This window comes from Lactuca saligna, chromosome 8 (genome assembly GCF_052625555.1).
Source record: "Lactuca saligna cultivar CGN05327 chromosome 8, ASM5262555v1, whole genome shotgun sequence".
In the NCBI taxonomy this organism is placed as follows: Eukaryota; Viridiplantae; Streptophyta; class Magnoliopsida; order Asterales; family Asteraceae; genus Lactuca; species Lactuca saligna.
The window spans coordinates 242,928,403-243,000,491 of record NC_136424.1 but is presented as its reverse complement, the minus strand read 5'-3'; positions in this window follow the sequence as shown (position 1 = coordinate 243,000,491).

Genomic DNA, 72,089 nt, shown 5'->3' with positions numbered 1-72,089 from the left:
TTTGCAAACCCTGTTAAGCCTCTTTATGATTATTATATGCCACCGAGGGGTATGGAATAATGTTTTATCGAATAGTGTCATCACTTAGCCTGATTAGGGTTTAGAATTTCTGAACATACTAACTTTCCAAGTGATAACTTCTTATTAACACAGCGAGTTGTACAATAGTAACATATTGTAAACCCTAATATGCAAGGGTTATATGAGTTGACCGGTTTGACCTGTTGACTTTATGTGACTTTAACTTGACCGAAAATTGGCGGTTATCACACCTCCAGCTCCCAGATCCACTCGGAGCCCTTCCGATGCTGCTATCGTACCTTTACCAATGGTACTTCCTTGCTACGTAAAACCTTTACCTTCTTCTCAAGAATAGATATTGGTCTCTCAACATAGTTCAGGTGCCCATCAACCTAAATGTCATTCAAGGACACTACTGCAACCTCATCCAATATGCACTTTCATAGCTACAAAACATGGAAAGTGTTGTGAATCTGACTAAGCTCCTCAGGAAAATAAAATTTGTAGGCAACCTTGCCAACCCTGGAAATAATCCGAAATGGCCCAATAAATCGGGCACCCAATTTCCCCCTCTTCCTGAAGTGAATCACACCTTTCCAAGGTGACACCTTCAGTAACACCATGTCACCGACCTGAAATTCCAACTCGGATTGGCGCCCGTTAGCCTAGCTCTTTTGTCGACTCTGAGCAGCCTGCAATCTACGCCTGATCTGCTGAATCATCTTTGTAGTTTGAAGGACCACCTCGGTCCACCCCTTAACTCTATGACCAACCTCGCCCCAGTTAACCGGGGTACGACATCTCCGCCCATACAAGAGCTCAAAAGGCGGAGCACCAATGCTGGATGATCAGTTGTGCTGAATTGCAACCTGGTACCCAGTTCCTCATGGAACATATACATGAAACAGGAGGTGAACCAAACATCATGGTCTGAAACAATGGAGACTAGAACTCTATGGTGGGCTACGATCTTGTGAATATACTCATCGGCCAGCTTCTTGGCCAAAGAACTCTCCCGAATCTCCAGGAAGTGGGCCCTCATGGTCAAATAGAAGGTGATGAAGTCCATTAAAATCTGCTTCTATTTCCACATGGGAACCTCCAGAGGCTTCAACTTTCCATGTGGCATCTGATGCTTGGGATTGACCATTCTGCAGGTCAAACACCTCTCTACATACCATGCGATCTCTCTCTCTCTCTCTCTCTCTCTCTCTCTCTCTCCCTCTCTCTTCATAAATGGCCACTAATAATTCAATCTCAGATCCTGATACATCTTGGTGGTCCTCAGATGGATAGAAAAATGAAACATATGAGACTCCTCCAACACAATCTATCCGACCCCTCGAGACATAGGAACCCATACATGACCACAATGGGCCAACAATCCTTGACTATCCGAAACAAATCTGGCGATCTCACCTCTAATCTTCTCAATCTTCCAGTTCTCTTCCCAAACACCCACGGTCTAAGCCTTCCTTATCAATCCCAAAGTGGGGAGTCCACTGATATCCTCATACATGATACCCCATTTGAAGACCGAACTGGCTTGTGGCTCAAAGCATCCGCCACCACATTCGCTTTACCTGGATGGTAAAGGATCTCGTAGTCATAATCCATGACTATGTACATCCACCTGTGTTGCCTCTGGTTCAGGATCGGCTTATCCATAATGTGCCTCAAAATTTTGTGATCCGTGTAGATAGTCCAACGGACCCCATAAATATAATGCCTCCAAATCTTGAGGGCAAAAACCACTGTCCCCAACTCCATATCATACGTGGGATACCTCGTATTGTGCGGCTTCAGCTGCTGCGAAGCATATGCTATCACCCGTCCTCTATGCATGAGGACCGCCCCCAAACTAGTGATGGAAGCATCACAAAATACTATGAAATCCTCAATTCCCTCTGGAAGGGTCAAAACCGGGGCCTCAAATAATCTCTGTCGAAGGGTCTCAAATGCTGAATGCTGCTCAAGGCCCCACCTAAAATCCACCCCCTTCCTCATCAGACGAGTGAAGGGTACTGTAATCTTGGAGAAATCTTGAATGGATCTTTGATAGTACCCTGCCAACCCTAAGAAAATCCTGATATTTGAGGGAGATTTTAGAACCTCCTATTGCATCACCGCCTCGATCTTGGCCGGATCGACTAATATCTTGTTTTGGTTAATGCACTGAACCTCTCATAACCAAAACTCGCGCTTCGACAACTTAGCATAAATATGTTCTCACCTCAAAACCCTCAAAAACTCACGAAGATTCTCCTCATTCTGCTCTTTGGTTTTGGAATATACCAAAATATCATCAATAAACACAATAACCGAACAATCAAGCATCAACCTGCATACCTGATTCATCAAATCCATAAATTCCACAGGAACATTGGTGAGCCTAAATGACATCACAATGAACTCGTAATGTCCATAATAAGTCTGGAATGTGGTATTCTCCATGTCCTCCTCTCTCACCCTAAGTTGATGGTACCCGGACCTTAGATCTATCTTGGAGAACTAAGATGCACCCTATAACTGAGCAAAGAAATCATAAATCTGCGGAAGGGGATAACGGTTTGTCACCGTTAACTTGTTCAACTCTCGGTAACAATACACAACCGGTGTGAACTATCCTTATTCTTGACGAATCGTCGCTCCCCATGGAGAACTACTCGGTCTGATAAATTACTTGCTTAGCAGTTGCTACAGTTGAGATGACAACTCTTGCATCTTAGGCAGTGCCAAGCGGTACGGTGCCTTGGCAATCAAGGCCACACCTGGCACAAGGTCAATCCTGAACTTGAACTACCTCTCAGGAGGCACACCGAGTAACTCCTCCGAAAATACATCAACAGACTCCCTGACCACCAGGACGTCTGAAACTGAAATTGGACTCGCAACATGCGTATCCACCACATAAGCCAAATAACCTGGACAACCGTTCTAAATATACTGTCGAGCCTTTGCTTTAGAAAAAACCCTGAATCCATCATGGTTCCCTCTCCGTAGATAACCAATTCTCCCCACTTAGGGTTCGAACTACTACGCATTGACCCTCACAATAAATTGTAGCACCGAAACAGCTCAGCCAATCCATGCCCACAATCATGCAGACATCCCCCATGTGGATAGGGATTAAATCTATCGAATCAGGCACCTAGAAGATCTCAAGAATAAAACCGTGATATACAGATGATGCTAAAACCTTGTGTTCGTTGGCGATATAGACTCACAACGAGCACTCTAACTCCCCAATTGGCATATTAAACTCTCTACTGAACGATCAAGACAAAAAAAACTGACTCACACCTGGGTCAACCAACACTAGAGCAAGCAAAGCGTTCACTAGGAACATACCAAATAGAGGTATAAAAATAAGCATAACACAAAACATATTCAACAGGATAATGGATAGAAACATACTAGTCAAAACATCTGGAGCTGCTATGGCCTCCTTGGCAGGAAGATGGAAAGTGTGACCACGAGCCCTTGGAGGCTCCACCCTGCCCTGACTCTCATTCATGAACCTCAAAGTAGTTGGCACTGGAACTTACGCCGGCCTAGAAACAAGCAATGGGCAGTTATTCTTTACATGGCCAACCTAGTTGCAGTCATAAGAAATCCTGGAACTGAGTGCTAGGGCATGTTAGTAACAATCCCTCGCCATATGGCCTTTCTGGCTACAATTGTGGCACCAAGAAGACGATCAATAAACACCCGCATGCACCTTGCCGCACTTCCCATAAGTGCGGCCCTTCCGACCCCTAGATATCATATCATCGATTTTAAACCGCTTTGGTGTAGACTGTGACTATGCCGGTGCCGACCTCTATTCCCTTATATGCAGATCAATCTCAATCTCACGCCGCCTGAGGCCTCCTGCATCTCCAACAATGTACCCTAGCGCTTTCTAATATCCATCTTAAGCATGATCAAGTAATGGGTCATCTGAGCCTGCTCATATGAAACACACTTAGGAAAGAACATAACTTTCTCCATGAAAATCGTAGTGATCTCTGTCACCGTCTCAGAACCCTGCGTCAAGTCCACGTACTCTTGGGCCAACCACTCTCACTCCACCAGCGGTACATAACGGGAGTGGAACATCTCAAAGAACTGCTCCAAAGACACAACAACTCTTTGCTCAGTAGAATACGAACTAGTAGCAAGCCTCCAGCAAACCTTTGCTTCAGTCCCGAGAAGGTTCAGAGTGCACCTGACCTTCTGGTCAGCTGGACATGAACAAGTGAAGAAACATCCCTCCACATCAGATAGCCACCTCATGAAAATGATTGGGTCCTGCAACCCATTGAAAGTTGGGGGCTTCATATTGTCGAAGTCTTGATACTGAAAAACCCGACCTGATCCAACCCCAGCAGCCGCAATGGCTGCAACAGTAGCAGCCTCAGACAAAGCAACATATCACTCATCAATGTACTCAATCATGGTGGTATTGATGGACCCAAACATCTTTGGTAAATGATCTCAGAAACAAGAAAAAACCTCATCCTGTAGGATCTCCCTAATCCTATCATCCAACATAGTTGACTCACTGTGACAACTAGCTCCTGATCCCGAACCAAATCCTACCTCAACTCGACGCATGGTCACCATACTGAAAATAAACTAGGAGGATATCAGATAAAACACATATCATGAAGGAGTACCAACTCCCAACATAGCCCTAGAGGTTGTGACTTCCTTGCTACGTGTACGAGTCCCGTGCTTTCAGTAGTACGAGCCCATACTACCTTCCACACATACCTATATTTGTCTCAGAGGATCATTGCAACACCCTAACAATACCCTCTAGCATAAACATACACTCAATCCTCACACCCTAGAGGAAGGTTATACATATCTCAAAACTGGGCGACTGACTAACACCACTCATCCATGAAACTTCCACCAACCCGCACCACTCGTGTATGCTAGCCATACATAACACTGGCCCTATACACAGTCGAATATCTGTGTAACACCCCGAATCCAGGAGATGAAACTTGAAGAGCTATAATTCACATTGTAGGACCTACTTAACGAGTTGGTTGGTCCCAACTCGTAGTGCCGAAGCTGAGTTTGCCGCGTTGAATATGAAGTCTACTCGTAGATTCGAAGGGTGGACTCAATGAGTTGAGTCTGTGTAGTGAAACCCTAATTTTATAGGGTTGTGTCATATTTAAAGGACCTTAAGCCCTCATTTCCGCCTCCCATGTCACCTTACTCCCCTATATGAAACCCTAATCATTTAGATTGATTTAAGAGAGAAAGAGGAGATAACTTTGGGCATTTTTGTGAACTTTTTGAAGATAAGACAAGAGTATCAAGGCTTGGAACAAGAAGGGAATATTGGAGTAAGTGTTTATCCATCCTTAGCTTCTGTTGGAAGGTAAAACTCACCACCTTGCTCATCATTTTGATTAAATCTTTTTTCTAGGAAGTTTTTAGGGCTTTTCCATCTTTCACTGGGACTTCGAGTATTCGAGCTTGCCAAACAGGTGAGACTTCAGAGCCGGACCTTGTGAGGTCCCTTAAGCCCAAAGGTCCAAGCTCTAAGCTTTATCAAACTAGAGGAGAGCTTTTATGCTTAGAACCCTACATGGAACTTGTTTTAGCACTTTGAGCCCTAGGTGCCACGCATGGACGTAAAGCTTGTAGCTTTACATGGTATTTTAGCCTTGAGAGGCTAGATCTAGAGTTTGGGGTTTCAACTCTACCTTAAAACGTCTAAATGAGAAAATAGAATGTAGGGACTCGACGAGTCAGTGAGCTGACTCGACGAGTCGGTTAGGGTTTACCTCAATAGGTTGGACGCATTACAGACTCGGTGAGTTGGTGAGACAACTCGACGAGTTGAGAGCGTTTTACCTTTCTTTGGATTCAGAGTGGACTCGACGAGTTGACGAGACAACTCGACGAGTAGGTGGGGTTCCCTGGTCTTCTGGACGCTGCATGGACTCGACAAGTTGGCTAGCAACTCGGTGAGTAGAACCGGGTTCCGTGATTTACTAAGTTCTGAGGGACTCAACGAATTCATGAGATGAACTCGGCGAGTTGAGTCAACATGAACTGTTGACTTCCGTTGACTTTTAGAGTTGGATCACTTTTGACTGTTGACTTCCATTGAATTTAGGGTTTTGGTAAAAAGTAAATTTTTTAGGCCATGGGGGGGGGGGACAAAGATTAGAATAGTAGCTCGAGTGTGGGATACATTGCTTTACTCTGCGAGGTGATTTTTCTCACTATACATACCTGAGTGGTAATACTGAGTGACTAGAGGGTTTTATTTGAGTTATATGATATTATGCATTTTGTATTTGTGATATATGCTATATTATTTTATGCTTTATTGAGTCGGACCGGAGGGTCCAAACCGAATTGTGAGACCGGAGGGTCATCATTGAGATGCATGACCGAAGGGTCCATACCGAGCCGTGTGACCGGAGGGTCCTCACTAAGATGCATGACCAGAGGGTCCATGCTGAGTTATATCAATGAGAGGCTTATTATTTTGTCTATGTGGTATATTGGGGGAACTCACTAAGCTTCGTGCTTACCGTGTCATGTGATATATGTTTCAGGTACTTCTTAGGATCGTGGGAAAGCGTCGGCTTGATTGCACACACGATACGAAGCTGTGTTTTGAGGATCCTGAATTTTTATTCAAAAAATTATGGAGATGTGTTTTGATATTTTTACACTATGGGGTTTTTAAATTGAAATTTTTTTTTGAAAATTTACGGTGTTACAAGTTTGTATAAGAGTCTTGGTTTGAGGGATTAATATGTACTCTCAAGTATTTTTGGAGTCAAACTGAGGAATTGAGAAAAAATTTCAAAAAGAAATGAATTTTCTAAAACGAGTAAGAGTTTAAAGAGAAAACGAGATGGAGCAGCGTGTACAATTAGCTAGAGCCCGAGCAGTGATTTCCCAAAATACCATTATTTGTTTACATTATGAGATATTAGAGTGGCATGCTAGAGGATAGGCTAGGTATTTCATAAACTAGGGCTAGAGTTGCCTAATTCATGATGCCTTAGCCTAGGGAATGCTATTGATTGATATTATCAACTACTTGCTCTATGTTTGTGCTGAGTAAGAGTACCTAGCAAGAATCTTTTAGAGAGAGATTTGAGTAAAGGAGTAATCTAGGAGAGATACCTAGATGTGCATTTGAGGAATCTACTGAGGGAGTAGTTAGATACCCACGGGAGGTAGGGTTTCTTGAGTTTGGTAATGTCCTTTTGAGTTGTGGATAGAGCGAGTGGAGTAGTATGCTAGAGTGGTTTATGTGTTGGTGGAGTTGATTCGATGCCCGAATGTTGCTTGTTTTATGCTTTGTGGAACTCTTGATGTTGGGAGACAACTACTAAGTGAATATGACGATACTCAGGAGGTAGATGGCTGGCATCATGAGGAGTTCTTCAGCAGCTGATGGCAGAGAACTATGAGAACCTAAGAAGAGCCTAGGGAGTGACCTTATTAAGATGAGTATGCTAATAAAGGAGAGTATTCACTGGAGAGCGAACATGTGTAACGGGATTGGTGATCAAGAAGGTTGTACAGCTACTTAGGAAATATGGGATGATCCGTGTGGAAAGTATGGGTATATGTGGTAGGTAGTATGGTCCCGTACTACTGAATGTAGAGGACCCATACTCAAAATACGGAGAATTCTAGTGGTTCTAAATAGCAGGTTGAGGGGAGATAACATGGTTCGGGTACCACGATTCATAGCAGAGTGTGTTTCCATCTTTACCAGTTATCCGACAATGTGTGTTTAGATTGAGAATGGATATGGTAAACTGTGGGGCTAGAGAACCATGTCGGTTGAGCTTCGATAGAGTGTACCTCCGTCTTGAAGAAGACATGGAACGGACCCGGAGAACCGATGAAACCCTACAGCAACGTCTGGTTGCCTCCCAAGCAGAAGTCATGGAACTTTGAGCTCGTCAAAGGGCTCATGAGTGACACCTTCAAGAGGTGGTCCGTCAAATGAGAGACATTAGGGTTCTCTCGAGGAATATTCATCGCTGTTAGATGATGTCTAGTACATCATCATATTTAGGGTTGAGGATTAGCCTTTAAAATCTATGCTCTAAGTGGCACTTGTCTGTAAAATATTCCTAACTTTCAGTACTCTAATTAGGAAACTAAGAACTGTCAAACTTTTCTATATGGTATGATGTAAGACCTACTGTTAGGTCGATTTTCCTTGAACTTATTACATCAATAATACCAGTATTATTAAAATCTATCTAAATTGTGGGAAAAATCTATACACTTGTGTTTTCCTACTAATATTTCTTGTTGTGATTTCAAACACTCATTCAACTGTTGGGCTATGGTTAGTTAGTCCATGTGTCACTCTCACGTTGCTTACAAATTGATTCTTACCATTTTTCTTACCTTTATAAACTTATAGCTGAAAGATGCCTCCTCGCAAATCTCCCAGGAATAATCCTGCACCACCACCTCCTCCATCTCCGGTCATCGATACTGTAGCACTGAATGCTGCCGTAGCTGCAGCAGTGGCAACTGCCATGGCACAGTATCACTCTTCTGATGCCAGCAGAGGTGTAACCCCTGTGGAATCAATCCTGGTTGAAACCCCTGTGCGCTCGAGAGAGTGCTCTTACAAGGATTTCACCAACTGCAAGCCGAAGTCCTTTCATGGGACCGGCGGAGTCATTGCTCTCTCGCAATGGTTCGAGAAGACCGAAGCGGTCTTTGAAATTTGTTCATGCCCTGCTGCGAGCAAAGTGAAATATGCCGCATGCACCTTTGAAGGAAAGGCCCTGACGTGGTGGAACGGCCACGTTAAATCTCTAACTCTCGTCGTAGTCAACGACATAGGCTGGGAAACGATGAAAGACCTCATGCTTGAGGAATACTGCCCGAGGGGCGAGATCCAGAAACTAGAGCAGGAGCTTTGGAGCCTGACCATGAAGGGCACCAACATTGTCGCTTACACCGCCAGATTCAGCGAACTGGTGGCCCTCTGCCCTAATATGGTTCCCACTGAAGGGAAAAAGATCGAAAGGTACATATGGGGGCTAGTGCCTCCATATCAGGGGAACGTCCTATCATCAAACCCCACTACCTTCGACAGTGCCAAACGACTGGCACAACGACTCATTGACCATGGGGACAAACCCCCCACAACAACAACAACGCTAGCCATCTCAGAACCCTCCAAACCCGCTGACACAAAGCGGAAACTTTGGGAGGAAAGGAAGAAGACGAATCGAGCTTCCAAAAAGCAGCAAATTGTGGCGGTACATGCTGCAATAACCCCTGTTGTTGCTGCTACTACTGCTCCGATAGGACAATATGCTGGAGGTTTGCCCAAGTGCAACAAATGCAACTACCACCACAATGGCCCCTGCCATGAAATGCAGTGCTCTAACTGCCACAGGAGAGGACACACAGTCCGTTTCTGTAAATCTCCAGCGAGACCGATCGCCCAAGTCCCTGGCTCTGGCGCGTGCCCGACCTGCTATGGATGTGGCGAAATAGGCCACTATAAGAGGGACTGCCCCAAGGCGAAAAATGCTGGCGGAGCAGGGAGGGTACTAGCGATAGGCCACGGGGAAGCAGTTGCTGACCCGACAGTGGTGATTGGTACGTTCCTCCTCGATAACTCCTATGCATGCATTCTATTCGATAGTGGAGCGGAGCGAAGCTTCGTAAACCATAAATTTACTCGCATGCTTAATCAACCACCGCACGCACTCAAAGAACTATTCACAGTAGAAATGGCTAATGGAAAAACTGAAAGTACGAGTAGCATATATTTAGGTTGTACAAGAAAGCATTCCGTCTAAACCTTCCGTATAATGAAACTCTTATAGTCTACGAAGACAAACCCGGTGCAAGTCTTCGCATCATATCAAGTATTCAAGCACAGAAGTATCTGTGTAAGGAATACCATGCATTCCTTGCTCACACGAGCCTCGAAACGAAAGAACTAAAGAACATCCCTGTAGAGAACGACTTCCCCGACATTTTCCCAGAAGAACTACCCGGGTTACCTCCGCAACGACAGGTCGAGTTTAGAATCGACTTAGTCCCAGGAGCTACCCCAGTAGCCAAGTCGCCCTACTGCTTAGCACCAGCTGAGATGCAGGAACTCTCTGGTCAACTTAACGAACTGCTCAGCAAGGGCTTTATAAGACCGAGTTTCTCACCTTAGGGAGCACCGGTCTTGTTCGTTAAGAAGAAAGACGGATCATTCCGTATGTGTATTGACTACAGAGAACTCAACAAACTGACGGTCAAGAATTGTTACCCTCTGCCTCGCATAGATGATCTATTCGACCAACTGCAAGGGGCGAACTATTTTTCTAAAATAGATATGAGATCCAGATATCACCAGTTACGAGTGCTAGAGGAGGATGTGCCGAAGACATCCCTTCAAACTCGTTACGGACATTACGAGTTCGTGGTGATGCCATTCGGATTGACGAATGCGCCCGCAGTCTTCATGGATCTGATGAATAGAGTATGCCGACCTTATTTGGATCAGTTCGTCATCGTTTTCATTGACGACATCCTGATCTACTCCCGAAGTAAGAAAGAGCATGGCGATCACCTGCGACAAGTTCTAGAGACATTACGAAAGGAGAAGCTTTATGCGAAGTTCTCGAAATGTGAATTTTGGATCCGGAGAGTCGAATTCTTAGGACACGTGGTAAGCGAAGAAGGAATCCACGTGGACCCAACCAAAATTAAAGCCATTGAGAACTGGTCAGCACCCAAGACGCCTACAGAAATTCGCCAATTTCTAGGTCTCGCTGGCTACTACCGCAGATTCATTCAGAACTTCTCTCGAATAGCGAAACCTCTTACAACCCTAACCCAGCAAGGCGTGGCCTTTGACTGGGAAGAGAAACAAGAAAGAACGTTCCAAACGCTCAAACGAGCCTTGTGCACCGCTCCAATACTATCCCTTCCCGAAGGAATAGAAGACTTCGTAGTCTATTGCGATGCATCGAATCAAGGGCTCGGATGTGTCCTAATGCAACGAGGTAAGGTCATCACCTACGCCTCGAGACAGTTGAAGACACACGAGGTTAACTACACGACCCACGATCTTGAACTAGGAGCAGTGGTGTTTGCTCTGAAGATCTGGAGACATTACTTGTATGGAACGAAGAGCACTATCTTTACCGACCACAAGAGTTTACAACACATACTCGATCAAAAGGAGCTCAACATGAGACAACGACGGTGGGTCGAGCTACTCAGTGATTACGAATGCGATATTCGTTATCATCCAGGTAAAGCCAACGTAGTAGCAGACGCCCTAAGTCGGAAGGAACATTCTGGTCGCAAAGTCAAGTCATTGTCAATAACCATCCATTCACACTTGTCTAATCAAATTCAGGCGGCCCAACTTAAAGCCATGAAACCTGAAAATGTGACGAGTGAATCCCTCAGAGGAATGGACAAGAATTTAGAAGCCAAGGGTGACGGGGCCTTATATTTCATGGACCGGATCTGGACACCAAAACACGGTGGTTTCCGAGACTTGGTCATGACCGAGGCGCACAACACTCGGTATTCCATCCACCCAGGTTCAGTTAAGATGTATCTGGATCTTAAAAAGCTATACTGGTGGCCTAATATGAAAGCAGAGATTGCTACCTTCGTGAGTAAATGCCTTACTTGCGCAAAGGTTAAGGTCGAGTACCAGAAGCCCTCTGGTTTATTGCAACAACCAGAGATCCCGGAATGGAAGTGGGAGCGGATCACTATGGATTTCATAACCAAGTTGCCCAAGACAGCGGGTGGACTTGATACCATATGGGTCATCGTTGATAGATTGACCAAGTCTGCACACTTCCTGGCTATCAAAGCAACTGACAAGATGGAGAAACTTACGAGAACATACATTAGGGAAATCGTACACCTACATGGTGTACCTATGTCCATTATCTCCGATCGAGATAGTAGGTTCACCTCAAGATTCTGGCAATCACTGCAACATTCCCTAGGAACAAGGCTGGACATGAGCACAACCTACCATCCGCAGATCGACGGACAGAGTGAGAGGACCATCCAAACTATGGAAGATATGTTGCGAGCCTGCGTGATTGACTTTGGGAAGGCATGGGAAACTCATTTACCCCTTGTCGAGTTTTCCTATAATAACAGTTATCACACGAGCATCAAGGCTGCTCCATTTGAAGCTCTCTACGGCCAAAGGTGCAGATCCCCTCTGTGCTGGGCTGAGGTGGGTGATACCCAATTAGCCAGGGGGCAAGCTTCCGACAGTACTCTCACCGGTCCAGAGATCATTCGGGAAACGACAGAGAAAATCGTTCAAATCCGTGAACGATTGAAAGCCTCTAGAGACCGACAGAAGAGCTACGCAGATAAACGTAGGAAACATTTGGAAATCCAGGTGGGAGACCGAGTACTTCTTAAAGTCTCACCCTGGAAGGGCTTGATGCGCTTCGGCAAGCGTGGGAAGCTTAATCCGAGGTACATAGGGCCTTTGGAGATTCTTGCAAGAGTCGGCCCTGTAGCTTACAAACTCGATCTACCAGGCGCACTTCGTAACATACATTCTACATTCCACGTATCTAACTTCAAAAAGTGTCTATCCGACGAGACTCTCGTAATCCCACTCGACAAGATCGAGATCAACGAGAGCCTCAATTTTTTGGACGAACCAGTAGAAATCATGGACCGAGAGGTCAAGCAAACAAAACAAAGTCGCATACCCATCGTGAAGGTTCGCTGGAACGCTAAGCGGGGACCTGAATTCACATGGGAACGCGAAGATCAGATGCAACGCAAGTACCCACATCTGTTTCCCTAATCCACGAGTGTTCTCTTAATTTGAATTTCGGGACGAAATTCCCTCTAACGGGGGGATGATGTGACAACCCGATATTTCAACTCTTTGTAATGGCCTAATAGGTCAAGTATTGTAAACATTTTTGAGTTAATAAAATTTACTTTGATAATAAAATGTCCAAAAAGATTCTATTTAAATTCTTCTATGTTTAAATATCATTAAACCATGATCGTACGTAAAAAGAACGCCCAAATCCGACTTCGTATATTGAAGTTATGATTTTTCCAAGTTCAGCTTAGCAACAGACAGCTAAAAACTCAAAACGGAGATCGAGCGACATTTGGCCGGAATGACCTAAACGAGAATCGAAGGTCTCGACAATGGTATTTCAACGGTAAAAAGTCTGGCAAAAACCGACGTCAAATAAAGAAGTTATGAATTTTTAAAGAAATTCCTTAATCACGTCATTTTAATAAATAAATAATAAATATAATTTCGGAATTTGCCAACGGAATCTAAACGAAAGTTGTAGATCGTAGTCTAACCTTCGCGGGGATATAAAGAACGTCGAAAATGGAGTTCGTATGAAGGAGATATGAATTTTTGAAGTTTGATAAATAATTTATATATAATTTTTATTAAAAATTCGGTATTATCCGAAGAAGAGTCAGCCTAGGGCCGAGGTACGCGCCGCGTACCCTCGTACGCCCTGCGTACTCGAGGCCACGGCCTCGGATCGTCCACGTCGCCCTATGCGAAGCTACCCGACCCGATGTCCCATCCGACCCGCCCCATCCGAAATACGTAAGCGATGACGTACGGGTACACACTGTGTACGCCCGTACGCCCCGCGTACGGAGGCGGTTCAGCACCCCTATAAAAGGGATGCGAGCCTTTCCGAAAAATTTGTTCATTTTCTCTCTTTCTCTCACGATCTTACCTCGATTTCCGTGCCCGTTCAAACCCGAAGCTCTGATCTTTTTGCTCAAGTCCCGAGAGTCGATTTTACTCCTGAGATTCCCGAGAATCCCGAGAAAAATCCGTTTCCCGACATGAAACTCTGCCCGGTTTTCGATCTCGCTATCTTCAAGCTTCCAAGTGAGTTCATACCCCTTTATTCAACCTTTGAAATGCTTTTAAATGTTTTAAATACTTTATGGGGGGGGATACAAGTTAAACACTTATAGTTATTGCTTCGATCACATGTGATTGCATTAATCACATGTGATTAATAACTAGGAAACCAATGATTTTATCACTGTTCAAACTGTTTTACTTCAAAATGTTTTACAAACTCTTTTACTTATCAAATGCTTTATTGTAAACTTTGTTTTACTACTTATAAATATGCATGCCCATATATGTATAGATGTATAAATAATGTTTAAAGGGCTTAGGAAAGCCACCTGTCCTATTTCCTTTTCCTCGATTTGGATGTGGTCTGGTGGAATTTCGGGTGACCATCCGAGGGTCGTTTCAATATTAGTTATATATCATATATACATGTATAGACATAAAAGTACTTCCATATTCATACTTATTAGCACATCATTAGTAAGTTACCATCGGGGTAACACAGGATCATACTACTACAATTTCTAGATCAACGAGTCAGTTCATTCAGGAGTCAATACTTATTACTAAGAGAACATATACAACGATACTAGAAAAAGTAATATTATATTGCATTTACACGAATACGTTAACAATTGTGATCCACTGTATGGGAGCATGTCTAAATTGTCATGACCCGAGTTGTAGCCAGAGTCTCTTGGAGGGAGAGCGTGAGTTTGCGTATAGATCTATACTGGATTGACTATCCTACACCTCGCTGCTAGCTACAGTGGGACCGACAGGTCTGCGGGTGCCAAACATCATACCTTATTTTTCGACTATACGTTGTCGATGTTACCAGTCGATAGTATGGTGCAATTTATCACATGATACCTTAATATAAATCCAGTTTAAGGTAGTTAGTACAGCAGTAGTTCCTATAAAACAAAACTACCGTACTACAATAATTTACCCATTACATTTTGGTGATAACCTCACTTAAACTTTAATGTACAAACTATATTTTGTTAAATGATAGTTACACTTGGGAAATTACACACTTTTACATCAAACGAGCATACAAAACAGTTAAGCCTTGGTAGAGGGCTACTTTAACAGAAAATATAGGTTTTTCTGAGAGATTCAAACTTTTACAAACACTTACATACATTTACAACTCATACTTGCGACAGGTTCAAACGTTTTGATAACAAACATCGACACTAAAATACTTATGAATTCACCAGCTTAATGCTGATAAACTCTTTCAAAATAACTTGTATCCTCAAGTCATCAGTAGACAGGTACCGATGCTAGCTTTTGAGAAGATGGAGCGCATTCAAGACTCATCATATTATTTTGATTTACATTATATTTTTGGTGTCTAAAACTGTACGGAACACGCTTGTGTTAAAATTTTATATGTAATGCAATGGATGATGTTGTTTGCTTATTTACATTTACTGTGTTGTGATACTTTACATGACGTCCTCCGCCACAGAACGTTTCCGCCATTCTTGGTTTTGGGGTGTGACAGATAAACAAGGTTGCATGTTCATGATCTTAGTGCAAAAATCGATTTTAAGGATTAAAACATCAAACTCAAGTTAAGAGTTTTTGAGAAACAAATTTTTGTTCATAAATGAATGTATACATTTTGATAAGTTTTAATCTTTTGATCTCTGGAAACATAACTATAATATAAGTTTATCATGATTTATTTAAAATATTTCAAAAGATTTACTCAAGGAAATGATGAAAACTCACTTTTCTAACCAATCATCATGCATGCAATCTGCCAGATTTATTTACTTGACTTTAAACTACCATATCTCACTCATTTCTTAATCAAATTTCGTTATTCGTTTTCTGAAATATAATATTTTGAGTTAACTTTCAAACCCTCTCACTGTAAAGTATTAAATATCCGATTTTTGGCAATTTTTACAAAATGGTTGCGCAAACAGCTCTTTTTCTGTGATCACCATTGTTGCCTTGCATGATCAATGGCCTTAAATCCAACCACAAATCTGAGGAAAAATACCTTAGAAACTTAACATATCTAGTGAATGATTTCTGAAATTTCGTGGCTTAAAACCTCACTGAATGGGCTACACAAATTCATGAACTTCAACCACATCTATATTTCATGCACCATTGCATGCAACGTTTCTTAATTTGTTTAGATTCATTACCCTCATTTCCCTTCTGAATACATTTTTAACATTTTTCCTTTTGAAATCCCTCACATGCATGAGATAATCTGGAAAATTTCAAGAGCTTTTATTATTTCTTTGATTTATTAAAATTATTGCTAAAACCAAGGGTATAAATCACATAAAATACTTTCAGAGGTCAATAAATCCTTAATAAATTCATGGATGATCCTTACGGTGAATAATGACCCCTCACCAAATTTCATCAATTTTTGTAGCAATTTGATACGATTTCCGATTTTCTTTTTGTTAGGGCATAATAAATCACAAAACCACTTTAGAGAGTGTAAAAATTGTATCTAACAATTTTCACATACCTTACCTATGATGGGTGACTCCAGAAAATAATTTCAAGATTTTTCATCATGTCTTACTATTTTTCCCAATTTTTGGTAATTATAATGGTTTAAAAATGGGAAAAGTAGTTTTGATTATCCAAAATTCATGAAAATTTACCAGGATATCATATTGTACCGTAGGAGGTTACATAAAAAGTTTGAGGATTTTTCTTAGCTTTAAACTATATTTCTCTTATTTTCTAAAGTTAATTGCACTAAAATACACTTAAATACACATAAATACCCAAAACCAGTTTATACATTATGAAAACCACTTTTGGTATTTTTCCCAGGTTATTTATACTATAAATGATGTTACAAAATTTTTTGGTAATTTATTTTAACTGTTTAATATTATTTCTTCAATTAATGATTAAGTAAAGGAATAAAACAAGGAAAAATAGAAATACCCACTGAAAAATATCTTTTATATTTTTCCCAGCCTAGTTATGTATAATAACAGTTAAATACAAAGTTTGGGTAATTTTGGAAACTGTTTTTCTATTTATTTCAATTTTTATTGGAATAAATGCTCAAAAATCATAAAATACAATTAAACATCTTGGAAATCCATTTTTATGCTTTTCCTAGCTTAGTAATGCTTAATAACAGTAATATAAAAAGTTTGGGAAATTTTCTTAACTCATTGCTATTTTTCATGAATTTATGGTTATTCAAAAAACTAAAATGGTGAAAAATAGTTAGACAGCTCAAAAATTCAAGAAAATTTATCTTGAGGTCTTTGACTTCAATTAAAACTGAAATGCAAAGTTTGGGATATTTTAGAATTGAATTGATTTAGTTTTGAATATTTAATCATTGGAACACCTCTAAAATGTAAAATATTAACATTTCAATAATGAAAATTTTCCACTTAAATTTTTATATAACAATTGATTCTTTGAAACTTAATTTCCACAGAAAAATGTTTGTAACTTGTCGATATTAAATTTTGACACAATATTGGCATAATTCTATTGTAGTACCATGTATAATAGTGTTAGATTTCGATTAGAGACTCACTAGCGAATACCATTGTTGTAGGAATCGATAGTGATACGAGTGGAGCATAGTCAAGGCACCATTTGCATCATCTCAATGCATATTGTGAGTATTCACCAATCCCCTTTTTCCGGTTTTTATGTTTTGGGGTGGAAAAGCATGTCCTAAACTGTTTATGTTCGTTATATTAAATTGACTCGTATAAACTTGATTACTATATTTTGCACATTGTGAGTATGCACGTACTCCCCTATTTTCAGTTTTTATGTTTTAGGGTGGAAAAGCATGTCCTAAACCTTTTATGTTCGTTGTATTTATTTTGACTTGTATGAAACTTGGTTGCTATATTTCGTATGTATGTGTATGTTACTTTAATTCATGAGGACAGTATCGCGGTTAAGTACCTGGAATCTCTAGACACAACTCATTAATTCTTTTGAGCCTATGGTTATTATGGATAGCGCTATCAGGAGGCAGACAACTCCTCACTCGCACGATTCGCTTGAGTGCATTTTACCATTTTCTACACTATGTTTGCGATACACATAGTAGTCAATAGGGCACGATTCGGTCATTAGGCTTGGGTTGTGAACTCATGAATGGAAACTTGATGCAAGTACTATTCTTTATACACATACAAAACTTGTATTCCCATGTTAGCAATGACACTTGTATACTTATTTTAGCAATGAAACTTGAATACTTATTTTAGCAATGCAACTCGTTACTCATTATAGCAATAAACTTTTTATTAATTATAGCAATAAACTTTGTTTCTCATTATAGCAATGAACTTTGCTTCTCATTATAGCAATGGACTCTATTTCTCATTACAACAATGAACTTTTACTACTGGAAACTTATATACATCTTTTAGCAATGAAATTGTTTGCTCCTTGTAGCAACGAAATTGACAGCTCATTTTAGCAATGAAACTTGTTTACTCGTTTGAGTAACGAACTTTATCTTCCATGAAAATATGAATGTTGCATCTTATTCGGGCAATATACTTTATTTCTCATGATAACAACGAACTGTGTTTACAAACTTATTTACTCCTAGCAATATACTTTTATTATTGGAAACTTTTATCAAAACTTTGATTTCAACTCATGAACCAATATTATTTTGTTAAACTTGTGAGTACTCACCAACTATTTTTGTAGTCGACGCTCGTTTTACATGCTTTTTCAGGAATCATCGAGTAAGTGGCACTTAGGGACACCTCAATTTTAGGAGCATTCGCATGTGTTGTATTTCTATTTTCATTGTAATTTCTTTTAAAAGTTGTTCAAACCCGTTGTAAATTTGTAATGGTTTTTAATACTATGGTTGGTGTTGTCTTTAAAATTTTGCTATGAAACCCTTTGTACTGCCACGCCTCGTGTTTCCGCTTTAGCGGGGTGTGACAATAATGAAATTAACTTCGAAAATAAAATATCCAAAAATCTCTAATTAAACTACCTACTATGTTAGATGTCATTAAACCGTGATCGTACATAAAAAGAACGCCCAAATCTGACTTCGTATAAGGAAGTTATGAATTTTCCAAGTTCGGCTTAGCAACGGACAACTAAACACTCGAAACGGAGATCGAGCGACTTATGGCCGGAATGACCTAAATGAGAATCGAAGGTCTCAACAATGGTTTTTCAACTGTAAAAATTCTGGCAAAAACGGACGTCAGATAATGAAGTTATGAATTTCTAAATGAAATTTTCTTACTGCGAACTTTTAAAAATAAATAATAAAAATAATTTCAAAATTTTCCGACGGAATCTAAACGAAAGTTGTAGAGTATAGTCTCACCTACGCGTTGATATAAAGAACATCGAAAATGGAGTTCGTATGAAGAAGATATGAATTTTTGAAGTTTATTAAATAATAAAAATATAATTTTGATATTTAATTTCGGTATTATCCGAAGGGTGAGTCACAGGCCGATCCGAGTTACACCCAGCGTACACACATACACCCAGTGTACTCGAGGCCTAGGCCTCGGATCGTCCACGTTGCCCCTATGTGAGGCTATGCCCCCATCCCATCCGAAGGTCCGAGACAGTCGAGGATGCGGTCATGCATGACGCACGAGTACGCCTAGTGTACCTGCGTACGCCCAGCGTACCGAGGCGGTTCCCACCCCCTATAAAAGGGATGCGAGGGTTCCGAAGAAAATGCTCAATTTCTCTCAACTTTCTTGCGTTTTTGCCTCGTTTTCCGTGCACGTGCTATCCTGAAGTCCTGGTTTCCTTGCTCAAGTCCCGAAGGTAGTTTGTACTCCCGAGATTCCTAAGAATGCTGAGAAAATCCGCTTTCTCGAGTCTAAATTCTGCTCGGATTTCATCTCTGTTGAAAAATGTTCTTATGTAACCTTGTATGTGACCATAATTGAAATAAGATGAACTGTTTTTATACAATCTAACAAATATTATCAGTTATTTCAGGTTGCATGAATGCGTGATAAAACGGAAAATACGAAAACACGCGAATGACGAAAACACATATGTGTGACTAAACATTTTCAACAATATATATATATATATATATATATATATATATATATATATATATATATGTATATATGTATTATATATATATTGTATATATGTTGAATAGTCAAACAAAGGAGAAATGGTCAACAAAGTCAAGGAAATGAGAAGCCAAATGAAGACCCACGTTTTTTTGCCTCCTACTCTACATCAACTTGCATGACCAGCCATACTCTTCAACTTACACTCAAGTACACTAGATGAAGATATTTGTTTCAATGCATATATGTATACGTGAGTATGTATTGTGAGTGTGTGTGTTCATTTTGTATTCTTGTAACACTTCCTACAAACTACAAACACTCCCAAGAACATCACCAATCATCATCTTCTTCAAGAACAAAGACAAATCCCTGGAGAAAATGAAGAACACCAAGATCAAACAACAATGAAGTGAAGAACACCAAGATCATCAACAAGCTAAATGAAGAACACCATCAACCATCTTCATCTTCTTCATTGAAACTCAAGGTTCTTCATCTTCACTATCCTTGTTCATCACACCATTTACCATCAAACACCTCCCTTATATTAACCTCCTTCCAATCTCAAAATAATCTCCAAACACCCTCCAAATACCCTCCTTAAACCTCCTCCAAAAACCCTTTCAAATCACCACAACCATCACCACCTTGCTGTTTTTCGACATCAGAATCTTCAAGTCAAAAACGAAGAAAACTGGGATCGTTACAAGCACAAAAAGACTAGGGAGATTTTCACCATCAATTCTTCAGGACCTTACCTACATCTAGAAATTTTCGTGGACGATTTTGACCACGGGAAACCCCAAAGAGACGCGAGAGAGAATTGGCTATCCAGAGAGATTTCTATTTTCAAGTTCAGAATCTGCATGTTAGAAAACAGAAAACCGAGCACAACACAGCCAAAATAAGACTAGAGATTTTCACCACAAATTCTTTAGAACCTTACCTTCATCTAGGAATTTTCGTGGACGATTTTGACCACAGGAAACCCCAGAGAGACGCGAGAGAGAAATGGCTATCCAGAGATATTTTCTGAAAACTGAAGGTTTTTAATCTGTGTATGCAAGGATCTGCGCGAACACGACCCGTGTTGTTTTTGCCTAAATCAACACGACCCGTGTTCAGGATTTTGACCTTTAAAACCTTCTAAAACCCTCCTACACGACCCGTGTCACTTGTGCCTTATCTTACACGAGCCGTGTGCATGTTTTTACCCAAAAATACCTCAAATACAAATACATAAACCCATGTATTTTGTACCTTTTTGTAAACACTTGTTTTACATAAAAATCGAGCTTTAAATGAACTTTTTGTTACTTATCCAATGCCCGATTGATCTTTGAACAAATATCGACCAGTCGCTCCAAGAGTCCCAATATCGACCAGTCCATTCAAAGAACAAATATCGACCAGTCGCTCCGTGAGTCCAGTTCAGTCAATTTATTGACGAACCTACTTGATATATATTTATATATTTATATACTTTATTATAGCTTTATGTCATTTAAATATAGTCATTTAAATACAGTCATTTATATTATTTATAGCTTTACGTCATTTAAATACAGTCATTTATATTATTTATAGCTTTACGTCATTTAAATACGGTCATTTATATTATTATAGCTTTCAGTCATTTATAGCTTTCATATTTATACTTATTCCGCAATTATTATTCTTTATATATATATATCTATCTTATATATTAAACTGATATATCTGTCACACAGTAACTGGTAACCGAGCCTTTTGTTGTGGTGATAAGATTGTTATATTTCCAACAAATCGGTATCTGAGCTGATATATAAAAGGAATAATATCCAACAATCTCGCCTTCTTCGATCTTTCAAGTGAGTTCATACCCCTATAATCCACACTTTTAAATGTTTTATAAATACTTTTATATGCTTTTAAGGGGGGGGGGGGGGGGGGGGAATACCAGTAAAACACTCGATTATTATTGTGTGTTATATAAAGTTTCATTATACGATTTTTATCAATGGAATCATATGTGATTTATAAGTATTATAGGGAAACTTTCGTATGCAAAATATACCACGATAACATCTTATCTTTTGAAATAAGAAATGATTTATGTATTTATGTAAATCAAACACTCTGCTTATACTGTATGTATATGTGTCCGTTTTGGCACTATAAAAATTATACTTTTCATCACATGTGAGTATTTCACTAGGGATTACTATACAAACGAAACGCACTCTTAGAAAACTATAACAGCTATAGTTTTACGAGAACACTATGAACTTTTACATACTGGAAATAATATTTCAAGAAGTTACTTTCATATACAAGAACAAACGAACATTTTCACACGTAAATCTGTTTTATACTAAGTTTTGTGAGACATTAAACTTCACGTACACTCGAGTACACATTTCAAGTCCTGTATTATATACCAGAATCCCTTGGAGGGGAAGCATGGTGCTTGTGTATAGATCTTTACGGGATTGACAACCCCACGCCCTGACTGTTAGCTACAGTACATCATTTGGGGTGACAAACGTCAGAACATTCCAACGCCTGAAGAACGTTGTGTATAGGCATTTCTAGTCAATAGCATGGTTATAAAACTCACATAGAGTATTAAAGACACATTGATTTACGGGGTTTTTCAGACGTATTGGAGATTTTATACGTATATAAATTAACTACTTTAGGCACGAAAAACCTAATTGTGATACAATTTTGGAACTTCAAAACCCCTACCCACATACAGGAAAACATCAATTTTCTAGTAACAAACATTGGGCTTGATTTAAGGCTACATTTATACCAGTAGAAATTATGGGATTTTCTAGGAACCAACAACCAAAAACAAACCATTTCAATTTAGTTAATGCAACATTTTCATTTAATACTTATGAAACTCACCAGCTTAAATGCTGATCTACTCTTTCAAAACTACGTGTATATCCCAGGGACTTAGTAATTGCAGGTACCAAACAACTTTTTGAAGAAGGAACGCTGCGACACCAGTTTAAATTCATATTTTTGGCATCATATTGTAATTGGTTTTGAACATGTACTCTTTTAACAATGTAAACTTTCAGTTATATATATGATGGTTGTATTGATTTCTTTACTATGTATTCATTTGTTAGGTTACCATATGAAGTCATCCGCCCCCGAACGTTTCCGCCGTTCCGGTTTGGGGGTGTGACAGATTGGTATCAGAGCAATGTTTATAGTGAACTGAGTATATCGAACCTCATAAGATATACAAACTATAAATGCTTAGGGACTTAAAGTCTCTGACAAAACATTTTTACACTTAAAACTTTGTTTCATTTAAATAGATTATTTTGGGTCATAAAAATACAAAATACATGCATACAACGATATATTTTCATGGTTAGAGCTATAGAAAAAGTATTAAGACGAGTTGGACACTACGATTAGTTCTCGATATATGTAATCGTATTTGGGACGAATATAGCCTGATCAACTATATTTATGCAAGATTGGACTAACGTATGTTGAGGAATGATCGTAGTGAGCAACATGTCAAAACATACCAAAATAGACACTAGTATCAAACATACAAATTTAAATACTATAGGAGTATTTGGTGCATACAATAGTTTAATCGACATGTTTATTGTTACATGTTTTCAAATTTTGTTCAAATCTTATAACCCTATTCTCGTATAGTCAAATGGCTAGATTCCACCCACCAGGGGACCCATACTACCCGAACCAGGGCAATGGAGGATGGGTAGAGGAGGATCCTGAAGAGGATAAAGAACCTATCGAGTTAGGAGAAGGGGATGACTCTGGTACGGACTCAGAACAAGAAGTAGTCGACCTTCCAGCCATTATGAGGAACTCCCAGGGACCGACTCCCGTTTGGGGAAGTCACCTCCACCATTGGAGCCAACAACAAGGGATACTCTCTCCCTACAGTATGTGTCGGAATTTCTACGACATCAAGGACAGAGGTTCAGTCGACCGAGCACTTCCGGTCATGGTAGGTAAACTGGCCAACTAGTCCTATCAATCAGGGGTCCAAGCAAATAGAATCCGCGAAGTCAACGTGGAAGTACAAGTTCACACGGCCGACATCCATCGTCTGGATATGTTGCAGGATGACACCCATCTCCGCGCCGACGCATTCCAAGCACAAATGATTGCAGCCCGCGCAGAGTTGAGGGAACAACAAGCCGACTTCGATAGGCATCTTATGGAATCAAAGCAATCGGATGCGGAGTCAAGCTCCAAGCGCAACACACGTCGCAAGTAGTACTTGCGAAAACCCAAAATTTTGTTATAAGTTAGGACCTCGGCTAAAAGGTTTTATTTTCTTAAACCTTGTAACCGGAGACCCTTTTAGGGGTCAAATTTTTGTGATCGTTGTATCATCTATTATATTAATATAATTGGCACGCTATTATTACTACGTTGAGTATTTCGTTCAATCTTTAAAATATTATGGAAAAACCATACGCTTGGTTCATATATTCGGATTTACGAATAACTTTCATTCTTCTATCTTTGAGACTCATACTATCATCTGTTGTTGAACTATAGTAATTTAGTTCATGAGACACATTCATTTTCTATACTATGGAATTCTTACCCTTGTCTTTTCAATCTATAGTTGAAGGATGCTTCTGCGTAGAAATCCGAGACGAAACAACGGTGGGGAAGCACCGATACCACCACCACCTCCACCTCCTCAATTTGATGCTGTCATGTTCCAAGCAGCAGTCACCGCAGTTGTGGCAGCTGCCATGTCACAGATTAATACCCCTATTCCTACTGGTTCAGGAATTCGCACACATCCTTCCAACCATGGTGATAGTCATGGGCAACCCGAGAGTGCACCTATAAAGACTTTACGAATGCTAAACCCTGGATGTTTAATGGAGCTTGTGGTGTGATGATTTTGAGGCAGTGGATTGAAAGGACAGAATCAGTCTTTGAAATCTGCTCCTGTCCCGAGCACAGCAAAGTCAAGTTTGCAACTTACACACTTACTGATAGAGCTTTAACTTGGTGGAATGGCCACGTTAAGGTACTTACTCTGATATTGGCGAATTCAATAAGCTGGGAGAGCTTAAAAATCATGCTGATGAGGGAGTACTGTCCACGAGGAGAGATTCAAAAACTCGAGCGTGAACTCTGGACTCTTGGAATGATTGGTACCGACATAGCAACTTATGCCAACAGATTCTTCGATCTGGAAATCCTTTGCCTAGATATGATTGCTCCTGAGAGCAAGAAAATAGAGAGATACATTTGGGGACTGTCGCCCCAAATTCAGTCAAGCATGTTAGCTTCAAAACCTGACACTTTTAAAAGTGCCAAAAAGCTGGCACAATTGCTTATTGATCACGAAAATCATCAGAACTCAACAATTTCTGCACCAGAACCACAAAAGGGAAACAACAACAACAATAACAAGAAGAGAGGATGGAATAAAGGGAAGGGTGGGTCTTCCCAAGAATCCTTGAAGAAACAACAACTAGTTACAATGAATGCTGCTACTGTACCTACTACCGTTCCTACAAATCTCTACCCAACAAAGCCTTATGTGGGCAACCTTCCAAAGTGCACCAAATGCAATTACCACCTCAATGGACCTTGTCGGGAAATGCAGTGCTCCAACTGCAACAGAAAGGGACACACTATCTGTTTCTGCAAGGCCCCTGTAAAGCCGATCACTCAAGTTCCCAATGCTGGTGTAGGCCAAGCTTGCTACGGCTGTGGCGAGGTGGGCCATTACAAAAGAAACTTCCCGAGGGCAGCGAATACCGGTGGAGTGGGACGAGTTTTGGATATAGGTCACAAAGAAGCCGTAGCTGATCCTATAGTAGTTGCTGGTACGTTTCTTCTCGATAATTCATATGCATGCATACTATTCGATAGTGGAGCAGAGAGAAGCTTCGTGAGCCAAAACTTTATTCACTTACTTAAACATAAACCTAGCATGTTAGAAGAATCATTCACGGTAGAAATGGCAAATGGAAAAACGGAAAACACTAACTGCATATACATGAGTTGTACATTAACTTTAGACGGTCACTCTTTCCCAATCAACCTCATGCCAGTCCAAATTAAAAGTTTCGACGTCATAGTTGGCATGGATTGGTTAAGTCTTCTTCGCGCCGACATCATGTGCTTTGAAAAAGTAGTTCATCTTAATCTCCCTAACGATGAAACATTAGTGATTTACGGCGACAAATCAAGTACAAACCTTCGCATCATTTTGTGCATCCAAGTTCGAAAGTGTTTGCGGAAGGATTATCATGCATTCCTTGCACACATCGTTGATACAAGTCAGGAAGTAAAGGATGTTAAGAGCATTCCAGAAGTACGCGATTTCCCCGATATCTTTCCAGAAGAACTACCGGGATTACCACCACAACGCCAAGTCGAGTTCAGAATCGACTTAGTTCCGGGGGCTAACCCAGTAGCAAAATCTCCTTATCGCCTGGCACCAACAGAGATGCAAGTTCTTTCCAGTCAGCTTAACGAACTCCACCAAAAAGGATTCATTAGACCAAGCTTCTCACCTTGGGGAGCACCGGTCTTGTTTGTAAAGAAGAAAGATGGATCGTTCCGTATGTGCATTGACTACGGAGAGCTGAACAAACTTACTGTAAAAAATCATTACCCTCTGCCCCGCATTGATGACCTATTTGATCAACTTTAAAAAGCGAACTACTTCTCGAAGATAGATCTACGATCTGGATATCACTAATTACGAGTGCTAGAGGAAGATATTCCCAAGACAGCCTTCCAAACCCGTTATGGACACTACAAATTTGTAGTGATGCCGTTCGGATTAACCAACGCACCAACGATATTCATGGACCTAATGAATAGAGTGTACCGTCCTTACTTGGATCAGTTTGTCATCATCTTCATCGATGATATACTTATCTACTCCCGAAGTAAAGAAGAACACAATCAGCACCTACAAAGAGTCTTAGAAACACTACGATCGGAGAATCTCTATGCGAAGTTCTCTAAATGCGAGTTTTGCATTCGAAGAGTCGAATTTTTAGGCCACGTTCTTAGCGAAAAGGGGATACATGTGGACCCCTCTAAAATTAAGGCCATTGAGAACTGGTCGGCACCAAAGACACCTACAGAGATTCGTCAATTTCTAGGTCTAACTGGCTACTATCGTAGATTCATAAAGAACTTCTCTAGCATTGCAAAACCTCTTACTACATTAACCCAGAAAGGTGTGGCCTTTGACTAGGAAACAAAACAAGAGAAGGCGTTCCAAACACTGAAACAGGCCTTGTGCACCGTACCGATACTATCCCTCCCCAAAGGGATAGAAGACTTCGTAGTGTATTGCGATGCATCAAATCAAGGACTTGGTTGTGTTCTTATGCAAAGAGGGAAGGTTATTGCCTATGCCTCCCGTTAGCTTAAGATACACGAAGTAAACTATGCAACACACGATCTTGAGTTAGGAGTAGTAGTATTTGCCCTGAAGATCTAGAGGCACTACCTGTACGGAACGAAGAGTACTATTTACACCGACCACAAGAGCCTTCAACACATTTTCGATCAAAAGGAGCTTAACATGCGACAAAGACGATGGGTCGAGTTACTCAATGACTACGAATGCGAAATTCGTTATCATCCTATCAAGGCCAATGTAGTAGCTGATGCCCTCAGTCGAAAAGAATACACTGGTCGGAGAGTCAAATATCTGAATATGACTATCCATTCCCATTTATCCAAACAAATTAAGGAGGCTTAACTGGAAGCTTTGCAACCTGAACATGTGACGGGTGAATCCCTGAGAGGAATGGAAAAGAATCTAGAAATCAAGGGTGGCGGAGCCTATTATCTCATGGACCGTATCTAGACACCGAGACATGGTAGCTTCAGAGACGTGGTCATGACCGAAGGTCACAACACGAGGTATTCCGTTCATCCAGGCTTGGATAAAATGTATATGGATCTTAAGAAACTGTACTGGTGGCCTAACATGAAAGCAAAAATTACTACCTTCGTAGGTAAATGTATTACTTGCGCTAAGGTTAAGGTCGAGTATCAGAAACCTTCAGGATTACTACAACAACCGGAGATACCAGAATGGAAATGGGAACAAATTACTATGGATTTCATAACCATGTTTCCCAAGACAATGGGTTGACTTGATACCATATGGGTCATCATCGACAGATTGACCAAATCCGCACATTTTCTACCAATCAAGGAGACTGACAAGATGGAAAGGCTTACAATAACTTATATAAGGGAAATAAAGCGACTGCATGGTGTTCCGATGTCCATTATCTCCGATAGAGATAGTAGATTTACATTAAGGTTCTGGAAGTCACTACAAAGTTCCCTGGGGACTAGACTAGACATGAGTACAACCTACCATCCACAAACAGACGGGCAAAGTAAGAGAACGATACAAACTTTGGAAGATATGTTGTGAGCCTGTGTGATTGACTTTGGAAAGGCATGGGATATCCATTTAGCCCTTGTCGAATTTTCATACAACAATAGTTATCATACGAGCATAAAGGCTGCTCCATTTGAAGTCCTCTATGGCCGTAAGTGCAGGTCCCCTCTGTGCTGTACTGAAGTTGGTGACACACAGTTAGCTAAAGGACGAGATGCTGAAAGCACTCTCACCGGTCCGAAAATCATATTAGAAACAACAGAGAAGATCATTCAGATTCGTGAATAGTTGAAAGCATCTAGAGATCGACGGAAAAGCTACGCTGACCAAAGGAGGAAACCTTTGGAGTTCCAAGTAGGAGACCACGTTCTATTGAAGGTCTCACCGTGGAAATGCTTAATACGCTTTGGAAAGCATGGAAAGCTAAATCCAAGATACGTAGGGCCTTTCGAGATTATCGCTAGAATCGGCCCTGTAGCTTACAAACTTAATCTACCATGTGAACTTAGTAACATACAACCAACCTTCCATGTATCGAACTTGAAAAAGTGTCTGTCCGATGAGAATCTTGTTATCCCACTCAACGAGATCGAGATTAACGATAGTCTCAACTTCGTGGAGGAACCGGTAGAAATCATGGACCGAGAGGTCAAACAAACGAAACAAAGACGCATACCCATCGTGAAAGTTTGTTGGAACGCCAAGCGAGGACCTGAATTCACATGGGAACGCGAAGATCAGATGAAACAAAAGTACCCAAATCTTTTTCTTTGATTGACGAGTATCTTTCTTACTTTAAATTTCAGGAAGAAATTCCCTCTAACAGGGGGATGATGTGACAACCCGATATTTCAACTCTATGTAACGACCTAAAAAGTCAAGTATTGTAACCACTTTTGTTATAATGAAATTAGCTTCGAAAATAAAATATCCAAAAATCTCTAATTAAATTACCTACTATGTTAGATGTCATTAAACCGTGACCGTACGTAAAAATAACGCCCAAATCTGACTTCGTATAAGGAAGTTATGAATTTTACAAGTTCGGCTTAGCAACGGACAGCTAAAAACTCGAAACGAAGATCGAGCGACTTTTGGCCGGAATGACCTAAATTAGAATCGAAGGTCTCGACAATGGTTTTTCAACGGTAAAAATTTTGGCAAAAACGGACATCAGATAATGAAGTTATGAATTTCTAAATGAAATTTTCTTACCGCAACCTTTTAAAAATAAATAATAAAAATAACTTCAAAATTTTCCGACGGAATCTAAACGAAAGTTATAGAGTATAGTCTCACCTAGGCATGGATATAAAGAACGTCGAACACAGAGTTCGTATGAAGAAGATATGAATTTTTGATGTTTATTAAATAATAAAAATAGAATTTTTATATTTAATTTCGGTATTATCCGAAGGGTGAGTAATAGGCCGATCCGAGTTACACGCATCGTACACTCGTACGCCCAGCATACTCGAGGCTTAGGCCTCGAATCGTCCACGTCGCCCCTATGCGTGGCTATGCCCCGTGCCATCCGAAGGTCCGAGGCAGCCGAGGATGCGGTCACGCATGACGCACGAGTACGCCCAGCATACTGAGGTGGTTCCCACCCCCTATAAAAGGGATGCGAGGGTTCCGAAGAAAATGCTCAATTTCTCTCAACTTTCTTGCGTTTTTGCCTCATTTTCTGTGCACGTGCTATCCTGAAGTCCCGATTTCCTTGCTCAAGTCCCGAAGGTCGTTTGTGCTCCCGAGATTCCCGAGAATCCCGAGAAAATCCGCTTTCTCGAGTCGAAATTCTGCTCGGTTTTTATCTCGCCTTCTTCGATCTTTCAAGTGAGTTTATACCCCTATAATTCACACTTTTAAATGTTTTATAAATAGTTTTATATGATTTTAAGGGGGGGGGGGAATACAAGTAAAACACTCGATTATTATCGTGTGTTATATAAAGTTTCATTATACGCTTTTTATCAATGGAATCATATGTGATTTATAACTATTATAGGGAAACTTTCGTATGAAAAATATACCACGATAACATCTTATCTTTTGAAATAAGAAATGATTTATGTATTTATGTAAATCAAACACTCTGCTTATACTGTATGTATATGTGTCCGTTTTGGCACTACAAAAATTATACTTTGCATAACAAGTGAGCATTTCACTAGGGATTACTATACAAATGAAACACACTTTTAGAAAACTATAATAGGTATAGTTTTACGAGAACACTACGAACTTTTACATACTGGAAATACTATTTCAAGAAGTTACTTTCATATAGAAGAAAAAACGAACATTTTCACACGTAAATCTGTTTTATACTAAGTTTTGTGAGACATTAAACTTCACGTATGCTCGAGTACACATTTCATGTCCTGTATTATATACCAGAATCCCTTGGAGAGAGAGCATGGTGTTTGTGTATAGATCTATACGGGATTGACAACCCCGTGCCCTGACTGTTAGCTACAATACACCATTTGGGGTGACAAACATCAGAACATTCCAACGCCTGAAGAACGTTGTGTATAGGCATTTCTAGCTAATAGCATGGTTATAAAACTCACATAGAGTATTAAAGACACATTGATTTACGGGGTTTTCCAGACATATTGGAGATTTTATACGTACATAAATTAACTACTTTAGGCACGAAAAACCTAATTGTGATACAATTTTGGAACTTCTAAACCGCTACCCACATACAAGAAAACATCAATTTTCTAGAAACAAACATTGGTCTTGATTTAAGGCTACATTTATACCAGTAGAAAATATGGGATTTTCTAGGAACCAACAAACAAAAACAAACCACTTCAATTTAGTTCATGCAACATTTTCATTTAATACTTATGAAACTCACCAGCTTAAATGCTGATCTACTCTTTCAAAACTACTTGTATGTCCCAGGGACTCAGTAATTTCAGGTACCAAACAGCTTTTTGAAGAAGGAACGCTGCAGCGCCAGTTTAAATTCATATTTTTGGCATCATATTGTAATTGGTTTTGAACATGGAATCTTTTAAAAATGTAAACTTTCAATTATATATATGATGGTTGCATTGCTTTCTTTACTATGTATTCATTTGTTACGTTACCACATGAAGTCATCTGCCCTCGAACGTTTCCGTCGATCCGGTTTGGGGGTGTGACACTATAACCTTAAGCTCCCAATTCCGTCAAAATCCCAACAATACCCAAAATACCCTCAAAAGTCAAACTTGGTTAAACATGGTCAAACTTGGTCAAACATGGTCAAAGTCCATAAACCGAGCCGAGTTAAATCGAAAATTGTTGAACCATGCGAGTAAGCGCGACGTACACTAGAGGTACGCGCATCATACACGAGGCTTCGTAGAAACCACCATCGGGGTGGCTGACTAGGAATGCAGGGCATACCCTCGTAGATCCATTTCCCTCTTTAAGTGCTTAATGACTTTAGAACTTAAGCTCATACTTTAGATCCAAGGTCTAGAGGCATACTAGGGTCATAAAGTTTCCAATATTATGACTTTCCATGTCTAAAAAGTCCTTAATGAATGGTCTTAATCCATTAAGACCTTCTACAAAAAGCAGAGGGCCAAACTAGCTAAACGGACTTCATTTTTATGGCTTAGAACCCTTCTTAGGGTCTGAAAGGACAACCCAAAACATCCAAAATCAAACATGCATAACAATAGGACTTTTGGGACAAAAAGAACATCATAAAGCTACCAAAATGAGATCCATGAAAAAAAAGCATAAAGGTAACAAATTTTTACCATTGGGAGCTTCCCAAGAAGGTGATGATCAAAGATCCACAAGCTTACTTCAACTTCTTATCTCCTTGATGCAAATCCTTCTTCCTTAAGCACACAAAGAACACACTTTTAGCTTAAAACTCTCTTTTATGGGATTAGGGTTTGCCAAAAACGACTCAAGGGCTTGGAAGATGAAAGGATGAGGCTAAATGATCAATAAAGGTTCTTAAATACCCCACAAACCCTAAAAATTAGGGTTTCACTCGGATATAAGTACACCCAGCGTACTCATTGTACACCTCCTGCCCAAAATTACCATTTTGCCACTAGGGCTTCTTAGGGCTACATCCTTACAATCCAAGGACCAAAATGTCATAATTTAAAACCAAAGGAAGGATTTGAAAATACCTGAAACCCAGGATGTTAGCACTCTCCCCCACTTGTACTAGACTTCATCCTCAAAATCTGCCGCAGAGAACAAATCTGGGTAATGCTCTCGCATCTTAGCCTCCTGTCACACCCCCAAACCAAGGATGGCGGAAACATCCAGGGGTGGTTTACTTCATGTATAGTATCACAACAATGAGTATAATAGTGCTCAAAGAATAAGCAACAAACATAAATATAATTGAAAAAGTTACATCATAGTATAAGTTTACATGTTTCTAAATCAATTATATTATGTTGACAAAAGTACAATGTTTGGCGCCTTAGCGTTCCATTCTGAAAAGCAGCCGATTACTTGTTTTACTGATTCCCTGAGCATACAAGTAGTTTTGAAAAAGTATCAACAACTAAGTTGGTGAGTTCATAAGCTTTTGAATGAAATGTTGAAATCCTTTCTTGTAAAAGTAAACTTTGTTCCGGAAAAATCCAATATTTTCCCCCTTTTTTTTTGAATGTATTGTAGTCTTAAATGTGAAGACTAATAATGTACTAGTATTTTCCATATAAATTGTAAATCATGCAAGTTTAAATCGACATAAACTTTTTTGTTTAAATGGAAATCTCGTAAATCTTATGTTTTGTTAATACCCCATGTGAGTTATTATAACCATGCTATAACTTAGTCGGCCTTGTATACGACGTTCTTTAGGCGTCGGAATGTTAATGACATTTGTCACCCCAGACCTACCGGTCTAGCTGTTGCATGCAGCTAAGGTGTGGGTTTTTCGGACCCAATATAGATCTATACACATCTATCACGCTCTCCCTACAAGAGATTCTGGTTATAATTACAGGATTTTGTTGCACTACTTTGGAAGTAACATGAAGCGAATATCTCACAAATTTATTCATTAACAGATTTACGTAGTGTGAAATCGAAAACTCCTTTTTGGTAGAAATGTAATCTTTCGTAATGTATATGAAACATAAACTATACCTATTATAGTTTATCAAAATGTTTATAATTTATAGTATCCTTTTCTGTGAAAGTAGAATATGTAGCAAAACATAACTACATTTATTATTCCTCATCATGCATTAATTGTAATAATAAAGAGCTCTTGCAATTTATCGAACAATTTTCTGTAATATAATTATATCCTAACAGAAAACACATGCAAAATATGAAGCCATCAAAGATTTACACTTTGCTCAACATGTTACAAAGTGTTATAAAAGTTGTCATTTGTAAATTCGTTTTTACCATTTCTGCATTGATTTAGAAAACTCACAGAAAAATCATAAGAAATCGAAAACTAGATCCGTAAACTCTAAGAGTTTATAACATGTTTCTAGTTTGTTCAAATTTTTATTATGATTTTTAGGAGCTCCTAACTAGTGTGAAAATGTTCATATTCACAGATAGGTCCGAATTCGTAGCTACAGTGATAGGCAATTTTGTAAAAATCACCATAAATGATAGAAAAAGTCGTATGGACCTGTGCAAGTAGTCATTTTAAAGGTATAAACCTGAAATATTTGAACCTAATACATTTTTTGAAAACTATAAAGTTTAATGTGTTCAAAACAGTTCATGAATGAACATTAACTTTTCTTTTGAAAGCTGATGTTTGAGTTTAGTTATGCTGTTGGTGTTTTAACTTGTAGTCTCCCCCTAAAACTTGAAGAAAACATGAAAATGTCGGGGTATGAACTCACCTTGAGTGATTTCCGTAGATGGATGATGAAGAAAAGGAGTTTCCAAGTCAGGAACACTTGGGAGATACTTGAGGATTCGAAGATCTAGTCACAAATATGATGATATTTGTGTAAGAAATCCATGAATTGAGTGAAAGGATGTAATAAAATCAAGTGTAGGATGAATTTACTTACCAAACTTTGAGGTAAATGATCAAGAATAGCCTTCCAATTCGAATTTTAGAGAGAGAAATGGGTTTGATTCTTCTTGAGAAAGAGTGAATAATGGGGGAAGAGAAGTAACGATTTCCAGCCCTTTGATCTGATTATGGGTTGGTGAAAGAGTGTGAAAGGACAACTAGTTGACTAAGTATGGAGAAATAGTGACTGAGTATGGCCCTGGAGTGGGTGTGGTAGGTTGCTTGTGTCATGACTTAAAGGTAAAGTCAACACTCCACCTCAATATCTTACCCACTAGATTTTATTCTTAGGCAAATATTTCCCTTAAAATGTGTTTAAATTGTGAATATATAGTGTTTTATTTTTCAAAATATGAGTTTGGGTGGAAATCCCTTGTCAAAATCGTGATAAACGGGCTTAAAGTGCGAAAGTGGTCGAAATCCGGGAAAAAAAATGCAAAATCTGCGAAGTTCGGAATTGGAGCCGAGGGTTCGGTCTTCAGGGGTTGGGAACTGAAGGTAGGTTTGGTCTTAGAAGTTTGAGGACCGAGAGGAGGTTCGGCTCCGGGAAATCTCGCAGGCAAGTAGGGAAGGAGCGAAGGCGAGAGTGGGGAAAGAAGCGAAATGGAGCGAAGCTTGGTCCTCCTAAGTTCGATTCTATTTCTCGGTTTCTGTCCTCCTACTTTTGGTCCATGATGTTTCGGTTCCTTCATCCTTCGGCTTTGGTTCATAGGGGTTTCGCTTCTTAGGGTTTCAGCCCTAAGAAGGTTCGGCCCTATAAGGCTGTTTTTCATGTAAACTCCCCATTTTGCGCATTTTTTGGTTAAGTTAAGGGTCGGGATGCCCCCAAATCATTATAAAAAGTTGAGGGAGGTTATGAGAGAGATTTGGGAGAGAGATATTGATAAAGAGAGATTGAGAGAGACTTCGTTCGTGACCTTTTTGGATGTTTATCTTCGCAACGCAAGGTTTGTAAACCCTGTTAAGCCTCTTTATGATTATTATATGCCACCGAGGGGTATGGAATAATGTTTTATCGAATAGTGTCATCACTTAGCCTGATTAGGGTTTAGAATTTCTGAACATACTAACTTTCCAAGTGATAACTTCTTATTAACACAGCGAGTTGTACAATAGTAACATATTGTAAACCCTAATATGCAAGGGTTATATGAGTTGACCGGTTTGACCTGTTGACTTTATGTGACTTTAACTTGACCGAAAATTGGCGGTTATCACACCTCCAGCTCCCAGATCCACTCGGAGCCCTTCCGATGCTGCTATCGTACCTTTACCAATGGTACTTCCTTGCTACGTAAAACCTTTACCTTCTTCTCAAGAATAGATATTGGTCTCTCAACATAGTTCAGGTGCCCATCAACCTAAATGTCATTCAAGGACACTACTGCAACCTCATCCAATATGCACTTTCATAGCTACAAAACATGGAAAGTGTTGTGAATCTGACTAAGCTCCTCAGGAAAATAAAATTTGTAGGCAACCTTGCCAACCCTGGAAATAATCCGAAATGGCCCAATAAATCGGGCACCCAATTTCCCCCTCTTCCTGAAGTGAATCACACCTTTCCAAGGTGACACCTTCAGTAACACCATGTCACCGACCTGAAATTCCAACTCGGATTGGCGCCCGTTAGCCTAGCTCTTTTGTCGACTCTGAGCAGCCTGCAATCTACGCCTGATCTGCTGAATCATCTTTGTAGTTTGAAGGACCACCTCGGTCCACCCCTTAACTCTATGACCAACCTCGCCCCAGTTAACCGGGGTACGACATCTCCGCCCATACAAGAGCTCAAAAGGCGGAGCACCAATGCTGGATGATCAGTTGTGCTGAATTGCAACCTGGTACCCAGTTCCTCATGGAACATATACATGAAACAGGAGGTGAACCAAACATCATGGTCTGAAACAATGGAGACTAGAACTCTATGGTGGGCTACGATCTTGTGAATATACTCATCGGCCAGCTTCTTGGCCAAAGAACTCTCCCGAATCTCCAGGAAGTGGGCCCTCATGGTCAAATAGAAGGTGATGAAGTCCATTAAAATCTGCTTCTATTTCCACATGGGAACCTCCAGAGGCTTCAACTTTCCATGTGGCATCTGATGCTTGGGATTGACCATTCTGCAGGTCAAACACCTCTCTACATACCATGCGATCTCTCTCTCTCTCTCTCTCTCTCTCTCTCTCTCTCTCTCCCCCTCTCTCTTCATAAATGGCCACTAATAATTCAATCTCAGATCCTGATACATCTTGGTGGTCCTCAGATGGATAGAAAAATGAAACATATGAGACTCCTCCAACACAATCTATCCGACCCCTCGAGACATAGGAACCCATACATGACCACAATGGGCCAACAATCCTTGACTATCCGAAACAAATCTGGCGATCTCACCTCTAATCTTCTCAATCTTCCAGTTCTCTTCCCAAACACCCACGGTCTAAGCCTTCCTTATCAATCCCAAAGTGGGGAGTCCACTGATATCCTCATACATGATACCCCATTTGAAGACCGAACTGGCTTGTGGCTCAAAGCATCCGCCACCACATTCGCTTTACCTGGATGGTAAAGGATCTCGTAGTCATAATCCATGACTATGTACATCCACCTGTGTTGCCTCTGGTTCAGGATCGGCTTATCCATAATGTGCCTCAAAATTTTGTGATCCGTGTAGATAGTCCAACGGACCCCATAAATATAATGCCTCCAAATCTTGAGGGCAAAAACCACTGTCCCCAACTCCATATCATACGTGGGATACCTCGTATTGTGCGGCTTCAGCTGCTGCGAAGCATATGCTATCACCCGTCCTCTATGCATGAGGACCGCCCCCAAACTAGTGATGGAAGCATCACAAAATACTATGAAATCCTCAATTCCCTCTGGAAGGGTCAAAACCGGGGCCTCAAATAATCTCTGTCGAAGGGTCTCAAATGCTGAATGCTGCTCAAGGCCCCACCTAAAATCCACCCCCTTCCTCATCAGACGAGTGAAGGGTACTGTAATCTTGGAGAAATCTTGAATGGATCTTTGATAGTACCCTGCCAACCCTAAGAAAATCCTGATATTTGAGGGAGATTTTAGAACCTCCTATTGCATCACCGCCTCGATCTTGGCCGGATCGACTAATATCTTGTTTTGGTTAATGCACTGAACCTCTCATAACCAAAACTCGCGCTTCGACAACTTAGCATAAATATGTTCTCACCTCAAAACCCTCAAAAACTCACGAAGATTCTCCTCATTCTGCTCTTTGGTTTTGGAATATACCAAAATATCATCAATAAACACAATAACCGAACAATCAAGCATCAACCTGCATACCTGATTCATCAAATCCATAAATTCCACAGGAACATTGGTGAGCCTAAATGACATCACAATGAACTCGTAATGTCCATAATAAGTCTGGAATATGGTATTCTCCATGTCCTCCTCTCTCACCCTAAGTTGATGGTACCCGGACCTTAGATCTATCTTGGAGAACTAAGATGCACCCTATAACTGAGCAAAGAAATCATAAATCTGCGGAAGGGGATAACGGTTTGTCACCGTTAACTTGTTCAACTCTCGGTAACAATACACAACCGGTGTGAACTATCCTTATTCTTGACGAATCGTCGCTCCCCATGGAGAACTACTCGGTCTGATAAATTACTTGCTTAGCAGTTGCTACAGTTGAGATGACAACTCTTGCATCTTAGGCAGTGCCAAGCGGTACGGTGCCTTGGCAATCAAGGCCACACCTGGCACAAGGTCAATCCTGAACTTGAACTACCTCTCAGGAGGCACACCGAGTAACTCCTCCGAAAATACATCAACAGACTCCCTGACCACCAGGACGTCTGAAACTGAAATTGGACTCGCAACATGCGTATCCACCACATAAGCCAAATAACCTGGACAACCGTTCTAAATATACTGTCGAGCCTTTGCTTTAGAAAAAACCCTGAATCCATCATGGTTCCCTCTCCGTAGATAACCAATTCTCCCCACTTAGGGTTCGAACTACTACGCATTGACCCTCACAATAAATTGTAGCACCGAAACAGCTCAGCCAATCCATGCCCACAATCATGCAGACATCCCCCATGTGGATAGGGATTAAATCTATCGAATCAGGCACCTAGAAGATCTCAAGAATAAAACCGTGATATACAGATGATGCTAAAACCTTGTGTTCGTTGGCGATATAGACTCACAACGAGCACTCTAACTCCCCAATTGGCATATTAAACTCTCTACTGAACGATCAAGACAAAAAAAACTGACTCACACCTGGGTCAACCAACACTAGAGCAAGCAAAGCGTTCACTAGGAACATACCAAATAGAGGTATAAAAATAAGCATAACACAAAACATATTCAACAGGATAATGGATAGAAACATACTAGTCAAAACATCTGGAGCTGCTATGGCCTCCTTGGCAGGAAGATGGAAAGTGTGACCACGAGCCCTTGGAGGCTCCACCCTGCCCTGACTCTCATTCATGAACCTCAAAGTAGTTGGCACTGGAACTTACGCCGGCCTAGAAACAAGCAATGGGCAGTTATTCTTTACATGGCCAACCTAGTTGCAGTCATAAGAAATCCTGGAACTGAGTGCTAGGGCATGTTAGTAACAATCCCTCGCCATATGGCCTTTCTGGCTACAATTGTGGCACCAAGAAGACGATCAATAAACACCCGCATGCACCTTGCCGCACTTCCCATAAGTGCGGCCCTTCCGACCCCTAGATATCATATCATCGATTTTAAACCGCTTTGGTGTAGACTGTGACTATGCCGGTGCCGACCTCTATTCCCTTATATGCAGATCAATCTCAATCTCACGCCGCCTGAGGCCTCCTGCATCTCCAACAATGTACCCTAGCACTTTCTAATATCCATCTTAAGCATGATCAAGTAATGGGTCATCTGAGCCTGCTCATATGAAACACACTTAGGAAAGAACATAACTTTCTCCATGAAAATCGTAGTGATCTCTGTCACCGTCTCAGAACCCTGCGTCAAGTCCACGTACTCTTGGGCCAACCACTCTCACTCCACCAGCGGTACATAACGGGAGTGGAACATCTCAAAGAACTGCTCCAAAGACACAACAACTCTTTGCTCAGTAGAATACGAACTAGTAGCAAGCCTCCAGCAAACCTTTGCTTCAGTCCCGAGAAGGTTCAGAGTGCACCTGACCTTCTGGTCAGCTGGACATGAACAAGTGAAGAAACATCCCTCCACATCAGATAGCCACCTCATGAAAATGATTGGGTCCTGCAACCCATTGAAAGTTGGGGGCTTCATATTGTCGAAGTCTTGATACTGAAAAACCCGACCTGATCCAACCCCAGCAGCCGCAATGGCTGCAACAGTAGCAGCCTCAGACAAAGCAACATATCACTCATCAATGTACTCAATCATGGTGGTATTGATGGACCCAAACATCTTTGGTAAATGATCTCAGAAACAAGAAAAAACCTCATCCTGTAGGATCTCCCTAATCCTATCATCCAACATAGTTGACTCACTGTGACAACTAGCTCCTGATCCCGAACCAAATCCTACCTCAACTCGACGCATGGTCACCATACTGAAAATAAACTAGGAGGATATCAGATAAAACACATATCATGAAGGAGTACCAACTCCCAACATAGCCCTAGAGGTTGTGACTTCCTTGCTACGTGTACGAGTCCCGTGCTTTCAGTAGTACGAGCCCATACTACCTTCCACACATACCTATATTTGTCTCAGAGGATCATTGCAACACCCTAACAATACCCTCTAGCATAAACATACACTCAATCCTCACACCCTAGAGGAAGGTTATACATATCTCAAAACTGGTCGACTGACTAACACCACTCATCCATGAAACTTCCACCAACCCGCACCACTCGTGTATGCTAGCCATACATAACACTGGCCCTATACACAGTCGAATATCTGTGTAACACCCCGAATCCAGGAGATGAAACTTGAAGAGCTATAATTCACATTGTAGGACCTACTTAACGAGTTGGTTGGTCCCAACTCGTAGTGCCGAAGCTGAGTTTGCCGCGTTGAATATGAAGTCTACTCGTAGATTCGAAGGGTGGACTCAATGAGTTGAGTCTGTGTAGTGAAACCCTAATTTTATAGGGTTGTGTCATATTTAAAGGACCTTAAGCCCTCATTTCCGCCTCCCATGTCACCTTACTCCCCTATATGAAACCCTAATCATTTAGATTGATTTAAGAGAGAAAGAGGAGATAACTTTGGGCATTTTTGTGAACTTTTTGAAGATAAGACAAGAGTATCAAGGCTTGGAACAAGAAGGGAATATTGGAGTAAGTGTTTATCCATCCTTAGCTTCTGTTGGAAGGTAAAACTCACCACCTTGCTCATCATTTTGATTAAATCTTTTTTCTAGGAAGTTTTTAGGGCTTTTCCATCTTTCACTGGGACTTCGAGTATTCGAGCTTGCCAAACAGGTGAGACTTCAGAGCCGGACCTTGTGAGGTCCCTTAAGCCCAAAGGTCCAAGCTCTAAGCTTTATCAAACTAGAGGAGAGCTTTTATGCTTAGAACCCTACATGGAACTTGTTTTAGCACTTTGAGCCCTAGGTGCCACGCATGGACGTAAAGCTTGTAGCTTTACATGGTATTTTAGCCTTGAGAGGCTAGATCTAGAGTTTGGGGTTTCAACTCTACCTTAAAACGTCTAAATGAGAAAATAGAATGTAGGGACTCGACGAGTCAGTGAGCTGACTCGACGAGTCGGTTAGGGTTTACCTCAATAGGTTGGACGCATTACAGACTCGGTGAGTTGGTGAGACAACTCGACGAGTTGAGAGCGTTTTACCTTTCTTTGGATTCAGAGTGGACTCGACGAGTTGACGAGACAACTCGACGAGTAGGTGGGGTTCCCTGGTCTTCTGGACGCTGCATGGACTCGACAAGTTGGCTAGCAACTCGGTGAGTAGAACCGGGTTCCGTGATTTACTAAGTTCTGAGGGACTCAACGAATTCATGAGATGAACTCGGCGAGTTGAGTCAACATGAACTGTTGACTTCCGTTGACTTTTAGAGTTGGATCACTTTTGACTGTTGACTTCCATTGAATTTAGGGTTTTGGTAAAAAGTAAATTTTTTAGGCCATGGGGGGGGGGACAAAGATTAGAATAGTAGCTCGAGTGTGGGATACATTGCTTTACTCTGCGAGGTGATTTTTCTCACTATACATACCTGAGTGGTAATACTGAGTGACTAGAGGGTTTTATTTGAGTTATATGATATTATGCATTTTGTATTTGTGATATATGCTATATTATTTTATGCTTTATTGAGTCGGACCGGAGGGTCCAAACCGAATTGTGAGACCGGAGGGTCATCATTGAGATGCATGACCGAAGGGTCCATACCGAGCCGTGTGACCGGAGGGTCCTCACTAAGATGCATGACCAGAGGGTCCATGCTGAGTTATATCAATGAGAGGCTTATTATTTTGTCTATGTGGTATATTGGGGGAACTCACTAAGCTTCGTGCTTACCGTGTCATGTGATATATGTTTCAGGTACTTCTTAGGATCGTGGGAAAGCGTCGGCTTGATTGCACACACGATACGAAGCTGTGTTTTGAGGATCCTGAATTTTTATTCAAAAAATTATGGAGATGTGTTTTGATATTTTTACACTATGGGGTTTTTAAATTGAAATTTTTTTTTGAAAATTTACGGTGTTACAAGTTTGTATAAGAGTCTTGGTTTGAGGGATTAATATGTACTCTCAAGTATTTTTGGAGTCAAACTGAGGAATTGAGAAAAAATTTCAAAAAGAAATGAATTTTCTAAAACGAGTAAGAGTTTAAAGAGAAAACGAGATGGAGCAGCGTGTACAATTAGCTAGAGCCCGAGCAGTGATTTCCCAAAATACCATTATTTGTTTACATTATGAGATATTAGAGTGGCATGCTAGAGGATAGGCTAGGTATTTCATAAACTAGGGCTAGAGTTGCCTAATTCATGATGCCTTAGCCTAGGGAATGCTATTGATTGATATTATCAACTACTTGCTCTATGTTTGTGCTGAGTAAGAGTACCTAGCAAGAATCTTTTAGAGAGAGATTTGAGTAAAGGAGTAATCTAGGAGAGATACCTAGATGTGCATTTGAGGAATCTACTGAGGGAGTAGTTAGATACCCACGGGAGGTAGGGTTTCTTGAGTTTGGTAATGCCCTTTTGAGTTGTGGATAGAGCGAGTGGAGTAGTATGCTAGAGTGGTTTATGTGTTGGTGGAGTTGATTCGATGCCCGAATGTTGCTTGTTTTATGCTTTGTGGAACTCTTGATGTTGGGAGACAACTACTAAGTGAATATGACGATACTCAGGAGGTAGATGGCTGGCATCATGAGGAGTTCTTCAGCAGCTGATGGCAGAGAACTATGAGAACCTAAGAAGAGCCTAGGGAGTGACCTTATTAAGATGAGTATGCTAATAAAGGAGAGTATTCACTGGAGAGCGAACATGTGTAACGGGATTGGTGATCAAGAAGGTTGTACAGCTACTTAGGAAATATGGGATGATCCGTGTGGAAAGTATGGGTATATGTGGTAGGTAGTATGGTCCCGTACTACTGAATGTAGAGGACCCATACTCAAAATACGGAGAATTCTAGTGGTTCTAAATAGCAGGTTGAGGGGAGATAACATGGTTCGGGTACCACGATTCATAGCAGAGTGTGTTTCCATCTTTACCAGTTATCCGACAATGTGTGTTTAGATTGAGAATGGATATGGTAAACTGTGGGGCTAGAGAACCATGTCGGTTGAGCTTCGATAGAGTGTACCTCCGTCTTGAAGAAGACATGGAACGGACCCGGAGAACCGATGAAACCCTACAGCAACGTCTGGTTGCCTCCCAAGCAGAAGTCATGGAACTTTGAGCTCGTCAAAGGGCTCATGAGTGACACCTTCAAGAGGTGGTCCGTCAAATGAGAGACATTAGGGTTCTCTCGAGGAATATTCATCGCTGTTAGATGATGTCTAGTACATCATCATCTTTAGGGTTGAGGATTAGCCTTTAAAATCTATGCTCTAAGTGGCACTTGTCTGTAAAATATTCCTAACTTTCAGTACTCTAATTAGGAAACTAAGAACTGTCAAACTTTTCTATATGGTATGATGTAAGACCTACTGTTAGGTCAATTTTCCTTGAACTTATTACATCAATAATACCAGTATTATTAAAATCTATCTAAATTGTGGGAAAAATCTATACACTTGTGTTTTCCTACTAATATTTCTTGTTGTGATTTCAAACACTCATTCAACTGTTGGGCTATGGTTAGTTAGTCCATGTGTCACTCTCACGTTGCTTACAAATTGATTCTTACCATTTTTCTTACCTTTATAAACTTATAGCTGAAAGATGCCTCCTCGCAAATCTCCCAGGAATAATCCTGCACCACCACCTCCTCCATCTCCGGTCATCGATACTGTAGCACTGAATGCTGCCGTAGCTGCAGCAGTGGCAACTGCCATGGCACAGTATCACTCTTCTGATGCCAGCAGAGGTGTAACCCCTGTGGAATCAATCCTGGTTGAAACCCCTGTGCGCTCGAGAGAGTGCTCTTACAAGGATTTCACCAACTGCAAGCCGAAGTCCTTTCATGGGACCGGCGGAGTCATTGCTCTCTCGCAATGGTTCGAGAAGACCGAAGCGGTCTTTGAAATTTGTTCATGCCCTGCTGCGAGCAAAGTGAAATATGCCGCATGCACCTTTGAAGGAAAGGCCCTGACGTGGTGGAACGGCCACGTTAAATCTCTAACTCTCGTCGTAGTCAACGACATAGGCTGGGAAACGATGAAAGACCTCATGCTTGAGGAATACTGCCCGAGGGGCGAGATCCAGAAACTAGAGCAGGAGCTTTGGAGCCTGACCATGAAGGGCACCAACATTGTCGCTTACACCGCCAGATTCAGCGAACTGGTGGCCCTCTGCCCTAATATGGTTCCCACTGAAGGGAAAAAGATCGAAAGGTACATATGGGGGCTAGTGCCTCCATATCAGGGGAACGTCCTATCATCAAACCCCACTACCTTCGACAGTGCCAAACGACTGGCACAACGACTCATTGACCATGGGGACAAACCCCCCACAACAACAACAACGCTAGCCATCTCAGAACCCTCCAAACCCGCTGACACAAAGCGGAAACTTTGGGAGGAAAGGAAGAAGACGAATCGAGCTTCCAAAAAGCAGCAAATTGTGGCGGTACATGCTGCAATAACCCCTGTTGTTGCTGCTACTACTGCTCCGATAGGACAATATGCTGGAGGTTTGCCCAAGTGCAACAAATGCAACTACCACCACAATGGCCCCTGCCATGAAATGCAGTGCTCTAACTGCCACAGGAGAGGACACACAGTCCGTTTCTGTAAATCTCCAGCGAGACCGATCGCCCAAGTCCCTGGCTCTGGCGCGTGCCCGACCTGCTATGGATGTGGCGAAATAGGCCACTATAAGAGGGACTGCCCCAAGGCGAAAAATGCTGGCGGAGCAGGGAGGGTACTAGCGATAGGCCACGGGGAAGCAGTTGCTGACCCGACAGTGGTGACTGGTACGTTCTTCCTCGATAACTCCTATGCATGCATTCTATTCGATAGTGGAGCGGAGCGAAGCTTCGTAAACCATAAATTTGCTCGCATGCTTAATCAACCACCGCACGCACTCAAAGAACTATTCACAGTAGAAATGGCTAATGGAAAAACTGAAAGTACGAGTAGCATATATTTAGGTTGTACAAGAAAGCATTCCGTCTAAACCTTCCGTATAATGAAACTCTTATAGTCTACGACGACAAACCCGGTGCAAGTCTTCGCATCATATCAAGTATTCAAGCACAGAAGTATCTGTGTAAGGAATACCATGCATTCCTTGCTCACACGAGCCTCGAAACGAAAGAACTAAAGAACATCCCTGTAGAGAACGACTTCCCCGACATTTTCCCAGAAGAACTACCCGGGTTACCTCCGCAACGACAGGTCGAGTTTAGAATCGACTTAGTCCCAGGAGCTACCCCAGTAGCCAAGTCGCCCTACTGCTTAGCACCAGCTGAGATGCAGGAACTCTCTGGTCAACTTAACGAACTGCTCAGCAAGGGCTTTATAAGACCGAGTTTCTCACCTTAGGGAGCACCGGTCTTGTTCGTTAAGAAGAAAGACGGATCATTCCGTATGTGTATTGACTACAGAGAACTCAACAAACTGACGGTCAAGAATTGTTACCCTCTGCCTCGCATAGATGATCTATTCGACCAACTGCAAGGGGCGAACTATTTTTCTAAAATAGATATGAGATCCAGATATCACCAGTTACGAGTGCTAGAGGAGGATGTGCCGAAGACATCCCTTCAAACTCGTTACGGACATTACGAGTTCGTGGTGATGCCATTCGGATTGACGAATGCGCCCGCAGTCTTCATGGATCTGATGAATAGAGTATGCCGACCTTATTTGGATCAGTTCATCATCGTTTTCATTGACGACATCCTGATCTACTCCCGAAGTAAGAAAGAGCATGGCGATCACCTGCGACAAGTTCTAGAGACATTACGAAAGGAGAAGCTTTATGCGAAGTTCTCGAAATGTGAATTTTGGATCCGGAGAGTCGAATTCTTAGGACACGTGGTAAGCGAAGAAGGAATCCACGTGGACCCAACCAAAATTAAAGCCATTGAGAACTGGTCAGCACCCAAGACGCCTACAGAAATTCGCCAATTTCTAGGTCTCGCTGGCTACTACCGCAGATTCATTCAGAACTTCTCTCGAATAGCGAAACCTCTTACAACCCTAACCCAGAAAGGCGTGGCCTTTGACTGGGAAGAGAAACAAGAAAGAACGTTCCAAACGCTCAAACGAGCCTTGTGCACCGCTCCAATACTATCCCTTCCCGAAGGAATAGAAGACTTCGTAGTCTATTGCGATGCATCGAATCAAGGGCTCGGATGTGTCCTAATGCAACGAGGTAAGGTCATCACCTACGCCTCGAGACAGTTGAAGACACACGAGGTTAACTACACGACCCACGATCTTGAACTAGGAGCAGTGGTGTTTGCTCTGAAGATCTGGAGACATTACTTGTATGGAACGAAGAGCACTATCTTTACCGACCACAAGAGTTTACAACACATACTCGATCAAAAGGAGCTCAACATGAGACAACGACGGTGGGTCGAGCTACTCAGTGATTACGAATGCGATATTCGTTATCATCCAGGTAAAGCCAACGTAGTAGCAGACGCCCTAAGTCGGAAGGAACATTCTGGTCGCAAAGTCAAGTCATTGTCAATAACCATCCATTCACACTTGTCTAATCAAATTCAGGCGGCCCAACTTAAAGCCATGAAACCTGAAAATGTGACGAGTGAATCCCTCAGAGGAATGGACAAGAATTTAGAAGCCAAGGGTGACGGGGCCTTATATTTCATGGACCGGATCTGGACACCAAAACACGGTGGTTTCCGAGACTTCGTCATGACCGAGGCGCACAACACTCGGTATTCCATCCACCCAGGTTCAGTTAAGATGTATCTGGATCTTAAAAAGCTATACTGGTGGCCTAATATGAAAGCAGAGATTGCTACCTTCGTGAGTAAATGCCTTACTTGCGCAAAGGTTAAGGTCGAGTACCAGAAGCCCTCTGGTTTATTGCAACAACTAGAGATCCCGGAATGGAAGTGGGAGCGGATCACTATGGATTTCATAACCAAGTTGCCCAAGACAGCAGGTGGACTTGATACCATATGGGTCATCGTTGATAGATTGACCAAGTCTGCACACTTCCTGGCTATCAAAGCAACTGACAAGATGGAGAAACTTACGAGAACATACATTAGGGAAATCGTACACCTACATGGTGTACCTATGTCCATTATCTCCGATCGAGATAGTAGGTTCACCTCAAGATTCTGCAATCACTGCAACATTCCCTAGGAACAAGGCTGGACATGAGCACAACCTACCATCCGCAGATCGACGGACAGAGTGAGAGGACCATCCAAACTATGGAAGATATGTTGCGAGCCTGCGTGATTGACTTTGGGAAGGCATGGGAAACTCATTTACCCCTTGTCGAGTTTTCCTATAATAACAGTTATCACACGAGCATCAAGGCTGCTCCATTTGAAGCTCTCTACGGCCAAAGGTGCAGATCCCCTCTGTGCTGGGCTGAGGTGGGTGATACCCAATTAGCCAGGGGGCAAGCTTCCGACAGTACTCTCACCGGTCCAGAGATCATTCGGGAAACGACAGAGAAAATCGTTCAAATCCGTGAACGATTGAAAGCCTCTAGAGACCGACAGAAGAGCTACGCAGATAAACGTAGGAAACATTTGGAAATCCAGGTGGGAGACCGAGTACTTCTTAAAGTCTCACCCTGGAAGGGCTTGATGCGCTTCGGCAAGCGTGGGAAGCTTAATCCGAGGTACATAGGGCCTTTGGAGATTCTTGCAAGAGTCGGCCCTGTAGCTTACAAACTCGATCTACCAGGCGCACTTCGTAACATACATTCTACATTCCACGTATCTAACTTCAAAAAGTGTCTATCCGACGAGACTCTCGTAATCCCACTCGACAAGATCGAGATCAACGAGAGCCTCAATTTTTTGGACGAACCAGTAGAAATCATGGACCGAGAGGTCAAGCAAACAAAACAAAGTCGCATACCCATCGTGAAGGTTCGCTGGAACGCTAAGCGGGGACCTGAATTCACATGGGAATGCGAAGATCAGATGCAACGCAAGTACCCACATCTGTTTCCCTAATCCACGAGTGTTCTCTTAATTTGAATTTCGGGACGAAATTCCCTCTAACGGGGGGATGATGTGACAACCCGATATTTCAACTCTTTGTAATGGCCTAATAGGTCAAGTATTGTAAACATTTTTGAGTTAATAAAATTTACTTTGATAATAAAATGTCCAAAAAGATTCTATTTAAATTCTTCTATGTTTAAATATCATTAAACCATGATCGTACGTAAAAAGAACGCCCAAATCCGACTTCGTATATTGAAGTTATGATTTTTCCAAGTTCAGCTTAGCAACAGACAGCTAAAAACTCAAAACGGAGATCGAGCGACATTTGGCCGGAATGACCTAAACGAGAATCGAAGGTCTCGACAATGGTATTTCAACGGTAAAAAGTCTGGCAAAAACCGACGTCAAATAAAGAAGTTATGAATTTTTAAAGAAATTCCTTAATCACGTCATTTTAATAAATAAATAATAAATATAATTTCGGAATTTGCCAACGGAATCTAAACGAAAGTTGTAGATCGTAGTCTCACCTTCGCGGGGATATAAAGAACGTCGAAAATGGAGTTCGTATGAAGGAGATATGAATTTTTGAAGTTTGATAAATAATTTATATATAATTTTTATTAAAAATTCGGTATTATCCGAAGAAGAGTCAGCCTAGGGCCGAGGTACGCGCCGCGTACCCTCGTACGCCCTGCGTACTCGAGGCCACGGCCTCGGATCGTCCACGTCGCCCTATGCGAAGCTACCCGACCCGATGTCCCATCCGACCCGCCCCATCCGAAATACGTAAGCGATGACGTACGGGTACACACTGCGTACGCCCGTACGCCCCGCGTACGGAGGCGGTTCAGCACCCCTATAAAAGGGATGCGAGCCTTTCCGAAAAATTTGTTCATTTTCTCTCTTTCTCTCACGATCTTACCTCGATTTCCGTGCCCGTTCAAACCCGAAGCTCTGATCTTTTTGCTCAAGTCCCGAGAGTCGATTTTACTCCTGAGATTCCCGAGAATCCCGAGAAAAATCCGTTTCCCGACATGAAACTCTGCCCGGTTTTCGATCTCGCTATCTTCAAGCTTCCAAGTGAGTTCATACCCCTTTATTCAACCTTTGAAATGCTTTTAAATGTTTTAAATACTTTATGGGGGGGGGATACAAGTTAAACACTTATAGTTATTGCTTCGATCACATGTGATTGCATTAATCACATGTGACTAATAACTAGGAAACCAATGATTTTATCACTGTTCAAACTGTTTTACTTCAAAATGTTTTACAAACTCTTTTACTTATCAAATGCTTTATTGTAAACTTTGTTTTACTACTTATAAATATGCATGCCCATATATGTATAGATGTATAAATAATGTTTAAAGGGCTTAGGAAAGCCACCTGTCCTATTTCCTTTTCCTCGATTTGGATGTGGTCTGGTGGAATTTCGGGTGACCATCCGAGGGTCGTTTCAATATTAGTTATATATCATATATACATGTATAGACATAAAAGTACTTCCATATTCATACTTATTAGCACATCATTAGTAAGTTACCATCGGGGTAACACAGGATCATACTACTACAATTTCTAGATCAACGAGTCAGTTCATTCAGGAGTCAATACTTATTACTAAGAGAACATATACAACGATACTAGAAAAAGTAATATTATATTGCATTTACACGAATACGTTAACAATTGTGATCCACTGTATGGGAGCATGTCTAAATTGTCATGACCCGAGTTGTAGCCAGAGTCTCTTGGAGGGAGAGCGTGAGTTTGCGTATAGATCTATACTGGATTGACTATCCTACACCTCGCTGCTAGCTACAGTGGGACCGACAGGTCTGCGGGTGCCAAACATCATACCTTATTTTTCGACTATACGTTGTCGATGTTACCAGTCGATAGTATGGTGCAATTTATCACATGATACCTTAATATAAATCCAGTTTAAGGTAGTTAGTACAGCAGTAGTTCCTATAAAATAAAACTACCGTACTACAATAATTTACCCATTACATTTTGGTGATAACCTCACTTAAACTTTAATGTACAAACTATATTTTGTTAAATGATAGTTACACTTGGGAAATTACACACTTTTACATCAAACGAGCATACAAAACAGTTAAGCCTTGGTAGAGGGCTACTTTAACAGAAAATATAGGTTTTTCTGAGAGATTCAAACTTTTACAAACACTTACATACATTTACAACTCATACTTGCGACAGGTTCAAACGTTTTGATAACAAACATCGACACTAAAATACTTATGAATTCACCAGCTTAATGCTGATAAACTCTTTCAAAATAACTTGTATCCTCAAGTCATCAGTAGACAGGTACCGATGCTAGCTTTTGAGAAGATGGAGCGCATTCAAGACTCATCATATTATTTTGATTTACATTATATTTTTGGTGTCTAAAACTGTACGGAACACGCTTGTGTTAAAATTTTATATGTAATGCAATGGATGATGTTGTTTGCTTATTTACATTTACTGTGTTGTGATACTTTACATGACGTCCTCCGCCACAGAACGTTTCCGCCATTCTTGGTTTTGGGGTGTGACAGATAAACAAGGTTGCATGTTCATGATCTTAGTGCAAAAATCGATTTTAAGGATTAAAACATCAAACTCAAGTTAAGAGTTTTTGAGAAACAAATTTTTGTTCATAAATGAATGTATACATTTTGATAAGTTTTAATCTTTTGATCTCTGGAAACATAACTATAATATAAGTTTATCATGATTTATTTAAAATATTTCAAAAGATTTACTCAAGGAAATGATGAAAACTCACTTTTCTAACCAATCATCATGCATGCAATCTGCCAGATTTATTTACTTGACTTTAAACTACCATATCTCACTCATTTCTTAATCAAATTTCGTTATTCGTTTTCTGAAATATAATATTTTGAGTTAACTTTCAAACCCTCTCACTGTAAAGTATTAAATATCCGATTTTTGGCAATTTTTACAAAATGGTTGCGCAAACAGCTCTTTTTCTGTGATCACCATTGTTGCCTTGCATGATCAATGGCCTTAAATCCAACCACAAATCTGAGGAAAAATACCTTAGAAACTTAACATATCTAGTGAATGATTTCTGAAATTTCGTGGCTTAAAACCTCACTGAATGGGCTACACAAATTCATGAACTTCAACCACATCTATATTTCATGCACCATTGCATGCAACGTTTCTTAATTTGTTTAGATTCATTACCCTCATTTCCCTTCTGAATACATTTTTAACATTTTTCCTTTTGAAATCCCTCACATGCATGAGATAATTTGGAAAATTTCAAGAGCTTTTATTATTTCTTTGATTTATTAAAATTATTGCTAAAACCAAGGGTATAAATCACATAAAATACTTTCAGAGGTCAATAAATCCTTAATAAATTCATGGATGATCCTTACGGTGAATAATGACCCCTCACCAAATTTCATCAATTTTTGTAGCAATTTGATACGATTTCCGATTTTCTTTTTGTTAGGGCATAATAAATCACAAAACCACTTTAGAGAGTGTAAAAATTGTATCTAACAATTTTCACATACCTTACCTATGATGGGTGACTCCAGAAAATAATTTCAAGATTTTTCATCATGTCTTACTATTTTTCCCAATTTTTGGTAATTATAATGGTTTAAAAATGGGAAAAGTAGTTTTGATTATCCAAAATTCATGAAAATTTACCAGGATATCATATTGTACCGTAGGAGGTTACATAAAAAGTTTGAGGATTTTTCTTAGCTTTAAACTATATTTCTCTTATTTTCTAAAGTTAATTGCACTAAAATACACTTAAATACACATAAATACCCAAAACCAGTTTATACATTATGAAAACCACTTTTGGTATTTTTCCCAGGTTATTTATACTATAAATGATGTTACAAAATTTTTTGGTAATTTATTTTAACTGTTTAATATTATTTCTTCAATTAATGATTAAGTAAAGGAATAAAACAAGGAAAAATAGAAATACCCACTGAAAAATATCTTTTATATTTTTCCCAGCCTAGTTATGTATAATAACAGTTAAATACAAAGTTTGGGTAATTTTGGAAACTGTTTTTCTATTTATTTCAATTTTTATTGGAATAAATGCTCAAAAATCATAAAATACAATTAAACATCTTGGAAATCCATTTTTATGTTTTTCCTAGCTTAGTAATGCTTAATAACAGTAATATAAAAAGTTTGGGAAATTTTCTTAACTCATTGCTATTTTTCATGAATTTATGGTTATTCAAAAAACTAAAATGGTGAAAAATAGTTAGACAGCTCAAAAATTCAAGAAAATTTATCTTGAGGTCTTTGACTTCAATTAAAACTGAAATGCAAAGTTTGGGATATTTTAGAATTGAATTGATTTAGTTTTGAATATTTAATCATTGGAACACCTCTAAAATGTAAAATATTAACATTTCAATAATGAAAATTTTCCACTTAAATTTTTATATAACAATTGATTCTTTGAAACTTAATTTCCACAGAAAAATGTTTGTAACTTGTCGATATTAAATTTTGACACAATATTGGCATAATTCTATTGTAGTACCATGTATAATAGTGTTAGATTTCGATTAGAGACTCACTAGCGAATACCATTGTTGTAGGAATCGATAGTGATACGAGTGGAGCATAGTCAAGGCACCATTTGCATCATCTCAATGCATATTGTGAGTATTCACCAATCCCCTTTTTCCGGTTTTTATGTTTTGGGGTGGAAAAGCATGTCCTAAACTGTTTATGTTCGTTATATTAAATTGACTCGTATAAACTTGATTACTATATTTTGCACATTGTGAGTATGCACGTACTCCCCTATTTTCAGTTTTTATGTTTTAGGGTGGAAAAGCATGTCCTAAACCTTTTATGTTCGTTGTATTTATTTTGACTTGTATGAAACTTGGTTGCTATATTTCGTATGTATGTGTATGTTACTTTAATTCATGAGGACAGTATCGCGGTTAAGTACCTGGAATCTCTAGACACAACTCATTAATTCTTTTGAGCCTATGGTTATTATGGATAGCGCTATCAGGAGGCAGACAACTCCTCACTCGCACGATTCGCTTGAGTGCATTTTACCATTTTCTACACTATGTTTGCGATACACATAGTAGTCAATAGGGCACGATTCGGTCATTAGGCTTGGGTTGTGAACTCATGAATGGAAACTTGATGCAAGTACTATTCTTTATACACATACAAAACTTGTATTCCCATGTTAGCAATGACACTTGTATACTTATTTTAGCAATGAAACTTGAATACTTATTTTAGCAATGCAACTCGTTACTCATTATAGCAATAAACTTTTTATTAATTATAGCAATAAACTTTGTTTCTCATTATAGCAATGAACTTTGCTTCTCATTATAGCAATGGACTCTATTTCTCATTACAACAATGAACTTTTACTACTGGAAACTTATATACATCTTTTAGCAATGAAATTGTTTGCTCCTTGTAGCAACGAAATTGACAGCTCATTTTAGCAATGAAACTTGTTTACTCGTTTGAGTAACGAACTTTATCTTCCATGAAAATATGAATGTTGCATCTTATTCGGGCAATATACTTTATTTCTCATGATAACAACGAACTGTGTTTACAAACTTATTTACTCCTAGCAATATACTTTTATTATTGGAAACTTTTATCAAAACTTTGATTTCAACTCATGAACCAATATTATTTTGTTAAACTTGTGAGTACTCACCAACTATTTTTGTAGTCGACGCTCGTTTTACATGCTTTTTCAGGAATCATCGAGTAAGTGGCACTTAGGGACACCTCAATTTTAGGAGCATTCGCATGTGTTGTATTTCTATTTTCATTGTAATTTCTTTTAAAAGTTGTTCAAACCCGTTGTAAATTTGTAATGGTTTTTAATACTATGGTTGGTGTTGTCTTTAAAATTTTGCTATGAAACCCTTTGTACTGCCACGCCTCGTGTTTCCGCTTTAGCGGGGTGTGACAATAATGAAATTAACTTCGAAAATAAAATATCCAAAAATCTCTAATTAAACTACCTACTATGTTAGATGTCATTAAACCGTGATCGTACATAAAAAGAACGCCCAAATCTGACTTCGTATAAGGAAGTTATGAATTTTCCAAGTTCGGCTTAGCAACGGACAACTAAACACTCGAAACGGAGATCGAGCGACTTATGGCCGGAATGACCTAAATGAGAATCGAAGGTCTCAACAATGGTTTTTCAACTGTAAAAATTCTGGCAAAAACGGACGTCAGATAATGAAGTTATGAATTTCTAAATGAAATTTTCTTACTGCGAACTTTTAAAAATAAATAATAAAAATAATTTCAAAATTTTCCGACGGAATCTAAACGAAAGTTGTAGAGTATAGTCTCACCTACGCGTTGATATAAAGAACATCGAAAATGGAGTTCGTATGAAGAAGATATGAATTTTTGAAGTTTATTAAATAATAAAAATATAATTTTGATATTTAATTTCGGTATTATCCGAAGGGTGAGTCACAGGCCGATCCGAGTTACACCCAGCGTACACACATACACCCAGTGTACTCGAGGCCTAGGCCTCGGATCGTCCACGTTGCCCCTATGTGAGGCTATGCCCCCATCCCATCCGAAGGTCCGAGACAGTCGAGGATGCGGTCATGCATGACGCACGAGTACGCCTAGTGTACCTGCGTACGCCCAGCGTACCGAGGCGGTTCCCACCCCCTATAAAAGGGATGCGAGGGTTCCGAAGAAAATGCTCAATTTCTCTCAACTTTCTTGCGTTTTTGCCTCGTTTTCCGTGCACGTGCTATCCTGAAGTCCTGGTTTCCTTGCTCAAGTCCCGAAGGTAGTTTGTACTCCCGAGATTCCTAAGAATGCTGAGAAAATCCGCTTTCTCGAGTCTAAATTCTGCTCGGATTTCATCTCTGTTGAAAAATGTTCTTATGTAACCTTGTATGTGACCATAATTGAAATAAGATGAACTGTTTTTATACAATCTAACAAATATTATCAGTTATTTCAGGTTGCATGAATGCGTGATAAAACGGAAAATACGAAAACACGCGAATGACGAAAACACATATGTGTGACTAAACATTTTCAACAATATATATATATATATATATATATATATATATATATATATATATATGTATATATGTATTATATATATATTGTATATATGTTGAATAGTCAAACAAAGGAGAAATGGTCAACAAAGTCAAGGAAATGAGAAGCCAAATGAAGACCCACGTTTTTTTGCCTCCTACTCTACATCAACTTGCATGACCAGCCATACTCTTCAACTTACACTCAAGTACACTAGATGAAGATATTTGTTTCAATGCATATATGTATACGTGAGTATGTATTGTGAGTGTGTGTGTTCATTTTGTATTCTTGTAACACTTCCTACAAACTACAAACACTCCCAAGAACATCACCAATCATCATCTTCTTCAAGAACAAAGACAAATCCCTGGAGAAAATGAAGAACACCAAGATCAAACAACAATGAAGTGAAGAACACCAAGATCATCAACAAGCTAAATGAAGAACACCATCAACCATCTTCATCTTCTTCATTGAAACTCAAGGTTCTTCATCTTCACTATCCTTGTTCATCACACCATTTACCATCAAACACCTCCCTTATATTAACCTCCTTCCAATCTCAAAATAATCTCCAAACACCCTCCAAATACCCTCCTTAAACCTCCTCCAAAAACCCTTTCAAATCACCACAACCATCACCACCTTGCTGTTTTTCGACATCAGAATCTTCAAGTCAAAAACGAAGAAAACTGGGATCGTTACAAGCACAAAAAGACTAGGGAGATTTTCACCATCAATTCTTCAGGACCTTACCTACATCTAGAAATTTTCGTGGACGATTTTGACCACGGGAAACCCCAAAGAGACGCGAGAGAGAATTGGCTATCCAGAGAGATTTCTATTTTCAAGTTCAGAATCTGCATGTTAGAAAACAGAAAACCGAGCACAACACAGCCAAAATAAGACTAGAGATTTTCACCACAAATTCTTTAGAACCTTACCTTCATCTAGGAATTTTCGTGGACGATTTTGACCACAGGAAACCCCAGAGAGACGCGAGAGAGAAATGGCTATCCAGAGATATTTTCTGAAAACTGAAGGTTTTTAATCTGTGTATGCAAGGATCTGCGCGAACACGACCCGTGTTGTTTTTGCCTAAATCAACACGACCCGTGTTCAGGATTTTGACCTTTAAAACCTTCTAAAACCCTCCTACACGACCCGTGTCACTTGTGCCTTATCTTACACGAGCCGTGTGCATGTTTTTACCCAAAAATACCTCAAATACAAATACATAAACCCATGTATTTTGTACCTTTTTGTAAACACTTGTTTTACATAAAAATCGAGCTTTAAATGAACTTTTTGTTACTTATCCAATGCCCGATTGATCTTTGAACAAATATCGACCAGTCGCTCCAAGAGTCCCAATATCGACCAGTCCATTCAAAGAACAAATATCGACCAGTCGCTCCGTGAGTCCAGTTCAGTCAATTTATTGACGAACCTACTTGATATATATTTATATATTTATATACTTTATTATAGCTTTATGTCATTTAAATATAGTCATTTAAATACAGTCATTTATATTATTTATAGCTTTACGTCATTTAAATACAGTCATTTATATTATTTATAGCTTTACGTCATTTAAATACGGTCATTTATATTATTATAGCTTTCAGTCATTTATAGCTTTCATATTTATACTTATTCCGCAATTATTATTCTTTATATATATATATCTATCTTATATATTAAACTGATATATCTGTCACACAGTAACTGGTAACCGAGCCTTTTGTTGTGGTGATAAGATTGTTATATTTCCAACAAATCGGTATCTGAGCTGATATATAAAAGGAATAATATCCAACAATCTCGCCTTCTTCGATCTTTCAAGTGAGTTCATACCCCTATAATCCACACTTTTAAATGTTTTATAAATACTTTTATATGCTTTTAAGGGGGGGGGGGGGGGGAATACCAGTAAAACACTCGATTATTATTGTGTGTTATATAAAGTTTCATTATACGATTTTTATCAATGGAATCATATGTGATTTATATGTATTATAGGGAAACTTTCGTATGCAAAATATACCACGATAACATCTTATCTTTTGAAATAAGAAATGATTTATGTATTTATGTAAATCAAACACTCTGCTTATACTGTATGTATATGTGTCCGTTTTGGCACTATAAAAATTATACTTTTCATCACATGTGAGTATTTCACTAGGGATTACTATACAAACGAAACGCACTCTTAGAAAACTATAACAGCTATAGTTTTACGAGAACACTATGAACTTTTACATACTGGAAATAATATTTCAAGAAGTTACTTTCATATACAAGAACAAACGAACATTTTCACACGTAAATCTGTTTTATACTAAGTTTTGTGAGACATTAAACTTCACGTACACTCGAGTACACATTTCAAGTCCTGTATTATATACCAGAATCCCTTGGAGGGGAAGCATGGTGCTTGTGTATAGATCTTTACGGGATTGACAACCCCACGCCCTGACTGTTAGCTACAGTACATCATTTGGGGTGACAAACGTCAGAACATTCCAACGCCTGAAGAACGTTGTGTATAGGCATTTCTAGTCAATAGCATGGTTATAAAACTCACATAGAGTATTAAAGACACATTGATTTACGGGGTTTTTCAGACGTATTGGAGATTTTATACGTATATAAATTAACTACTTTAGGCACGAAAAACCTAATTGTGATACAATTTTGGAACTTCAAAACCCCTACCCACATACAGGAAAACATCAATTTTCTAGTAACAAACATTGGGCTTGATTTAAGGCTACATTTATACCAGTAGAAATTATGGGATTTTCTAGGAACCAACAACCAAAAACAAACCATTTCAATTTAGTTAATGCAACATTTTCATTTAATACTTATGAAACTCACCAGCTTAAATGCTGATCTACTCTTTCAAAACTACGTGTATGTCCCAGGGACTTAGTAATTGCAGGTACCAAACAACTTTTTGAAGAAGGAACGCTGCGACACCAGTTTAAATTCATATTTTTGGCATCATATTGTAATTGGTTTTGAACATGTACTCTTTTAACAATGTAAACTTTCAGTTATATATATGATGGTTGTATTGATTTCTTTACTATGTATTCATTTGTTAGGTTACCATATGAAGTCATCCGCCCCCGAACGTTTCCGCCGTTCCGGTTTGGGGGTGTGACAGATTGGTATCAGAGCAATGTTTATAGTGAACTGAGTATATCGAACCTCATAAGATATACAAACTATAAATGCTTAGGGACTTAAAGTCTCTGACAAAACATTTTTACACTTAAAACTTTGTTTCATTTAAATAGATTATTTTGGGTCATAAAAATGCAAAATACATGCATACAACGATATATTTTCATGGTTAGAGCTATAGAAAAAGTATTAAGACGAGTTGGACACTACGATTAGTTCTCGATATATGTAATCGTATTTGGGACGAATATAGCCTGATCAACTATATTTATGCAAGATTGGACTAACGTATGTTGAGGAATGATCGTAGTGAGCAACATGTCAAAACATACCAAAATAGACACTAGTATCAAACATACAAATTTAAATACTATAGGAGTATTTGGTGCATACAATAGTTTAATCGACATGTTTATTGTTACATGTTTTCAAATTTTGTTCAAATCTTATAACCCTATTCTCGTATAGTCAAATGGCTAGATTCCACCCACCAGGGGACCCATACTACCCGAACCAGGGCAATGGAGGATGGGTAGAGGAGGATCCTGAAGAGGATAAAGAACCTATCGAGTTAGGAGAAGGGGATGACTCTGGTACGGACTCAGAACAAGAAGTAGTCGACCTTCCAGCCATTATGAGGAACTCCCAGGGACCGACTCCCGTTTGGGGAAGTCACCTCCACCATTGGAGCCAACAACAAGGGATACTCTCTCCCTACAGTATGTGTCGGAATTTCTACGACATCAAGGACAGAGGTTCAGTCGACCGAGCACTTCCGGTCATGGTAGGTAAACTGGCCAACTAGTCCTATCAATCAGGGGTCCAAGCAAATAGAATCCGCGAAGTCAACGTGGAAGTACAAGTTCACACGGCCGACATCCATCGTCTGGATATGTTGCAGGATGACACCCATCTCCGCGCCGACGCATTCCAAGCACAAATGATTGCAGCCCGCGCAGAGTTGAGGGAACAACAAGCCGACTTCGATAGGCGTCTTATGGAATCAAAGCAATCGGATGCGGAGTCAAGCTCCAAGCGCAACACACGTCGCAAGTAGTACTTGCGAAAACCCAAAATTTTGTTATAAGTTAGGACCTCGGCTAAAAGGTTTTATTTTCTTAAACCTTGTAACCGGAGACCCTTTTAGGGGTCAAATTTTTGTGATCGTTGTATCATCTATTATATTAATATAATTGGCACGCTATTATTACTACGTTGAGTATTTCGTTCAATCTTTAAAATATTATGGAAAAACCATACGCTTGGTTCATATATTCGGATTTACGAATAACTTTCATTCTTCTATCTTTGAGACTCATACTATCATCTGTTGTTGAACTATAGTAATTTAGTTCATGAGACACATTCATTTTCTATACTATGGAATTCTTACCCTTGTCTTTTCAATCTATAGTTGAAGGATGCTTCTGCGTAGAAATCCGAGACGAAACAACGGTGGGGAAGCACCGATACCACCACCACCTCCACCTCCTCAATTTGATGCTGTCATGTTCCAAGCAGCAGTCACCGCAGTTGTGGCAGCTGCCATGTCACAGATTAATACCCCTATTCCTACTGGTTCAGGAATTCGCACACATCCTTCCAACCATGGTGATAGTCATGGGCAACCCGAGAGTGCACCTATAAAGACTTTACGAATGCTAAACCCTGGATGTTTAATGGAGCTTGTGGTGTGATGATTTTGAGGCAGTGGATTGAAAGGACAGAATCAGTCTTTGAAATCTGCTCCTGTCCCGAGCACAGCAAAGTCAAGTTTGCAACTTACACACTTACTGATAGAGCTTTAACTTGGTGGAATGGCCACGTTAAGGTACTTACTCTGATATTGGCGAATTCAATAAGCTGGGAGAGCTTAAAAATCATGCTGATGAGGGAGTACTGTCCACGAGGAGAGATTCAAAAACTCGAGCGTGAACTCTGGACTCTTGGAATGATTGGTACCGACATAGCAACTTATGCCAACAGATTCTTCGATCTGGAAATCCTTTGCCTAGATATGATTGCTCCTGAGAGCAAGAAAATAGAGAGATACATTTGGGGACTGTCGCCCCAAATTCAGTCAAGCATGTTAGCTTCAAAACCTGACACTTTTAAAAGTGCCAAAAAGCTGGCACAATTGCTTATTGATCACGAAAATCATCAGAACTCAACAATTTCTGCACCAGAACCACAAAAGGGAAACAACAACAACAATAACAAGAAGAGAGGATGGAATAAAGGGAAGGGTGGGTCTTCCCAAGAATCCTTGAAGAAACAACAACTAGTTACAATGAATGCTGCTACTGTACCTACTACCGTTCCTACAAATCTCTACCCAACAAAGCCTTATGTGGGCAACCTTCCAAAGTGCACCAAATGCAATTACCACCTCAATGGACCTTGTCGGGAAATGCAGTGCTCCAACTGCAACAGAAAGGGACACACTATCTGTTTCTGCAAGGCCCCTGTAAAGCCGATCACTCAAGTTCCCAATGCTGGTGTAGGCCAAGCTTGCTACGGCTGTGGCGAGGTGGGCCATTACAAAAGAAACTTCCCGAGGGCAGCGAATACCGGTGGAGTGGGACGAGTTTTGGATATAGGTCACAAAGAAGCCGTAGCTGATCCTATAGTAGTTGCTGGTACGTTTCTTCTCGATAATTCATATGCATGCATACTATTCGATAGTGGAGCAGAGAGAAGCTTCGTGAGCCAAAACTTTATTCACTTACTTAAACATAAACCTAGCATGTTAGAAGAATCATTCACGGTAGAAATGGCAAATGGAAAAACGGAAAACACTAACTGCATATACATGAGTTGTACATTAACTTTAGACGGTCACTCTTTCCCAATCAACCTCATGCCAGTCCAAATTAAAAGTTTCGACGTCATAGTTGGCATGGATTGGTTAAGTCTTCTTCGCGCCGACATCATGTGCTTTGAAAAAGTAGTTCATCTTAATCTCCCTAACGATGAAACATTAGTGATTTACGGCGACAAATCAAGTACAAACCTTCGCATCATTTTGTGCATCCAAGTTCGAAAGTGTTTGCGGAAGGATTATCATGCATTCCTTGCACACATCGTTGATACAAGTCAGGAAGTAAAGGATGTTAAGAGCATTCCAGAAGTACGCGATTTCCCCGATATCTTTCCAGAAGAACTACCGGGATTACCACCACAACGCCAAGTCGAGTTCAGAATCGACTTAGTTCCGGGGGCTAACCCAGTAGCAAAATCTCCTTATCGCCTGGCACCAACAGAGATGCAAGTTCTTTCCAGTCAGCTTAACGAACTCCACCAAAAAGGATTCATTAGACCAAGCTTCTCACCTTGGGGAGCACCGGTCTTGTTTGTAAAGAAGAAAGATGGATCGTTCCGTATGTGCATTGACTACGGAGAGCTGAACAAACTTACTGTAAAAAATCATTACCCTCTGCCCCGCATTGATGACCTATTTGATCAACTTTAAAAAGCGAACTACTTCTCGAAGATAGATCTACGATCTGGATATCACTAATTACGAGTGCTAGAGGAAGATATTCCCAAGACAGCCTTCCAAACCCGTTATGGACACTACAAATTTGTAGTGATGCCGTTCGGATTAACCAACGCACCAACGATATTCATGGACCTAATGAATAGAGTGTACCGTCCTTACTTGGATCAGTTTGTCATCATCTTCATCGATGATATACTTATCTACTCCCGAAGTAAAGAAGAACACAATCAGCACCTACAAAGAGTCTTAGAAACACTACGATCGGAGAATCTCTATGCGAAGTTCTCTAAATGCGAGTTTTGCATTCGAAGAGTCGAATTTTTAGGCCACGTTCTTAGCGAAAAGGGGATACATGTGGACCCCTCTAAAATTAAGGCCATTGAGAACTGGTCGGCACCAAAGACACCTACAGAGATTCGTCAATTTCTAGGTCTAACTGGCTACTATCGTAGATTCATAAAGAACTTCTCTAGCATTGCAAAACCTCTTACTACATTAACCCAGAAAGGTGTGGCCTTTGACTAGGAAACAAAACAAGAGAAGGCGTTCCAAACACTGAAACAGGCCTTGTGCACCGTACCGATACTATCCCTCCCCAAAGGGATAGAAGACTTCGTAGTGTATTGCGATGCATCAAATCAAGGACTTGGTTGTGTTCTTATGCAAAGAGGGAAGGTTATTGCCTATGCCTCCCGTTAGCTTAAGATACACGAAGTAAACTATGCAACACACGATCTTGAGTTAGGAGTAGTAGTATTTGCCCTGAAGATCTAGAGGCACTACCTGTACGGAACGAAGAGTACTATTTACACCGACCACAAGAGCCTTCAACACATTTTCGATCAAAAGGAGCTCAACATGCGACAAAGACGATGGGTCGAGTTACTCAATGACTACGAATGCGAAATTCGTTATCATCCTATCAAGGCCAATATAGTAGCTGATGCCCTCAGTCGAAAAGAATACACTGGTCGGAGAGTCAAATATCTGAATATGACTATCCATTCCCATTTATCCAAACAAATTAAGGAGGCTTAACTGGAAGCTTTGCAACCTGAACATGTGACGGGTGAATCCCTGAGAGGAATGGAAAAGAATCTAGAAATCAAGGGTGGCGGAGCCTATTATCTCATGGACCGTATCTAGACACCGAGACATGGTAGCTTCAGAGACGTGGTCATGACCGAAGGTCACAACACGAGGTATTCCGTTCATCCAGGCTTGGATAAAATGTATATGGATCTTAAGAAACTGTACTGGTGGCCTAACATGAAAGCAAAAATTACTACCTTCGTAGGTAAATGTATTACTTGCGCTAAGGTTAAGGTCGAGTATCAGAAACCTTCAGGATTACTACAACAACCGGAGATACCAGAATGGAAATGGGAACAAATTACTATGGATTTCATAACCATGTTTCCCAAGACAATGGGTTGACTTGATACCATATGGGTCATCATCGACAGATTGACCAAATCCGCACATTTTCTACCAATCAAGGAGACTGACAAGATGGAAAGGCTTACAATAACTTATATAAGGGAAATAAAGCGACTGCATGGTGTTCTGATGTCCATTATCTCCGATAGAGATAGTAGATTTACATTAAGGTTCTGGAAGTCACTACAAAGTTCCCTGGGGACTAGACTAGACATGAGTACAACCTACCATCCACAAACAGACGGGCAAAGTAAGAGAACGATACAAACTTTGGAAGATATGTTATGAGCCTGTGTGATTGACTTTGGAAAGGCATGGGATATCCATTTAGCCCTTGTCGAATTTTCATACAACAATAGTTATCATACGAGCATAAAGGCTGCTCCATTTGAAGTCCTCTATGGCCGTAAGTGCAGGTCCCCTCTGTGCTGTACTGAAGTTGGTGACACACAGTTAGCTAAAGGACGAGATGCTGAAAGCACTCTCACCGGTCCGAAAATCATATTAGAAACAACAGAGAAGATCATTCAGATTCGTGAATAGTTGAAAGCATCTAGAGATCGACGGAAAAGCTACGCTGACCAAAGGAGGAAACCTTTGGAGTTCCAAGTAGGAGACCACGTTCTATTGAAGGTCTCACCGTGGAAATGCTTAATACGCTTTGGAAAGCATGGAAAGCTAAATCCAAGATACGTAGGGCCTTTCGAGATTATCGCTAGAATCGGCCCTGTAGCTTACAAACTTAATCTACCATGTGAACTTAGTAACATACAACCAACCTTCCATGTATCGAACTTGAAAAAGTGTCTGTCCGATGAGAATCTTGTTATCCCACTCAACGAGATCGAGATTAACGATAGTCTCAACTTCGTGGAGGAACCGGTAGAAATCATGGACCGAGAGGTCAAACAAACGAAACAAAGACGCATACCCATCGTGAAAGTTTGTTGGAACGCCAAGCGAGGACCTGAATTCACATGGGAACGCGAAGATCAGATGAAACAAAAGTACCCAAATCTTTTTCTTTGATTGACGAGTATCTTTCTTACTTTAAATTTCAGGAAGAAATTCCCTCTAACAGGGGGATGATGTGACAACCCGATATTTCAACTCTATGTAACGACCTAAAAAGTCAAGTATTGTAACCACTTTTGTTATAATGAAATTAGCTTCGAAAATAAAATATCCAAAAATCTCTAATTAAATTACCTACTATGTTAGATGTCATTAAACCGTGACCGTACGTAAAAATAACGCCCAAATCTGACTTCGTATAAGGAAGTTATGAATTTTACAAGTTCGGCTTAGCAACGGACAGCTAAAAACTCGAAACGAAGATCGAGCGACTTTTGGCCGGAATGACCTAAATTAGAATCGAAGGTCTCGACAATGGTTTTTCAACGGTAAAAATTTTGGCAAAAACGGAAATCAGATAATGAAGTTATGAATTTCTAAATGAAATTTTCTTACCGCAACCTTTTAAAAATAAATAATAAAAATAACTTCAAAATTTTCCGACGGAATCTAAACGAAAGTTATAGAGTATAGTCTCACCTAGGCATGGATATAAAGAACGTCGAACACAGAGTTCGTATGAAGAAGATATGAATTTTTGAAGTTTATTAAATAATAAAAATAGAATTTTTATATTTAATTTCGGTATTATCCGAAGGGTGAGTAATAGGCCGATCCGAGTTACACGCATCGTACACTCGTACGCCCAGCATACTCGAGGCTTAGGCCTCGAATCGTCAACGTCGCCCCTATGCGTGGCTATGCCCCGTGCCATCCGAAGGTCCGAGGCAGCCGATGATACGGTCACGCATGACGCACGAGTACGCCCAGCATACTGAGGTGGTTCCCACCCCCTATAAAAGGGATGCGAGGGTTCCGAAGAAAATGCTCAATTTCTCTCAACTTTCTTGCGTTTTTGCCTCATTTTCTGTGCACGTGCTATCCTGAAGTCCCGATTTCCTTGCTCAAGTCCCGAAGGTCGTTTGTGCTCCCGAGATTCCCGAGAATCCCGAGAAAATCCGCTTTCTCGAGTCGAAATTCTGCTCGGTTTTTATCTCGCCTTCTTCGATCTTTCAAGTGAGTTTATACCCCTATAATTCACACTTTTAAATGTTTTATAAATAGTTTTATATGATTTTAAGGGGGGGGGGGGGAATACAAGTAAAACACTCGATTATTATCGTGTGTTATATAAAGTTTCATTATACGCTTTTTATCAATGGAATCATATGTGATTTATAACTATTATAGGGAAACTTTCGTATGAAAAATATACCACGATAACATCTTATCTTTTGAAATAAGAAATGATTTATGTATTTATGTAAATCAAACACTCTGCTTATACTGTATGTATATGTGTCCGTTTTGGCACTACAAAAATTATACTTTGCATAACAAGTGAGCATTTCACTAGGGATTACTATACAAATGAAACACACTTTTAGAAAACTATAATAGGTATAGTTTTACGAGAACACTACGAACTTTTACATACTGGAAATACTATTTCAAGAAGTTACTTTCATATAGAAGAAAAAACGAACATTTTCACACGTAAATCTGTTTTATACTAAGTTTTGTGAGACATTAAACTTCACGTATGCTCGAGTACACATTTCATGTCCTGTATTATATACCAGAATCCCTTGGAGGGAGAGCATGGTGTTTGTGTATAGATCTATACGGGATTGACAACCCCGTGCCCTGACTATTAGCTACAATACACCATTTGGGGTGACAAACATCAGAACATTCCAACGCCTGAAGAACGTTGTGTATAGGCATTTCTAGCTAATAGCATGGTTATAAAACTCACATAGAGTATTAAAGACACATTGATTTACGGGGTTTTCCAGACATATTGGAGATTTTATACGTACATAAATTAACTACTTTAGGCACGAAAAACCTAATTGTGATACAATTTTGGAACTTCTAAACCGCTACCCACATACAAGAAAACATCAATTTTCTAGAAACAAACATTGGTCTTGATTTAAGGCTACATTTATACCAGTAGAAAATATGGGATTTTCTAGGAACCAACAAACAAAAACAAACCACTTCAATTTAGTTCATGCAACATTTTCATTTAATACTTATGAAACTCACCAGCTTAAATGCTGATCTACTCTTTCAAAACTACTTGTATGTCCCAGGGACTCAGTAATTTCAGGTACCAAACAGCTTTTTGAAGAAGGAACGCTGCAGCGCCAGTTTAAATTCATATTTTTGGCATCATATTGTAATTGGTTTTGAACATGGAATCTTTTAAAAATGTAAACTTTCAATTATATATATGATGGTTGCATTGCTTTCTTTACTATGTATTCATTTGTTACGTTACCACATGAAGTCATCTGCCCTCGAACGTTTCCGTCGATCCGGTTTGGGGGTGTGACACTATAACCTTAAGCTCCCAATTCCGTCAAAATCCCAACAATACCCAAAATACCCTCAAAAGTCAAACTTGGTTAAACATGGTCAAACTTGGTCAAACATGGTCAAAGTCCATAAACCGAGCCGAGTTAAATCGAAAATTGTTGAACCATGCGAGTAAGCGCGACGTACACTAGAGGTACGCGCATCATACACGAGGCTTCGTAGAAACCACCATCGGGGTGGCTGACTAGGAATGCAGGGCATACCCTCGTAGATCCATTTCCCTCTTTAAGTGCTTAATGACTTTAGAACTTAAGCTCATACTTTAGATCCAAGGTCTAGAGGCATACTAGGGTCATAAAGTTTCCAATATTATGACTTTCCATGTCTAAAAAGTCCTTAATGAATGGTCTTAATCCATTAAGACCTTCTACAAAAAGCAGAGGGCCAAACTAGCTAAACGGACTTCATTTTTATGGCTTAGAACCCTTCTTAGGGTCTGAAAGGACAACCCAAAACATCCAAAATCAAACATGCATAACAATAGGACTTTTGGGACAAAAAGAACATCATAAAGCTACCAAAATGAGATCCATGAAAAAAAAGCATAAAGGTAACAAATTTTTACCATTGGGAGCTTCCCAAGAAGGTGATGATCAAAGATCCACAAGCTTACTTCAACTTCTTATCTCCTTGATGCAAATCCTTCTTCCTTAAGCACACAAAGAACACACTTTTAGCTTAAAACTCTCTTTTATGGGATTAGGGTTTGCCAAAAACGACTCAAGGGCTTGGAAGATGAAAGGATGAGGCTAAATGATCAATAAAGGTTCTTAAATACCCCACAAACCCTAAAAATTAGGGTTTCACTCGGATATAAGTACACCCAGCGTACTCATTGTACACCTCCTGCCCAAAATTACCATTTTGCCACTAGGGCTTCTTAGGGCTACATCCTTACAATCCAAGGACCAAAATGTCATAATTTAAAACCAAAGGAAGGATTTGAAAATACCTGAAACCCAGGATGTTAGCACTCTCCCCCACTTGTACTAGACTTCATCCTCAAAATCTGCCGCAGAGAACAAATCTGGGTAATGCTCTCGCATCTTAGCCTCCTGTCACACCCCCAAACCAAGGATGGCGGAAACATCCAGGGGTGGTTTACTTCATGTATAGTATCACAACAATGAGTATAATAGTGCTCAAAGTATAAACAACAAACATAAATATAATTGAAAAAGTTACATCATAGTATAAGTTTACATGTTTCTAAATCAATTATATTATGTTGACAAAAGTACAATGTTTGGCGCCTTAGCGTTCCATTCTGAAAAGCAGCCGATTACTTGTTTTACTGATTCCCTGAGCATACAAGTAGTTTTGAAAAAGTATCAACAACTAAGTTGGTGAGTTCATAAGCTTTTGAATGAAATGTTGAAATCCTTTCTTGTAAAAGTAAACTTTGTTCCGGAAAAATCCAATATTTTCCCCCTTTTTTTTTGAATGTATTGTAGTCTTAAATGTGAAGACTAATAATGTACTAGTATTTTCCATATAAATTGTAAATCATGCAAGTTTAAATCGACATAAACTTTTTTGTTTAAATGGAAATCTCGTAAATCTTATGTTTTGTTAATACCCCATGTGAGTTATTATAACCATGCTATAACTTAGTCGGCCTTGTATACGACGTTCTTTAGGCGTCGGAATGTTAATGACATTTGTCACCCCAGACCTACCGGTCTAGCTGTTGCATGCAGCTAAGGTGTGGGTTTTTCGGACCCAATATAGATCTATACACATCTATCACGCTCTCCCTACAAGAGATTCTGGTTATAATTACAGGATTTTGTTGCACTACTTTGGAAGTAACATGAAGCGAATATCTCACAAATTTATTCATTAACAGATTTACGTAGTGTGAAATCGAAAACTCCTTTTTGGTAGAAATGTAATCTTTCGTAATGTATATGAAACATAAACTATACCTATTATAGTTTATCAAAATGTTTATAATTTATAGTATCCTTTTCTGTGAAAGTAGAATATGTAGCAAAACATAACTACATTTATTATTCCTCATCATGCATTAATTGTAATAATAAAGAGCTCTTGCAATTTATCGAACAATTTTCTGTAATATAATTATATCCTAACAGAAAACACATGCAAAATATGAAGCCATCAAAGATTTACACTTTGCTCAACATGTTACAAAGTGTTATAAAAGTTGTCATTTGTAAATTCGTTTTTACCATTTCTGCATTGATTTAGAAAACTCACAGAAAAATCATAAGAAATCGAAAACTAGATCCGTAAACTCTAAGAGTTTATAACATGTTTCTAGTTTGTTCAAATTTTTATTATGATTTTTAGGAGCTCCTAACTAGTGTGAAAATGTTCATATTCACAGATAGGTCCGAATTCGTAGCTACAGTGATAGGCAATTTTGTAAAAATCACCATAAATGATAGAAAAAGTCGTATGGACCTGTGCAAGTAGTCATTTTAAAGGTATAAACCTGAAATATTTGAACCTAATACATTTTTTGAAAACTATAAAGTTTAATGTGTTCAAAACAGTTCGTGAATGAACATTAACTTTTCTTTTGAAAGCTAATGTTTGAGTTTAGTTATGCTGTTGGTGTTTTAACTTGTAGTCTCCCCCTAAAACTTGAAGAAAACATGAAAATGTCGGGGTATGAACTCACCTTGAGTGATTTCCGTAGATGGATGATGAAGAAAAGGAGTTTCCAAGTCAGGAACACTTGGGAGATACTTGAGGATTCGAAGATCTAGTCACAAATATGATGATATTTGTGTAAGAAATCCATGAATTGAGTGAAAGGATGTAATAAAATCAAGTGTAGGATGAATTTACTTACCAAACTTTGAGGTAAATGATCAAGAATAGCCTTCCAATTCGAATTTTAGAGAGAGAAATGGGTTTGATTCTTCTTGAGAAAGAGTGAATAATGGGGGAAGAGAAGTAACGATTTCCAGCCCTTTGATCTGATTATGGGTTGGTGAAAGAGTGTGAAAGGACAACTAGTTGACTAAGTATGGAGAAATAGTGACTGAGTATGGCCCTGGAGTGGGTGTGGTAGGTTGCTTGTGTCATGACTTAAAGGTAAAGTCAACACTCCACCTCAATATATTACCCACTAGATTTTATTCTTAGGCAAATATTTCCCTTAAAATGTGTTTAAATTGTGAATATATAGTGTTTTATTTTTCAAAATATGAGTTTGGGTGGAAATCCCGTGTCAAAATCGTGATAAACGGGCTTAAAGTGCGAAAGTGGTCGAAATCCGGGAAAAAAAATGCAAAATCTGCGAAGTTCGGAATTGGAGCCGAGGGTTCGGTCTTCAGGGGTTGGGAACTGAAGGTAGGTTTGGTCTTAGAAGTTTGAGGACCGAGAGGAGGTTCGGCTCCGGGAAATCTCGCAGGCAAGTAGGGAAGGAGCGAAGGCGAGAGTGGGGAAAGAAGCGAAATGGAGCGAAGCTTGGTCCTCCTTAGTTCGGTTCTATTTCTCAGTTTCGGTCCTCCTACTTTTGGTCCATGATGTTTCGGTTCCTTCATCTTTCGGCTTTGATTCATAGGGTTTTCGCTTCTTAGGGTTTCAGCCCTAAGAAGGTTCGGCCCTATAAGGCTGTTTTTCATGTAAACTCCCCGTTTTGCACATTTTTTGGTTAAGTTAAGGGTCGGGATGCCCCCAAATCATTATAAAAAGTTGAGGGAGGTTATGAGAGAGATTTGGGAGAGAGATATTGATAAAGAGAGATTGAGAGAGACTTCGTTCGTGACCTTTTTGGATGTTTATCTTCGCAACGCAAGGTTTGTAAACCCTGTTAAGCCTCTTTATGATTATTATATGCCACCGAGGGGTATGGAATAATGTTTTATCGAATAGTGTCATCACTTAGCCTGATTAGGGTTTAGAATTTCTGAACATACTAACTTTCCAAGTGATAACTTCTTATTAACACAGCGAGTTGTACAATAGTAACATATTGTAAACCCTAATATGCAAGGGTTATATGAGTTGACCGGTTTGACCTGTTGACTTTATGTGACTTTAACTTGACCAAAAATTGGCGGTTATCACACCTCCAGCTCCCAGATCCACTCGGAGCCCTTCCGATGCTGCTATCGTACCTTTACCAATGGTACTTCCTTGCTACGTAAAACCTTTACCTTCTTCTCAAGAATAGATATTGGTCTCTCAACATAGTTCAGGTGCCCATCAACCTAAATGTCATTCAAGGACACTACTGCAACCTCATCCAATATGCACTTTCATAGCTACAAAACATGGAAAGTGTTGTGAATCTGACTAAGCTCCTCAGGAAAATAAAATTTGTAGGCAACCTTGCCAACCCTGGAAATAATCCGAAATGGCCCAATAAATCGGGCACCCAATTTCCCCCTCTTCCTGAAGTGAATCACACCTTTCCAAGGTGACACCTTCAGTAACACCATGTCACCGACCTGAAATTCCAACTCGGATTGGCGCCCGTTAGCCTAGCTCTTTTGTCGACTCTGAGCAGCCTGCAATCTACGCCTGATCTGCTGAATCATCTTTGTAGTTTGAAGGACCACCTCGGTCCACCCCTTAACTCTATGACCAACCTCGCCCCAGTTAACCGGGGTACGACATCTCCGCCCATACAAGAGCTCAAAAGGCGGAGCACCAATGCTGGATGATCAGTTGTGCTGAATTGCAACCTGGTACCCAGTTCCTCATGGAACATATACATGAAATAGGAGGTGAACCAAACATCATGGTCTGAAACAATGGAGACTAGAACTCTATGGTGGGCTACGATCTTGTGAATATACTCATCGGCCAGCTTCTTGGCCAAAGAACTCTCCCGAATCTCCAGGAAGTGGGCCCTCATGGTCAAATAGAAGGTGATGAAGTCCATTAAAATCTGCTTCTATTTCCACATGGGAACCTCCAGAGGCTTCAACTTTCCATGTGGCATCTGATGCTTGGGATTGACCATTCTGCAGGTCAAACACCTCTCTACATACCATGCGATCTCTCTCTCTCTCTCTCTCTCTCTCTCTCTCTCTCTCTCCCTCTCTCTTCATAAATGGCCACTAATAACTCAATCTCAGATCCTGATACATCTTGGTGGTCCTCAGATGGATAGAAAAATGAAACATATGTGCCTCAAACACCTCTCTACACCTGTGTTGCCTCTGGTTCAGGATCGGC